The 59,731-nt window shown below is 41.8% G+C and overlaps 1 protein-coding gene and 1 pseudogene across 1 annotated transcript; both read right to left on the reverse strand.

Annotated features, from left to right (window-relative positions):
• Positions 1 to 4,132: 4,132 nt before the first annotated feature.
• On the reverse strand, positions 4,133 to 19,830 carry LOC117518368 (annotated as a pseudogene).
• Positions 19,831 to 26,545: 6,715 nt separating this feature from the next.
• Positions 26,546 to 59,264, reverse strand: ankmy1 (ankyrin repeat and MYND domain containing 1). The gene is made up of 17 exons (XM_034180793.1): positions 59,112 to 59,264; positions 57,678 to 57,824; positions 57,417 to 57,602; positions 51,782 to 52,032; positions 51,449 to 51,665; positions 51,044 to 51,220; positions 37,779 to 37,957; positions 37,334 to 37,505; positions 34,943 to 35,083; positions 34,717 to 34,851; positions 31,733 to 31,840; positions 31,520 to 31,642; positions 31,049 to 31,150; positions 27,890 to 28,016; positions 27,400 to 27,466; positions 27,046 to 27,212; positions 26,546 to 26,839 (listed from the first exon to the last, which is right to left on the reverse strand). The coding sequence occupies exons 1-17, from the start codon at positions 59,262 to 59,264 to the stop codon at positions 26,637 to 26,639; spliced, it is 2,655 nt and encodes an 884-aa protein (XP_034036684.1). The 3' UTR covers positions 26,546 to 26,636.
• Positions 59,265 to 59,731: the final 467 nt, after the last annotated feature.

The raw sequence follows: 59,731 nt of genomic DNA on the forward strand, positions 1-59,731 counted from the left end.
CCATGATGCACTGAGTGTTTCTTTCTCTTTTTGCTCTGTATGCACCACTCTGCATTTAATCATTAGTGACTGATCTCTGCTCCCCTCCACAGAATGTCTTTTTCCTGGTTCTCTCCCTCAGCCCCAACCAGTCCCAGCAGGAGACTGCCCCTCCCTGAGCCTGGTTCTGCTGGAGGTTTCTTCCTGTTAAAAGGGAGTTTTTCCTTCCCACTGTCGCCAAGTGCTTGCTCACAGGGGGTCGTTTTGACCGTTGGGGTTTTTCCGTAATTATTGTATGGCTTTGCCTTACAATATAAAGCGCCTTGGGGCAACTGTTTGTTGTGATTTGGCGCTATATAAATAAAATTGATTTGATTTGATTTGATAACACAGTAAAACCTAAGAACACTTTGCCGCGGCTGTCACGCACTCATCACGTGAGCTACAAAGTTGTGCACTTGACATATGCAAGAAATGCTAAAGTTAAAAATCCAGAATGTGTCATTTATGAATGTGGAAAAACTAGTATTAGTCACAATATGATTCTAAATCAGTTGGTTGCACTGAAATGGGCCCGACTGCACGAACAGATAGAAACAGTCCGCCTGTAAATGGCCTTGTGGACCAATTTGTTTTCATGTGACTGCATTTCTTTATTGTTTCATCACTGTGAATTATGAGTTGAACTTTGTTGTAAATGACAGAAGTGTTAACGCCGTACTGAACTGTAGCCAATTTATTTTGTGCACGATTAAGTGTAATTAATTCTTATTGAATGTTTCTCGTATTGAGATAATATAATACAGTAAGTATGCTGTTTGAGCGAAACATGGAAATGCCTGTATGCTGAACTGTATCTACTAAAGGGCAAAGGACAGAACCACAATTTTGCATTGAAAATGAGACAATATTTGAAATGAAATCCTCACTACTACTGTCTTTATTTGCCTGTTGGGATTTATTTATTTATTTTTACATAATTACATTTGGATGTATATCTTCTTTGTAATTCTTGCATATTTTCATCCATGTGTTACATAAATAGGCAACAATAAGGTTAAACAAACAAAATTAACATGATCAACGGTTTAAATAACCCCATTCACTATTTCATCAAAATCACAGCAATTAAACTGGGCGTCTGATATAGACACACGATTTAATTTATTTGTAACTGATTTGATGGTTTAAAAATGGGCAGAGCTAATGCTGTGAATTTGTGATGTCATGAAACATAACATCCCAATGAGGTTGTTTGCTGATCATCTCAAATTCAACCAGGTCACCTCAGATGTGGTCTGGGAGCAGGCACTGCTGCCCCGATACTACAGAACCAGCTTGGGTCCTGGATGGCAACCACCCAGACAGACAGTTGGTCCATTACATCTTGCTAATGTAGCCATCTATGCACTGCAACTAGGAGTTGCGTGGGCGTCTCCTTGGCCTTGTGAAGCCACTGAGGTACCTGCCAAGATATAACCAACATATGCATCTCCTAAATGTGTTCCTTGGGGGGGGGGAGCTCTGCATATAAAACACGCGTGTGGCTTCTAACCAGCCCGTTCTCATTGCACACGTGTTTCCTACCAGCACACAACCAACATGAAGCAATTCCAAATGTGTGTTGGACACAGTGACGCTCCCAGATCTGACCGGACCTCCTCCAGCCACAATCAACCTCTGACTGAACAGACGTCTGCGTTTTGTGCTTCCTAATGAATAAACAAGCAAATGACATTACTCAGTATTGGGCTGAGCTGATGGCTATGGTTGTTAACGGTGAATGTCTCATTTGTTCGCAGCACTTCAGGGGGAATAACCACAAAGTTATAACTTATTGGCTCACATGAAGAAGACTCTCTGTTGCTGTGGTTCACTCCGGGTTTACTCTTTACTTCAGTTGTTCAGTCTTCCAGGAAGGCTGTTTGTTTGTTTGCCTGCTGGAGTCTCACTAACGCGCCAACTGATTTCCTAAAATGTGGCAAACTTGCCTCGGGTCTGAGTAAATTATGGTAAACATATAGAAAGGTTTTGATAAATATACATCAGTGGGATGGCACACTTTAATGCACAACACACACACAAATAACGCTGTGTGCATTATACACGTATGACTATGACATCATCACAACACAAGCTGCCATGAAAAGCAGCATAAATCCAAATAGTGCAGCAGATAGGCAAAATAATTGCGCATTTTGTGATAAAAGCATGAAACATGGTATACAGAAAGCCAAAGGTTTTCCAAATAATACTGGATATTAGTCCATCATGAATTTTCAGTATTTCACCCATAGCACCCACTTTTGAAATCTTTATGTTTAGCCAAATAATGCAGCGTAGTTTTCAATATGATTGGAGCATTTTTCAATTTTCATTTTAAAAAATGGACACCATGGCAACCATGATAAAAAAATTCATGATGGCTCAATATCCTTTTTTTTTTTTTTTTTTGGAATATGTTTTGGCTACATCTAATGCCAAAATTGGTGCTTTTATCACAAAATGCTCAATTCTTTATTGAGCATTGGCTAAAATATTGGATAAAAATCACTCGCACCACGGAAAGAACCTTTTGGAGTTGCACTCAAATCTTGTTGTAATGCAAATTACAATGACAATAAAGGCGATTCTGAATTCTTTAGAAAAAGTAGTAGTGCCGCCCCACTACATATCTATCTCTCTCTATATATATTTATATAAAATACATATGTACAAAACATCAAAATAAACAAACAAAAGGAAATCTTCATTCACAACGTCCCACAAAATGGGACGTTCAAGACATTGTTCAGAAGAACAGCATAGTTTGATTAAAAACTTGATTGGAGAGGGGAAAACTTATACACAGGTGCAAAAAATTATAGGCTGTTCATCTACAATGATCTCCAATGCTTTAAAATGGACAAAAAAAAAAAAAAAAAAATAGACGCGTGGAAGAAAACGGAAAACAACCATCAAAATGGGGAGAAGAATAACCAGAATGGCAAAGGCTCACCCATTGATCAGCTCCAGGATGACCAAAGACAGTCTGGAGTTACCTGTAAGTGCTGTGACAGTTAGAAGACGCCTGTGTGAAGTTAATTTATTTGCAAGAATCCCCCGCAAAGTCCCTCTGTTAAATAAAAGACGTGCAGAAGAGGTTACAATTTGCCAAAGAACACATCAACTGGCCTAAAGAGAAATGGAGGAATATTTTGTGGACTGATGAGAGTAAAATTGTTCTTTTTGGGTCGAAGGGCCGCAGACAGTTTGTGGGACGACCCCCAAACTCTGAATTCAAGCCACAGTTCACAGTGAAGACAGTGAAGCATGGTGGTGCAAGCATCATGATATGGGCATGTTTCTCCTACTATGGTGTTGGGCCTATATATTGCATACCAATAATCATGGATCAGTTTGGATATGTCAAAATACTTGAAGAGGTCATGTTGCCTTATGCTGAAGACGACATGCCCTTAAAATGGGTGTTTCAACAAGACAATGACCCCAAGCACACTAGTAAATGAGAAAAATCTTGGTTCCAAACCAACAAAATGAATGCCTCGCAGATGTGAAGAAATCATGAAAAACTGTGGTTATACAACTAAATACTAGTTTAGTGATTCACAGGATTGCTAAAAAAGCAGTTTGAACATAATAGTTTTGAGTTTGTAGCGTCAACAGATGCTACTATTATTGTGAACACCCCCTTTTCTACTTTTTTTTTTTTTTACTAATAGCCTAATTTCATAACCTTAAGAGTGTGCATATCATGAATGCTTGGTCTTGTTGGATTTGTGAGAATCTACTGGTACCTTGTTTCCCATGTAACAATAAGAAATATACTCAAAACCTGGAATAATCTTTTTAGTCACATAGCACTACTATTATTCTGAACACTACTGTATATATATATAAATGTCTGTGCAAAATTTGGTGCTGTAAAATGCACCATTGTTTCACATATGTGCTGCACAACTGTACAGATTACATATTATACTTTTATGAATGATTATTTTAAAAAAGCCTTTTGCAGAGAAAATGTTTTCAAATGTTGCCCGTCAAACTCAAAAGTAAAATATAATTCCTACCATATGCTTTAAATTAAATAAAAATACCAAATAATAGCAGTCCAATACTGCAACACTTTACAGTAAACCAAGAATAAATGTAGTCTGGTGCAGTGTTTTATTTATAAACAAACAAACAATGTAAATATGTTTATAATTTAAATAATATATTTTCTATATGTGTATTTTGGAGGTGATAGTGTTTTTTCCTAATAAAATCTGTGTTTCTATTCTTTGTCATTGTTTTAAAGTGTGTCTAATTGGTTATTTGAGGGTCCACCTGCAAACTGAAGCTTCTCTCAGACACCATGGAAACAGATGCTGTTCAGTCCTCCCATCCGATGCTGAAGGCAAACGGCTGCGTTGTGTTAAAAGCCAGTCGAACGACTACTACCTAAAAGTAAGTGTAGATCGAGCAGGACGTGCCTCTGAAGTGACGGCTCGCCTCTGCTGAGGACAGTCTGGCCAGACAGGCCCAGCAGAACAGCTGTCCACACTGGGAGCAGGACATCATGTTACATCCTCCGTCCTTCTGCAACAACAAAACATCACATATCACGGACTGAGAACCACATGCTCTGATGGATTATTCTTTTTGGTCTGATTTGACAATTGGTACAAAAACAGAAGGACAATCTGGAAAAATATATTACAAATAACACTGCAAAAATTCAAGAATTATTCACTCTTAGTGGACTCCCAAATGCCTCCATCAAACTTTGATTGATTTTTATTTTTTATTTTTTTAGCCGATAGTTGTTGCCTGGAGGCAGCACGGTGGTTTAGTGGTTAGCACTGTTCCCTCACAGCAAGAAGGTCATGTGATCGATTCCCACCTGGGGCCTTTCTGTGTGGAGTTTGCGTGTTCTCCCTGTGTTTGTGTGGGTTCCCTCCGGTTACTCTGGTTTCCTCCCACATCCAAAGACAGGGAGGATGGGTGGACTGGAAACTTTAAATTGTCCATATGTGTGTGAATGGGTTTGTTTGTTTATATGTGACCCTGCGACAGACTGGCGTCCTGTCCAGGGTGAACCCCACCTCACATCCTGTGACTGCTGTAATAGGCTTCAGCCCCCTGTGACCCTTAATTACGTCCGCCAAGGACATAATACAATCACCTGCGTTTATTTGTCTGTCTGTCTTTTAGCAGGATTACATCAAAACTACTGCACGGATTTTGACAAAATTTTCACCACAGATAGATATTTGGCCATGGAAGAACCCATTAAACTTTGGAGTTGATCCGGATCTGGATTCTGGGTCAAGTTTCACTTTAAATAGGCTTTGAAGGATTACGTCAAAATTACTGCACAGATGAAATTTTCAGCACAGAAACGTATTAGGCCATGGAAGACTCCAGTACATTTTGGAGGTGATCTTGATCCGGATCCGGAATCAAGATATCACTTTATATAGGCTTTGAAAGATTACATCAAAACTATTTCATGGATCCTCACTAAATTTGCACCATATACATTAGGCCAAGGAAAACTCCACTAAATTTTGGAGGTGATCCGGATCCAGACGGGCGGATGTCACAAATCAAATCTCTCATTGTTCTTGTTGGAGTAACTAGTTGAAGATGAGTGAGTGAGTTGTAGTCTGCTGTGGTCAAATCAATATTTCACACTCGTCCAGCTGTGTGGCCAAAGACCCCACAAAGAAGAGGAAAAAAATCTTTGCCATTAAACTGAGTTTAGCTCCATCAAAAAGACTGAAGGCACTGCAGTAAATCTGACATTAAAAACCACTCAATCTTTCTTCAATTAGCTGCTTTAAATATTGATAATAATAATAGTAATAATAATAATAATAATGAAGCACTGTCAACCAGGATTTATGGACATTTGACAAATTTGTTTATTTTATTCTATTTATTTTTAAACACAACTCAGGGATGTTAACAGATCGACTTTATGAAAGTCAAACTTGACAGTGATTGCCCAAGAGTGGGCTGCAGCCCCCTGGAGAGTTGTGATGGTACTGCAAAACAAACAAAAATATTTGCTTAAATTACCCCAAAATGTTTTTAATTATTCACAACTGTAAGTTATACTGGGCAGGCACGTGGCTTCGTGGTTAGCACTGTTGCCTCACAACAAGAAGGTCGTGGACTCACTTTCTATCTGATCCTTCCTGTGTGGAGTTTGCATGTTCTCCCGGTGTTTGCGTGGGTTCCCTCCAGGTGCTCCGGCTTCCTCCCACATTCAAAGACATGCAGGTTAGGTGGATTGGAAACTTTAAGTTGTCCGTAGGTGTGTGTGCAGGTGTGAATGCGTTTGTTTGTCAATATGTGGCCCTGCGACAGGCAGCATGGTGTCCTATCCAAGGTGTACCCCGCCTCTCACCCTATGACTGATGGGATAGGCTCCAGCCCCCCCGTGACCCTTAATTGGAGTAAGCAGGTATAGGAAATTGATTATGATTTTCAGCAAACTTTCATATCTTAAAAGTCAAGAATGTTAAAACTCTCAAAATTGACATGTTTATACATTAATACTGGGAGGGCAAAGGTCTGTGGGCCAAAAAAATCATTAATTTCTAACATTTAGCGATACCGATAACCCCCCCCCCCCCTTTTAAACTGAGTTTTGGGTTTCAAATAGGAAAAATATACCAGAATCCCTGTAATGCTCACATCGCCCAGTAGATGGTGACAAACACTTTTGGTGAAAATAAAATTAACTTGCAGTTGTGTCCCTTCCCCTTATGGACAACCTACGTATTTTAAACAGGCAATCAGATATATATTAAAAATATTAGAACACAATTATGGAAGACAGAAAAGAGAAGTTAGCCATTTGAAAACATTTAAAAATTAACAAACACAATAAATACTAAACAGATTGCAGCCTTCGTTGTGTAAAATTGTCAAGAGTGAGATAAAAAAAGAAGCCAAAAAAAAAAAAAAAAAAATCACGCTCAGTCTTAAGTACAAAAGAAAAGGTAATTGTTCGCCAGACTAACCTCAATCTTGCGGTAGCAATGAGGACAGTTTTTGCTGTTGACAGAGATCCAGTTTTCACTCAGACAGTCCTCTATCGTGCATTGAAGCTTGGTGCGGCCATATCGACCCTCCAAGACGCGCCGCCGCTGTTTGCTGCCACTGGCGTAGTCATCCCAAAGAGCGCGCATTCCCTCTGCAGACCCAGACACAGGGCCGTGCACACAAATATTACCCAATGTATCAATTCCATCATTTCTATCACAGTTTGATATAGTGTGTTCGGCCATCTGTTACTGAGCAGTAATGTCATCCAGCTCCGAAATGTAGCATAAAAGTAGAGATTTTTGTGTCGGTTCTATACCGCATCACCTGACTGCATCACCATGGAAACAATTTTAATCACACTTGTGTCATATAGAATACAACACAAAACTTATGTGGCAGAATTAAAAAAAGAAGAAAAAATCTAAACAAACAAACACCTATGTGTAACTTTACGAACCTAGTGACTGAGGAAGGCCTGCGAGGTCTTCCTCTGTATCGTTTTGTTTCTTCAGTTTCTTCTTTGCGTAGCAATCTTCTGTTCCATGGTACGTCTTTTTGCAGGACACACAGAAGGTATAGCCACACACACAGAGCGCCGCCCTGCTGCCTTTCTCCAGAATGACAGCGCTACCACAAGAATGGCGAGGACAGTACACGACATCTGACAAGACGCCAGCAGAAAAAAATTAATTTAACCTTTATTTAACCATTAACCAAAAACACAGTCACCTGCTGGCTGCCACCACTTTTTTTTAAACTTTCTGGTACAAATTAATTTCGCTGTTCCTTCTTCATGAACTGGAGAATACCAAGATTCTGGTGTACGACTGGATGATGGTGGTAATTGTTGGGTATTAGGACATGAGAGACTGATGGCGTTCTCGGTATAAGAGAAACATACCAGCCATGAGGTCCAGAGTGGACTGGAGCAGAAGACGGTCGTAGCGGTTGAAAAGTTCCTCGCTTATCAGCATCTTTACCTACCAAACAGAAACCAAGTGAGAAAAAGACAGCCGTGTATCCCAGAGACATCTGCTATTCTACAGCAGAGGCCAGAACCTTTAGGGGCCGGCAAAGGTGATTTGTTATAGTGCTGGGACTTCATAAAATTCTAAGGTAATTCGGCACAAATACACACCCATCCAAAAACAATAAGCAGGTTTTATATATATATATATATATATATATATATATATATATACACATACATACATATATATATACATATATACATATATATATACATATATACATATATACTACATATATATATATATAATAATATATATATATATATATATTATATATATATACTATACATATACATATATCATATATAATATATACATATACATATTATATATATATATATACATATACATATACATATACATACATATACATATACATATATATATATATATATAGATACATATACATATACATACATATACATATACATATATATATATATATATATACATATACATATACATATATATATATATACATATATATATATATATATATGGCGGTTGACCATCGTCATCGATGATGTCAGTTCTGCTGCTTTCTCTGGTGGGCCCTTGTGTGGCTGTTCAGGGGTTGTAGGGGGGTCGGGTAGGGTGAGTACTCTTCAGTCAGGTCAGCCATGTCCCTAAAGGACAACCCGTCTGCATTGGAGCCCGTCTGACACCCAGCTCTCAGCTGAGGCTCCAAGTAGCTGTAGCATACAACAGCGGCCACACCCCGGTAAACTGCTTGGCTGGCAGGCTAAACCAGGTGAGGGGTAGCCGGCTGGGTTTATTAACCCCTCTGGTGGACATGGGATGCCTACCCAAGTATGTGAAGACTGGAGCTGGCTGACTGTTGCGGACGAGAACATACTGATCCAACGGGACAAGACGGCAGTGACAGAATGTGGTGGGAACGCCACAGGGCACGATCAGGCACAAAAAAGGTCATGGCCATCCACTGCAACCAAGGAAGTCCCCAGTTCTGACGGTCCTCCGTACCACTGGACAATGGCTTCTAAGGTCAAGAGGGTGAGGTTGCTACAGTGCAACAGTTTCCTCACCTTAATCCAAGTAACAGCACAGGTTTGTTCTGCTACTCTCATGTCAAAAGCCCAGCGGCGATGGGGGAGGGACGAAGAGATAGGTAGTGGTTACTACTGGTAGTCGTAGCCCCAATCCTGCACATTGGCGGCCTGGAACTGATGGTCGTTCTTTTGTCCACAGGGCACAGATGAAGTCCGGCAGCATTCCAGGTGTCTGAGCAGCCCTACTCAGGAACGCACTGCTCACCCTCGAAAAAGGGAAGGGACTAGAAAAGGTGTCCTAAACATTGCGTGCCCTACCCCAAACTGGCCAGCTAGCCGTATATATATACACACACACACAGACTGTCCACGATTTCAGTGGAAAAAACTGGATACCTAATCAGGAGCTGAAATCGGGTTCAATCAGTGGTACAAGTGGTGCTGTAGAACACTGTGAGCAACTGGGAATGTTTAGAAAAAAATTGTGACATTGGGTTAAAATGCTGAGCCAAATACTGTAAGTGAATAATCTGATTTAAATGATGCAGATTTGGGGTAATCTTGTGCAAAAGTAGGCGAAACTGGACAATCGAGTGCAATCATGGCAATCTCTCGGTGGCAAGGAAGACAGTCTACGATAGACTGCCAGACGGGGCGTTGGACGAAGTGGAGACAACTGAACAGGCCCAGCCCCGGCACCCACCGCCTCGATCTAGAGACGCCTGTGCATGGATTTGTTTAACATGGAAATGCAGTTGGACACTGACAAACACATGGTCCTTGACAGATCCTTAGCCTGGTCAGATGGATGGGAAATCACAGACGATTGGGATCTGAGGACCTGCTGCAGCCTTCATCCACATTCACAGCCATTGGGTTAGAAGTCATCACCTCCTCCGTCTGATCCTTCTTCTTTCACCAGAGCCCCATTAGCCGTCTCGTGTTCAGGGTTCCTGTTGGGCCTTCATGGTTACCAGAGTGACCATGAGGCACATGAGGTCCCCATCATATTTCACGCCAACAGACAATCCCCTACTTCATCCATTACCCAAGTGTCACAACAGACACAAGGGTTTGGATTTTGACACCCATGCAAATATGTAGCGATCAGAACCAGCAGTTTCCTGAACAGAAGCCTCTTTCTGATTCTAACTGAAATTTTATCTTTTTGAGAAGTGTGGACATAACACAGAAGTAGCACCTTGCACATATGCTGACACATCATACGCAATTGTGTAATGTAATCAGCAACAATCAGTTAAAATTGTATGTAATCACATAATAGCAAGATCCAGATTGTGGATTTGTGGACATTTGAACTTAATATTGAAAAGCCTATTTGGTGTACATTTTGCATTATATCTCAACTAAAAGTGGCTCAATCACGCTCATTTGTGACAATGAGGTGCACAGTGGCACTCTCAATGAATAGACTAAGTTTCCCATACTGCAGATTTAGCAGATATTTGATTTTAACATTGAAAAGCCCTTTTGATCTATATTTTGTATTATATTTTAGCTTATGAAAAGTCACTTCAGGACTCTGACCTTGAAAAAATTTTCCAAGGTAAAAATTTGTGAAATTGGAAACTAGTGTTGGCGGATGTTTGCGCTCTATGAGCACGGTGCTCTAGTTTTTTCCCCCCCTTTCTTTCTTTCTTTCTGAGGTCTTCTTCCTGAAGCAACGTATCTTGGGACAGGATTTATGCCACACCATAACTTTGGGTGAGAAGCGGGGCTAATAAGCTCATGCTGTGGCGGGGTAGCAATAGCCCTGTCACCTTCCCTTCTCCTTCTCCCATGGGCTGAAGGCACAGACCATTGGGCCCAATTCGTAGGTGGCTTCTTCCTCTGTATGGGCTCCTTTCATGGATGCTCTCAGCTACGGACCCGCCAGGATCATGTTTTGTGATCAGACAAGAGATTGTTTTGTTTGAGTCTCTTTTCAGAGCTCAGTCAACTGTTTTGGACTTTTTCTCTTCCTCGTTTAACTGTGGATTATCAAACAGACTTTTTGAGCACAGCGCTGACCTCTTGTGGATTACTTTCTACGTGGAATATTTCCCAAACTGACAGAGCGGTGCAACGCAAACTTATAGTAAATTAAGTTTTAAATCAGCTCACAGCAGCATTTATCTGTTCACATTTCTGTGAACATCCTTTCGTTAGCACCGTAACAACGCACACACACACACAAATGTCTGTTCCTGTGCATTTTTACAGTGCAGTTGTCTCATTAGACATTCTTTGCTATTTTATAAAGACATTTATTCATATATATATATTTACTTGATGTGAGCATGATGCTAATTGTATTTTAACTGGAACCGACGTGAGGGGAAGTTCAAAATAAACGATTGCTCGTTTGACGATTGCTCACTTAAAGAATGCTTTAAGTGTGACCGACTTGGTTTTAAAAGTCGGTGACACTGTAAGCAATCAAGGCCTGGTAGGAAATTTCCACCTCTCATTTTTTAAAACAAAAAGGCAGTTTAATTGTGTGCTTCTCATTTCAAGTGTCAAGAAAATTCATGGCCATAATATTTTTTTTCCATATATAAGTCGCAGGACCTCTCAAACAAGTTAAAAAAAAAAAAAAAAAGATTTATACTCCAGAAAATATGGTAATTGTGTCACGGCATGGTGCTTACCATTAAAACCACACATTCCTCTAGTGGAGGCTCTTGTCAGGTCCCAAAATAGTTCCATCATGTGTTGCATTCAGCAAGGAGCAACACCAGCGCATGCTTACAAAGCTGACATGACCTCAGGTGACCTTAGGTTTCAGGTGAGTTTAAATTTGTTTCTATAAAATATGTATTGCAGAAAAGCCACAATGCCATCTGATTCCAGGACCTGCATGTCAAACATCCATTTAAGCAAGCAAACCACTGCACGCCTTTCCAAGGTTGGATAGGATTACTTTGAAATGTAATCCAAAAGTAATCAGATTACAAGTAATCCAAATGTATGTACATACATACATGTATTCCACATGTATTCTTTCAAAGTAATCCTACCCAACCTTGCGCATTTCACAACTATTTGCTGTTGTGGAATTTTGCAGCTGGATTATAAACCATAAATGGTATACTTTACTTACATCTACTACAACCCCTGGCAAAAATTATGGAATCACCAGCCTCGGAGGATGTTTATTCAGTTGTTTAATTTTGTAGAAAAAAAAGCAGATCACAGACATGACACAAAACTAAAGTCATTTCAAAGGCAACTTTCTGGCTTTAAGAAACACTATAAGAAATCAGGAAAAAAAAATTGTGGCAGTCAGTAACGGTTACTTTTTTAGACCAAGCAGAGGGAAAAAATATGGACTCACTCAATTCTGAGGAAAAAATTATGGAATCATGAAAAACAAAAGAACGCTCCAACACATCACTAGTATTTTGTTGCACCACCTCTGGCTTTTATAACAGCTTGCAGTCTCTGAGGCATGGACTTAATGAGTGACAAACAGTACTCTTCATCAGTCTGGCTCTTACCGAGACATGTCCAGAGTCTGTTCCGATTGAGGGAATCCAGATATAGTTTAAGAGGTTGTGCAATTTTTATGAAACCAGCAGTAAGAACAAATGTAAAGGGTTTTTGTGTGTCTGTGGTTGAGGTGAGGAAATGGAACAAATGTTCAACAGAGGTTAGAATGAGTGGTACCTTGGTAAGATTTAAGAAACTACTCAAAAAGAACATCATGTCTAAGTATCATAAAGAAGCAAATATAATTTGATTTATAGGGAATGTTCCATTTCTAAGTGGATATGTATATGCGTATGTAGATATATAGATATGGGTAGGTGTATATGTATATAAGTGACTGTGTATATGTATGTATATATATGTATATATTTATGTTTGTAAAGTATATACGTATGTATATAGGTATATATGGCACAGCCCAAGCAGAGGGTCACCCCCAAGAGCCTGGTCTGCTTGAGGTTTCTTCCTTATAGGGAGTTTTTCCTCACCACAGTTGCCTAGTGCTTGCTCTGGGGGTTGGTAAGGTTAGTCCCTACTGGCGTAAAGTGCCTTGATTCGACTTTCTTGTGATCTGGTACTATATAAATATAATTATAAGTGAATAGTATATTGATGTGTATGTCTGTGTGTCGACATGTAGTAGTGAATTTGTATTTATGTAAATATGACTGATTAGAATTGTTGGACTTGTACTAGCAGGGGTGGGCGCTAATAAGCTTTGCTTCAGCCCACACCCTTTCGGACTCACTAGTTTTGTCTGTGCTTGTTTGAGGAATTGTTCATTTTTTTCTATTTGAATATTTTGCGTGCCGAATAAAAAACTTTGTCACTTGTCACTTGGCTCCAACTTTCTCTGATTGCTGTTGCCAGATCAGCTTTGCAGGATGGAGCCTTGTCATGGACCATTTTCTTCAACTTCCACCAAAGATTTTCAATTGGATTAAGATCCGGACTATTTGCAGGCCATGACATTGACCCTATGTGTCTTTTTGCAAGGAATGTTTTCACAGTTTTTGCTCTATGGCAAGATGCATTATCATCTTGAATAATGATTTCATCATCCCCAAACATCCTTTCAATTGATGGGATAAGAAAAGTGTCCAAAATATCAACGTAAACTTGTGCATTTATTGATGATGTAATGACAGCCATCTCCCCAGTGCCTTACCTGACATGCAGCCCAAATTTACATGTTCTCTTCAGGCAGTCATCTTTATAAATCTCACTGGAGCGGCACCAAACAAAAGTTCCAGCATCATCACCTTGCCCAATGCAGATTCGAGATTCATCACTGAATATGACTTTCATCCAGTCATCCACAGTCCGCGATTGCTTTTCCTTAGCCCATTGTAACCTTGTTTTTTTCTGTTTAGGTGTTAATGATGGCTTTCGTTTAGCTTTTCTGTATGTAAATCCCATTTCCTTTAGGCGGTTTCTTACAGTTCTGTCACAGACGATTCCAGTTTCCTCCCATTCGTTCCTCATTTGTTTTGTTGTGCATTTTCGATTTTTGAGACATATTGCTTTAACTTTTCTGTCTTGACGCTTTGATGTCTTCCTTGGTCTACCAGTATGTTTGCCGTTAACAACCTTCCCATGTGTTTGGTATTTGGTCCAGAGTTTAGACACAGCTGACTGTGAACAACCAACATCTTTTGCAACATTGCGTGATGATTTACCCTCTTTTAAGAGTTTGATAATCCTCTCCTTTGTTTCAATTGACATCTCTCGTGTTGGAGCCATGATTCATGTCATTCCACTTGGTGCAACAGCTCTCCAAGGTGTGATCACTCCCTTTTAGATGCAGACTAACGAGCAGATCTGATTTGATGCAGGTGTTAGTTTTGGGGATGAAAATGTACAGGGTGATTCCATGATTTATTCCTTAGAATTGAGTGAGTCCATATTTTTTTTCCCTCTGCTTGGTCTAAAAAAGTAACCGTTACTGACTGCCACAATTTTTTTTCTTGATTTTTTATAGTGTTTCTTTAAGCCAGAAAGTTGACATTTGAAATGACTTTAGTTTTGTGTCATGTCTGTGATCTGCTTTTTTCTACAAAATTAAACAACTGAATGAACATCCTCCGAGGCCGGTGATTCCATAATTTTTGCCAGGGGTTGTATACTATATTTTTGTTGTCATTCACATTATAGCACATCATTTCCCAGTTTCCACCCTGTGGTTTGTTGCAGGTTTTCAGGGTACAGGTGGCATTCATCAGATCTAGTCTGCAGTTAATCCCAGTTTGAACTGCTTGTTATCCAGCCCACTGAACTGTACATAAACATTTTCATCTGCAAGAAGCCTCCATGTACATTTTTCCTCTGAGTTCTAATTCGTGCGAAATTTGAGATCTGACAAATATGTTTTATATGGTTACTGTGGTAAAAAGGGAATCCCTTAATCCCAACAGATTAGGACAAATGATGTCTGATTTTAGCATTCGTGAGGAAGCTAATTAAGAGGGAATATTGTTGTATTGGCTTTGTCTTGGTGGCAGATTGAACTACATGATTGCTCAGCACATTTTTGCAAATGATGTCTTAAACTAAAAACAGAACAACAGCTGCTGATCATCAGAGATGTTTTTTTTATTCTCTTCAGAGCCCCTTGGTGTTCTGTCGAGCCCACATGTGAATAGAGAGTTTAGCGTACCTGAGCAGGTGTAGGGGTGACACTGCAGCCCACCTCAGGACAGGCGACACCACGGACATTCCCTTCTGTTATCTGGACAGTACAGAACTGGGCGAGACAGGACTGGCAGTAGATATGGCCACACTCTTGCAGCTGGACACAGTGCGAACCCATCCAGCTCAGGAAGCACACGCCACACTCAACATGGTGGTAGCAAACATTTTCTCCTTCTGGAGTTATTGTAGATCAGCAGCTGGGACATGAGGGCTTGAGCTCGGGTGAGACAGGGACTGGAGTGGTCTGGTCTTTCTTTTGATTGGATTCTTTGGGTGGGCTGGTGGAGAAAGCAGCTGCATCTGAAGCTGCTTCTCCGCTCAGGCCTAATGGACATGATAAACAATCCAAATCTTCCCCATCACTTAGGAAATCTCCCTTGTTATTGTGATCAGAATGGACCAGAGGCGGTTATGTCAGATTTCTCTGAAGAATGGATCAGTTCCATCATCTGTATCGGTACATTTTGCTGAAGACCTTTTGAGGTTTTATGGGCTTTGCTGTCACAGTCTAGATTCTTGAGGTCCAGTCTGTGAAGCAGAACAGAGTTACCGTGCATTTGATCATCACCTGAAATGATACCAGATGGCGAACTCCAGAAGATTCTTTGATACATGGTTCTGGAATGTTACAGGTTTGGTTGGCTGATCCAGATATCAAAGCGTGTTTCCTGTTGACTGGTTCTGACACGGCACCATTTTGTTCATCCTGGCTATATGGTGGACCGCTCTGTTCATCTGATGACAGCTCCAGCTGTGACCGGTATGTCCAGGAATTTGAGAGTTTTCTTCTTTAAGAAACTGCACCCAGGAGAAGAGCACCACAGCACACCCATTGGTCTGGTGGAGATGAATGAGATGCGTGCGCAGAGCACAGAGCTGTGGGAAAAAGCTGGATGCCATCTTTATTTTGCTTCTATAATCAGCTTTGTACAAAAGAAAATTCCTGTTGGAGGGAAAGTAGGTGTATTATTCTCCTGAAATATCACATTGGCCTATATAATAATAATAAAATAATGCAGAATAAACAGTAATAAATGTGAGTCTGAGACAAAATAAACAATAAATATAATATTCTAACTTAGAATATATTACAAGAAAAAAATAGATTTTCAAGAATAAATACCTGTTACAAGATTAAAATCAAATTTGAAAAAACATGATAGGATGATATGATGGTCAATACAGTCAACATAATAATAACAAATTATTATTATTATTTAAAAAAACAAGCTCTGCTGCTGCAGGATTACATTTCTAATTATGAGATGGCAAAGGTTAAAAAAATGAAATAAAAAGAATTATACTTTAAGAGAATACACTTCAATTTTATTTGATAAAAACACACACACACACACACACATATATATATATATATGTGTGTGTGTATAAGGAAACAAAAAAAATTGGCACAAGATATTACGTTGTCATGACAACAAGCACACAAAGCCATACACGGCATTTACATTGTTTTTGGTGGAATAAAACACTAAATAACCAAATTAATTAATTAAAAAGACAGAGTTTGAGTTGGATATCTTTTTTAAGAAATTAAAAAATATAATTTATTTTCAAATTTTAAAAAATTAACCAATAATAAGCTCAGTAATTCTGAAAAAATTGAGACTGTAAAGAAAAAATACAGATTGCTTTTAACCCCTGACCTTTTTTTCAACTGTAAGAATGCGTATTTCTCAGACTATTATTTCTGATCTTAAAATATTTTGACTTCAAGCATTTTCTTAACCAAACTGTCAAGTTGTAATAGTGAAGAATACTGCCAGTCACTTTAATAAAATAAAATAAATAATAATTACCTGTGAGTGTGTCAGCCAGCTGCAGGTTAGAGTGAAAGAGGGAGGAGATGAGGAAGGATAGTCCTCAGGGAGGTCAAAGGTCAAAAGCAGAGGTGGAAGGAAGGTTAACTCGTACTTCCTGAGCTTTTCACCTACATGAAACAACAATAAGGAAACAAACAATAAAATGTGCCAAATTGTTCTGCAAACTGCTGAAAATACATCATGGGGACTCTGTAGTAGATGAAACCAAACTACATTTTTGCAGAACCTGACAACTGCTTACTGCAGTTATTAATGAGCTCTTGCATCCTATAATTACAACATACTGTATATTACTTGTGATATTACGAAACATCGCTGGGAACGATAGTATTCACCTGCAGTATTTACCTGTGGACGTCGGCTGGAAATGTCTTGCTAATTCTTGCGAATTAATTAATTACTGCTAATTCTTCAGTGAAGTCTGGGGTTAAAAAACCTGGTTCAGCCAACAGTAAATAAGTGTTACTTCTGACTTGGCTAGCTTACACCAAAAACAGGGAATTGTACATATGTTAAAAAGTGCTTCAATTGAATCAAATCAAATCAATGTTATTTATATAGCGCCAAATCACAACAAACAGTTGCCCCAAGGTGCCTTATATTGTAAGGCAAGGCCATACAATAATTACGGAAAAACCCCAACGGTCAAAACGACCCCCTGTGAGCAAGCACCTGGCAACAGTGGGAAGGAAAATCTCCCTTTTAACAGGAAGAAACCTCCAGCAGAACCAGGCTCAGGGAGGGGCAGTCTTCTGCTGGGACTGGTTGGGGCTGAGGGAGAGAACCAGGAAAAAGACATGCTGTGGAGGGGAGCAGAGATCAATCACTAATGATTAAATGCAGAGTGGTGCATACAGAGCAAAAAGAGAAAGAAACACTCAGTGCATCATGGGAACCCCCCAGCAGTCTAAGTCTATAGCAGCATAACTAAGGGATGGTTCAGGGTCACCTGATCCAGCCCTAACTATAAGCTTTAGCAAAAAGGAACGTTTTAAGCCTAATCTTAAAAGTAGAGAGGGTGTCTGTCTCCCTGATCTGAATTGGGAGCTGGTTCCACAGGAGAGGAGCCTGAAAGCTGAAGGCTCTGCCTCCTATTCTACTCTTACAAACCCTAGGAACTACAAGTAAGCCTGCAGTCTGAGAGCGAAGCGCTCTATTGGGGTGATATGGTACTATGAGGTCCCTAAGATAAGATGGGACCTGATTATTCAAAACCTTGTAAGTAAGAAGAAGAATTTTAAATTCTATTCTAGAATTAACAGGAAGCCAATGAAGAGAGGCCAATATGGGTGAGATATGCTCTCTCCTTCTAGTCCCTGTTAGCACTCTAGCTGCAGCATTTTGAATTAACTGAAGGCTTTTCAGGGAACTTTTAGGACAACCTGATAATAATGAATTACAATAGTCCAGCCTAGAGGAAATAAATGCATGAATTAGTTTTTCAGCATCACTCTGATACAAGACCTTTCTAATTTTAGAGATATTGCGCAAATGCCAAAAAGCAGTCTTACATATTTGTTTAATATGCGCATTGAATGACATATCCTGATCAAAAATGACTCCAAGATTTCTCACAGTATTACTAGAGGTCAGGGTAATGCCATCCAGAGTAAGGATCTGGTTAGACACCATGTTTCTAAGATTTGTGGGGCCAAGTACAATAACTTCAGTTTTATCTGAGTTGTACGGGTACTTATGTCCTTTGATCATATTGTATGAAAAACTGAAAAAAGGGAAAATTTCACACTTTTATAGTTATCTTTAAAATGAAAGTGTGTTAAGAACTTTGTTCTAGTAGTCAATTAGTGATTAGTAAGATGTCCTAGCTTTACGGAGGGCTTTTTTATAAAGCAACAGACTCTTTTTCCAGGCTAAGTGAAGATCTTCTAAATTAGTGAGACGCCATTTCCTCGCCAACTTACGGGTTATCTGCTTTAAGCTACGAGTTTGTGAGTTATACCACAGAGTCAGGCACCGCTGAAAATGTAAATTGGTTCCACACCTCCAGAGACTGTGGTACCAGTGCTACATTGTAAACAAAGGCTGCAGCCAATCAGAGAGCGGCGTGTCTCAGCCAATCAGCAAAATGTCAGAATCCTGACTAAAAGTCACATGACCAAATAACCCAACCAACTCCTTTGCAAAAGAAACATAAGTGATTAAATTTGTAGCATTTGAGGGTCAAACCGAGTGTTGTAAATGTTGTATATTTTTGGGACACCCTATATATATATATATATATATATATATATATATATATATATATATATATATATATATATAAACATTAAGATTTTAAAATGGGTTGTTTTAAAAATAAAGGTAAACTTGTATCGTTTAAGCACTGTAACAACCAACCCCGCTCTCCCCTATCTTTTACTTTCCAAATGAACAGTGTTCTTAAATCAGTACGAATCCACCACAATAACATTTTATATTTTTACCCTCTTTCAGGGTGACAGTGAAGTTTGCAGGCAGCTCTACGGACACTCGGATTTCTCCGCCAACATTCGACTCATTTTTGACGAACTCGTCCGAATCAAAGATACTCTGAAGAGCGAGCAGTTCGTCTTCCTGCTCCTCCAAATCTGCGCTCATATCTCCGGCTTCCAGCAGAAAAAAAAGCAACTCTCCAAACAACAACAAAAATACCCAACAAGAGCACGTTAAGCTTGTTATTTGTTCTCTGGCTTCACTTCCGGAAGTTTTATTGATTCGTCTGTGATGTAAGTCCGAAAAAACAGCAGCAACCAAGTCAGCTCGGAGTCATGACTCAGCAAACGTAGTGGCTATATGCCCAACCGCTGGCACTCTCACGAGCGCCACTAACTTAGCTTAAGCTAAAAGTGGACGCTTTCGTTTTGGCCGAACAACTTTCTACAGTTTCTTGGGATTTCTGTGTTAGTACGCGCCCGCGGCCGATGTGCTTGATGAATTCCTGCGCAAAAAGTAGTTCCCAGATAATTGTGATATATTCCTGTGAGATAATGAGTATATCTCATCTAAATCAATTCTAAAATTTACCAGTAATAAAATTATAAAGAGAACTGAAGTTTTAACAGTGGCTGTAATAAATATTTAAGAAACTTAAAAGTTTCTGAGCATTGTAAACATTGACACGATGGAGTTTGATGCGAAAGAGTTCAGAAAGATAGGATTGGAATGTTTTGATTACCATTTACAGTTGGCGATGAAAGACTTGGGTGTTAACTTCGTGTTAAAGTCAGAGCAAGAAGCTGCACTGAAAGAGAGCTATGTGGGAAGAGACATTCTAGTGCAGTGGATAAATGAAAAAATGCTTCAAATGGTGATGCAAGCACCAAAATTGGCACAATGCTCCAATCATATTGAAAGGTATTCCATATTATTTGTCTAATCATAAAGATTCCAAAAACGTATAGTTTGGACTATCTGTGAATTAATGTTCTAGAGTTATAGGTTAAAAACAACAATAATTGTTATGTGTCGACGCGGGTTGAGGAGCGGACCTGCGTCTGACAGAACCCAGCGCTAAAAATAACCAGAAAGCGGTTCCAAAACAAAACAATTTATTTTTTACCCTCTTTGGTGCATAACAATGTGTACAAACTAAACAGCGTCTTTCTGGTGGAGTGACTGCTGGCACGCTCTCCAGCGCCCGTAAGGATCAAAGCCCGGCGCTCCTGGACCCACTACCACCGTCAAACACCCCCCAGGTGGACACGACAAACTGACTCTCTGTGAAGCAAAGAAGAGGTGAGGTAAGTCAGCAGTTACAACCAATATCTTTCAAAAGACACACGCTATCAGCAACACATTCAGGTCTATATCTTTTTTTAACTTTATGCAAATGAGCAGCTTCTCACAACAAGTGGAGGATCACTTATCCGCACGCCACAGCAGTGAGAAGCAAACTGCACAATTCTCATCACAATTCAAGTATACTGTGTAACAAAACACCAAGTTACTATCAACAATTAGTCAAACACTTAATCACCTTTGATGTGTGCTGACAGCATGTGTCCTCACCCTTCCTTGCTTCACGGGCTCGATGTGTCAAACCCAGGCGCGGTCCTCAGCGTCTCACAAACGAACATCACAAGGTCGGGTTCCCGGCAGTTCTGCTTGAATCACACATGACTTAAATGCAGAACGCCATCCAATTATCTGCTTCAGCTGCAAGTCTTTAAGGTTGCATGTGAGCACCATTCACAGGTGCTGCACATGATGTTGATGAGGGTGAAGGATTCTTCAGCCAGCACCTTCTCCACAGACAAATCAGCTCTCATGCCACCTGGAGAGCAAAGAAAAGAAAAGAACACCAAAATATCCAGCCACACCCCCCAACACACAACAATAATGGTGACAAAGGTCAATTTCAATTTGTACAGGAGTCAAAAGTTAAAGTTGCTCCAATTTTGGTAAAAAGTGATGCAAATTATTAGTTGAGTGAATATGGTTTTAAAAAGGAATAGTTTGCATCATGTATCATGCTTAGTTATCATGTTACAGGGTAGCATATGTCATGTCATAGAATCCAATGGATGCCGACTGTTTAACCTTTACTTTGCAAACCAAGCACCCAACACAGTCAAAACTATTCCATTTATTAATCCTATTAGCTCAACCAGTAATAAATGTTTATTTATGTCATCATGTGCTGGGGAAACATTTCCACATTATACCTGCTACAGACTTAGGAGGAGTACATGTAATAATACATGCATTACAGCGGTGACATCCCGTTCAGCTGTGCTGCGGCATCGCACTGAGCCTCTGACGCACGCACAGTGCCACATACATGTTATTACATAACAAGATTTCCTTTGACCTCCCTGGCCCCGGTCCAGTGGAGGTGGACAAGCGTGGCACATGTCGGCAGGTTTTGCTGTGACCGATCATTCTCAGAGCTCAGTCAACTGTGATCAGATCATTTCAAATGCTGTTTTGATGCCGTCAGAATATGTAAATTGCTGTCAGATGGTCGTCAGATTACACATGGGCCGCCGTCGGATAGGTGTCCCATCTCAACGGCGCCCGGAGAGTTTTGAACATGTGCATCACACTCGGGGCCGCCAGTGTCCCAACAAGATGTCAGTCCTATCGAGAAGCCAGCCCTCCGTGCAACTGCGCATGCGCAGTTCTCTCCACCCAGACTTTCACACACCCCCCCCCCCCCCCCCCCCCCCCCCCCGTCAGGTTGACGGTGCCTCTCTTTACCACGTCGAACTCCCCGACCATGCGACATGAGCGAATGAAAATACAACAGCAATATGGTTCTTTCAACTTTAAAAAACTTAAAATTTGCATGTGCACGCAGTATTACAGCGCAATAGTTGTCAGGGCGCACAACTCGCCGCTCAACTTGACAGAACAGTCAAACTGAAGGAACACACAATTTTGTCTTACATGAAAATACAACGCAATAAGTGTCTTTTCAATTTGAAAAGTTCAAATTGCATGTGCACACTATTTACAGCACAACATTGTTGGGATGCAGAACTGTCCGAGTTATGCGTCGGGATGCACAATTCAACAAAACCACACATCTCGACAGAACACTGGCCAATTTTGACCGTGTTGACTTCTGCAGGTGGCTGTCAGAGACGTTTGGAACTGAAATCCGACACTTTTCAGATGTGTGCCAATTCACAAATCCGACGCCTCTGCGTAATTCCAGTTATGTGTGACGGTGATATTAGGGATTAGATATATTTTGTAGTAATCACATGGGGACAAGACTATCTTTTGGGAACACCTATAATTATACCTGCACAATATTATGTTTTAGGGATTAGATATATTTAGTAGTTATCACATGGGGACAAGACTATATTTTGGGAACAACTATAATCATGCCTCCACAATATGTTTATAGTTATCAACATGCTGACATGATTCTCTTTGGGAACATGATAATCATGCCCTGCACATTTATTTTTATGGATAATTATGTTTTAGGGATTATATAGATTTACTAGTTATCACATGGGGACAAGAGCATATTTTGATAAAAGCTATAACCATGCCTGTGCAATATAATTATGTTTAGGGACCAGATATGTGAAGAGAATATTAATGTTTAGTAGTTAGGACAGAAGACTTCTTTTGAGAACTATATATTATCTTGTGAATAATTATGATTTTGGGAACAACTTATAATCATGCCTGCACAATATAATTATGTTTACAGAACATATGTGAGAACAACATAATTATTGTTTAGTAGTTATGGTCACACAGCTGTCTTTTGGGAACTGTGTATTATCATGTGAGCACAAAAGTTTTTTGGAACAACTTAGGTTCAGGTTCAGGTGACTTTATTTGTACCCGTAGGTAGATTACGTATAATCATGCCTGCACAATATAATGATGTTTAGGGACCAGATATGTGAAGAGAATATTACTGTTTAGTAGGTAGGACAGAAGACTATCTTTTGGGAACTATACATTGTGAGTACAAGATCATTATATTTTGGGAACAACTTATAATAATGCTGACACAATATAATTATGTTTATGAACCAGATGTGTGAGAACAACATAATTATTGTTTAGTAGTTATCATATGGTCAGACTACTAAATCAAATCATTTTTATTTATATAGCGCCAAATCACAACAAACAGTTGCCCCTGTTGTATGGCTGGGGGGCCTGGCTGCCTTTTTGTTTCTGTCTTTTGTTTTTCCTTCCAGGTGGCTTGCATTTGGGACTGAGTGGCTGTGTAGCTGAGTTTATCAGGACCTCACCCTGATCACCTGCGGCTCGTCAGGACTCACAGCTGTGGTGCATCTACATGGATTGGAACATGGTGGCATTTAAGACTGGAGTAGACAGTGTGTATTTGCCAGAGACTCGACCTTGTGACCAGACGGGTGAGATCGTCGTCTCGGGAGCCATCTCATCATCAGTGGATGCAGAGAACGTCCAGGTTTGATGCATGGTCTGTGAAAGAGGAGGGGGTGAGGTCTCACGCTCGTCAGCACACTTCCTGAGGTACGTTAGATTTTGTGACTAACATTTATACAGTCAGTAAATGTGGTGTCCCTCACACCTTATTATATTGAGCTGTATGTTGGTCGTTTAAATCAGCTTCCACTGCAGTGAGTTTGTGAACTGGATGTTCCATGCCTGCAGGGTGGGAAGCTGATTAGTAATTAAGCCAGGAAGTGTTTGCTGTTTGTGCACCTTTGAGCGTTCTCTCTGTGTGTTGAGTGTGGACTCACATAATGATTCCTTCTTTCACAGACCCGGTTTGTCGCGGCCACCTGGGGGGTGTCGGCGGGGTCCTTGGATCCGAACCAATTCTGGCTCCGGACCGTTAGCGCTGCTGGGAGCGCACCGCAATCCACCACGCCAGACCGCGCACTTTTATATTTTTCACAGCACTGTTATGTTCATTAAACTCTGTTATCCTTTTTACCGTGCTCTGCTTATTTTATACTGGGTCCTTCAAACGCTGGTTGGTTCTCCGGGCTGCGTCCGACACATAACAGCCCCAAGGCGCTTTATATTGTAAGGCAAAAGCCATATAATAATTACAGAAAAACCCCAACGGTCAAAATGACCCCCTGTGAGCAAGCACTTGGCGACAGTGGGGAGGAACTATCTTTTGGTAACTGTGGATTATCTTGTGAGCACAAAATTTTATTTTGGATACAGCTTATAATCATGCACAATCTAATTATCTTTTCAAAGCTAGACAGCGTTGTGTGTGCGCATAGCATTACTCTGGAAATTGCATCATGTACTAAACAAGATCATTTTGGGAACCACGTACACTCATCCATTGAGTTTGCACATTTTGCCAGTGACAATAGATCATTTTATTTTGTAAAGTTGGGATGCACAGTAACTTGTGAGAACATTTTATCATGTGCACACATTATAATTATGCTTTGGGAACAAGTCACCATCATGCAAACATGGTCATTATCTTTCAGGAACAAAACAGTCTGCATAAACGTATCATCTTCTCCCGTTCCCAAAACAAATAAATTATATTTATTTATCTTCAAGGAGCGTCCAGCCCCTCTCCAGGAGTTCTGGGAGTATGGGTTGCGGGGTCCTTTGCTAAGGGCTATCCGGTCCCTGTACGACCGCAGCAGGAGCTTGGTTCGCATTGCCGGTAGTAAGTCAAACCTGTTTCCAGTGCACGTTAGCCTCCGCCAGGGCTGCCCTTTGTCACCGGTTCTGTTCATTATTTTTATGGACAGAATTTCTAGGCGCAGCCAGGGTGTAGAGGGGGTCTGGTTTGGGAACCACAGAATCTCGTCTCTGCTGTTTGCGGACGATGTGGTTCTGTTGGTTTCGTCAAATCAGGACCTTCAGCGTGCACTGGGGCGGTTTGCAGCCCAGTGTGAAGCGTCTGGGATGAAAATCAGCACCTCCAAATCCGAGGCCATGGTTCTCGACCGGAAAAAGGTGCTTTGCCCTCTTCAGGTCGGTGGAGTGTCCTTGCCTCAAGTGGAGGAGTTTAAGTATCTCGGGGTCTTGTTCAAGAGTGAGGGACGGATGGAGCGTGAGATCGATAGACAGATCGGTGCAGCATCTGCAGTGATGCGGTCGCTGTATCGGACCGTCGTGGTGAAGAGAGAGTTGAGTAGGGGGGCAAAGCTCTCGATTTACCGATCGATCTACGTTCAGATCCTCACCTATGGTCATGAGATTTGGCTCATGACCGAAAGAACGAGATCGCGAGTACAAGCGGCCGAGATGTTTCCTCCGCAGGGTGGCTGGGCGCTCCCTTAGAGATAGGGTGAGGAGCTCGGTCACTCTGAAGGAGCTCGGAGTCGAGCCGCTGCTCCTCCACGTCGAAAGGAGTCAGTTGAGGTGGCTCGGGCATCTTTTCCGGATGCCCCCTGGACGCCTCGCTGGAGAGGTGTTCCGGGCACGTCCCATTGGGAGGAGGCCCCGGGGAAGACCCAGGACACGCTAGAGGGACTGTATCTCTCTGCTGGCTTGGGAACGCCTTGGGGTTCCTCCGGAGGAGCTGGGGGAGGTGTGTGTGTGTGGATCGAGAGGTCTGGGAGGCTTTGCTTGAGCTGCTGCCCCCACGACCTGACCCCGGATAAAGCAGAAGAAAATGGATGGATGGATATCTTCAAGGAACAAGTTTTTCTTCTGCACTGAAGATTATTTTTTGGGGGAAATAACATATGCATGCATATTTAGTGACTTGTGGGAACAAACTATTATGCACAAAACATAATGTGCTTATCTTATTCTGAAAACACAGATATTGTGGGCACACGATGACTTTCTTGTTGTGGGGACATTATTATTCTGTATACAAATCATTACATGTTGGAAGTGGGATATTATCAAGTCAGCACAACATAAGTTTGGTACAAGATATACGAGTAATCATAATCATAATCATAATCACTCAAGGAAACTGTCCTGTGTGAACAGGTGAGTTTTATCAATGAATTATAGATACAGTGTGTATTTCTAAGAATAAAAACATTTTATTTTATTCTTAATGATCAACAGAATGTGATTTCCATCACTGTACTAAGCAGCTACAGATATACTTCAACTGTCATCAAACATCTGAAACATGAGTACAATCAGTTACAGCTGTAGTTTTCCTTCAGGTTGAGTTGGTTCACCGGGAACTTCTCCTCAGAGAACAAGAACTTCAGAACACTTGGAGATTTTAGCGTGGCACTCAAAGGTGTGCAGAGTTCTGCAGATTTCGGGGTGCTGCACACAGGCATGGGTTCTTTTTGGGATCCAATCACAGCTTTCTTCTGGCTGCTTCCTGCAAATGCTGTATTGAGAGAGAAAAGCAGAGTACTGAAAATCAATTTTTTTTTTTTTTTTTTTATTCTTTATAGGCAGATTCATGCATTCTGTTCACAGAAACCAAAACATAAAAATTCAGTTATTACTGCTGTAATGTGTATTTTATAGATCCTGAACATCAGCAGGTTTGGTGCTATGTTGAGGGTTTGCTGGGGAGATTGTGTTTCCCACCTGACATCCGGACACACTCGTTCTTATGTCTTTCGTCCCAAGCTTTCAGTTTACACCTCCTGGAGCAGTATGAGACTTTGTGGCAGCGGGTGCAACCAGTCAGCTTCACAAACACGGAGCGGCCGCATTCATAACAAAAATTATTAAGCGATGACTTCCTAGGAAAATATCACAGCTTAAAATACACACAGTTGGAAAAATATATGAGCTTTCATTTGTGTGTTGTGTCTGTGTGTGTGTGTGTGTGGTGTGTGTGTTGGTGTGTGTGTGTGTGTGAGGTCCAATCATAAGAATAAATGTCATTTGAGCATGAAGGACAGTTGTTCACATATGGTATAGGTGTAAAGTGCGTACCTCTGTTCCTCTATAATGGGTGGCAAAACTTTTTCTTCCGACATTAAATCCTTTGGAGAAATGGCATCTGCCCATGTGCACACAAAAACAATAAAAACATTTAGTGTAAACAATCACTAACAGTCATATGGAGAATCTAACTGCAGATATGTGATAAACTCAACTCAGACCACCAAAATGTTTAAACCAGATGTCTCCAGCTACTTTTTGACAAGTCAAAATTCCAGCACTGTGTCATGACTGCATTTCTTGTTGATTTCAGATTCTGCTATTTTTTTTTTTTTTTTTTAATTCTGAATGGTTTTAAATCAAAAAACATTCATTCATGCTCAGAGCACTTCAAGTATTTCCCAAACTAAAACAGAACCTGTGTTGGTTAAAAAAAAAAACCCTCTTCTGAATAAGATGATCATGTGCCCACAACAGCACAGGTAAACACAACCCCCCACCCACACACACAAAATACTATTAAACTCGGAGTGCTACTCACTCTCCTGCTGGACAGCAGCTTGTCTTAGCAGACTTCCCATCATGCTCAGCAGCTGGTGCCGTGCGTTGAACGTTTCTCTCTCGTGCATGTTCAGAGCATGGTAGGGAGTGTTGGCAGTGTACACGTCCTAGTAACATATACACATGATTATTGGATAGAGAGGAAACAGTGTTAAATAAGAAGTAAGACACTGAATAATACAGCAGAAGGAAAATCTGATTCAACATTTTAAGCCAACAGTCTCTGCACAGGTAAGTACTCAATCAGCATAAACAGGACATGGTGGGAAACCAGGAGAGGAGTTGAATAAAACCGGACACTACATTATAACATATTTGTGGACAACTACAGTAGCGCTCACACAGAAGGTACAGTTTATACATGGACTGCATTTATATAGCACTTTTCCATCTGCATCAGATGCTAAGAAATCACATGTACATAAGTATTCACACCCTATGCGCAATACCTTATTGATGCACCTTTGGCAGTAATTACAGCCTCAAGTCTTCTTGAATGTGATGCTGACTCATCATACCTGTCTGCAATCACCTACACCTGTATTTAAACCCCGGTCTTTCCACTCCATAGCTGCCAGACACTCAGCTCAACTTAGTGGAACCTGGACTCCATAGATCCTTTTTGGATTTTGAACTTCTGCATTTTTATGACTCCACATTTTCCTGATTCTGACATTTCTCTTGTGCTCATTGCTTTCAGCGTTCCTGCTTCCTGTCAGCTCTGTCGTGGCTGCCTGGTCCTACTTTATGATCCACAACGCATTTTGGTCAAGCCTGTGTCTCCCTGCTCTGGTACCTCCTCCACCTCTGATTGCAATATTCTGTCATTCTGTTACTCCAAGGGTTCTCAAAGTATGGGAGAGTGAGCGCCCCTCAGAGAACAAATTAATACCCCACCCCCGGCATAACTAACACATTTTAACATAAATAATATTAATTAGACTTTTATACATATTTATGGATGGGTATTGATAAGATTTTATCAATATCGATTCCGCGTATCGCTTAACTTATTGCAGAAGCGGTTGATTACAGACCCGCTGCAGGATCTGCAATCAATGTAAAGAAATGATCATTTTCCCAATAAAACACCTTCAAAAACAGCGGCTGCTCTGAAGGACCGATAAGGGAATCGTTAAGCAAAAAGGTTATTGATGACAGTGGATCGAAACATTTCTTAACGATTCTCGAAAAGAACCGGTTCTCGATACCCATCCCTTGCGCTCCCCCTGAAGTACTCTATCGCCCCCACCTCCCCGCCACCCACTGTGTAACTCCAATAAATTGTTACTTTGTTTCAACTCAGCTCTGTGAATTTTGGTCCTAAATCATTCACTGGGTTCAGCTGTAACAGGTTGGATGGGGAGCGTCGGTGCACAGCCATTTTCAGATCTCTCCAGAGATGTTCAATCGGATTCAGGTCTGGGCTCTGGCTGGGCCACTCAAGGACATTCACAGAGTTGTCCTGAAGACACATCTTTGATATCTTGGCTGTGTGTTTAGGGTCATCGTCCTGCTGAAAGATGAACCATCACCCCAGTCTGAGGTCAAGAGCGCTCTGGAGCAGGTTTTCATCCAGGATGACTCTACATTGCTGCATTCAACTTTCCCTCAATCCTGACTAGTCCCTCAATTCCTGCTGCTGAAAACATCCCCACAGCATGATCAAATCAATCAAATCAATTTATTTATATAGCGCCAAATCACAATAAACAGTTGCCCCAAGGCGCCTTATATTGTAAGGCAAGGCCATACAATAATTACGGAAAAACCCCAACGGTCAAAACGACCCCCTGTGAGCAAGCACTTGGTAACAGTGGGAAGGAAAAACTCCCTTTTAACAGGAAGAAACCTCCAGCAGAACCAGGCTCAGGGAGGGGCAGTCTTCTGCTGGGACTGGTTGGGGCTGAGGGAGAGAACCAGGAAAAAGACATGCTGTGGAGGGGAGCAGAGATCAATCACTAATGATTAAATGCAGAGTGGTGCATACAGAGCAAAAAGAGAAAGAAACACTCAGTGCATCATGGGAACCCCCCAGCAGTCTAAGTCTATAGCAGCATAACTAAGGGATGGCTCAGGGTCACCTGTTCCAGCCCTAACTATAAGCTTTAGCAAAAAGGAAAGTTTTAAGCCTAATCTTAAAAGTAGAGAGGGTGTCTGTCTCCCTGATCTGAATTGGGAGCTGGTTCCACAGGAGAGGAGCCTGAAAGCTGAAGGCTCTGCCTCCCATTCTACTCTTACAAACCCTAGGAACTACAAGTAAGCCTGCAGTCTGAGAGCGAAGCGCTCTATTGGGGTGATATGGTACTATGAGGTCCCTAAGATAAGATGGGACCTGATTATTCAAAACCTTATAAGTAAGAAGAAGAATTTTAAATTCTATTCTAGAATTAACAGGAAGCCAATGAAGAGAGGCTGAGAGCCAATGATGCTGCCACCACCATGCTTCACTGTAGGGATGGTGCCTGGTTTCCTCCAAACATGACACCTGGCATTCACGCCAAAGAATTTAATCTTTGTCTCATAAGACCAGAGAATTTTGGGATTATTAACCATAAGATGACAAGGTAAAACCCCTTAAATCATTCTAAAGTCAGTTTTAAGTAGAAACAAGGCCATTTTAAGCAGAAACTAGGCGAAAATCCATGACGCTTTGAAATGACTGAGGTGCCGTGAACACATCTAGCAGCTCGTGTTGCTAACTACACTTTGATCATTTCCTTCATCTTTTATGATGAAATAATGCTGAATTTTTGTGGAAATGATTGTTGTACAAAAGCGTCAGTTATCTGTTGCTGAGGGAGATGACTGGAGTGCAGTTTTAAGCAGAAACGAGATGATAATCAGTGATGACGCATGTGCAGTGAAGGCAGGGCAGACCGATTTTTAGGGGAGACCATTCGGTCTGTGACACTGGTACTTAGCATCTTGTTAAACTTTTGTCACCTGTGTATACAAACAGGAGAACAAATAATGGAAATTGGTTTCATACTCTAAAGTCTGGTACAACCCTGCCAGAAAATTAGGCTTTAAACTGGGACTGAAAACTGGGGGATGTCCTGTTTTTAAGAACTATAAATGAACTGAACTGTTGCAGTGTGTACAGTATGTGTGGGCACAGTCATACTGTGTGTGTTACCTGGTTGAAGGAATAGTGTGCATAGTCGACTGCAGTTCCTATGACATTGCCCACTTTAACTGGCATCAGAATGTCAGCACCACCTTTAACCAATATATCCAGCTGTACCAGGAGCAAAAGGCACAGACGGTACAAGCATCGGTCAGACGTGAACATTTAACACTTTTATCGTTTTAACTTAAACACTTTTGGTAGCTTCAAATGTACATAAGGATGGAGTTTGGAGGGGGAGTCATGTTGGCTTAATTTTCTTCCCCGACTGGCAGGAGTGTTGTGGTTCTAGAACTCAATGATACTTTGTAGAATGTTTTAAAAAAATTACATCCTGAAACCTTTGGCGCTTCATGTTTTACATTCAACAGTGGAGATACTTTAACTTTAGACTCATTTTTACAGAAAACATGTGGGCTCTTTAGCTTCCTTTTAACACATATTTGCGTTATACAGTGTGTGTCTGTGTTTGAGAGGCACCATGTTGGCTCGGTCTCCAACATAGCGGTAGTTGACATTGGCGAGGGCACAGAGGGCGCTGCCCACCCCAGGGCCCAGATGCATATTGGGATCTGCACCTCCTTTCAACAACTCATGGACTGCCTGGGAGGAAAATGGGACATATTTGAGACAGGGTGTAGTTTTGTAAAATAGGTCAGTTGGATGTGTGTGTGTGTGTGTGTGTCTTCGTACCAGGTAATTGCCGTTTGCTATGGCTAAGGAAAGAGGTGAGTGTCCACTCCAGAGGAGGTTGGGGTTGGCTCTGTGGGAGAGAAGAAGGGCTACGACCTCAGTGGCGTTCTGTAAAGTCGACACAAACAAACATCACATTGTGCAGAATTGTCATTTTACATTTTGTGTTTTCTTGCACTGAATTAATATTCCTTCAGTTTTTTGTATGTATTTAGAGACCAAAGCTATGCCTGTTTTAATCCCAACTACAGCTAACAACACACATCGCATCCATCATCATCCAGTTTCATCACTTCACCTAGTGCAAAGATCATGAGATGCTCCAGAAGTGCAGGTGGCAAAGCGAGAAAATGTCCCCAAAACAGATGTTATATACTGTACGTATATTTGTAGTGAGAAGAAAAATACACATGAACTCGTATTTTACTATTAGTGGTTCCCAAAGATGTCGGAACCACTGGTGGTCCATTAAGGTATTACAGGTGGGCTATGAGAAGTCATTAAAAATTTGAATTTGAATTTCATTTCATTTATTCATTTTTTCCATGGTAATGAATTTTAAAAAAACACACAAGAAAATCTGCACTTTACAGAGTACAAAATAATAACACATTCCATGTAAAGAAGAACAGGAGTGATTAAGAAAAACATCTTATTATCTCCTACCCCATTCTTGTTTCAACACAAATTTAGATGGCCTCACCTTTGTGTTCCATTATAAGAATACGTACATATCAATGAGCATTTTTTTCCTTTTTGTTTCTTTTTTTTTTTTTAGCTCTATTCATTTGGATTTTCATACAGTTTTAGTATTTTCTGTTTGTATAGACATTTAAACAGAAAGACATTTTAACATTTTAAAGATTTTCCATAGAGTTCCACTATTTCACGCCTGCCACTGAGACACACATTTGCTTCAGGGTAGTTCTAGCAAAAGGGGTTTTAAAATCATATCTTCTTCAGCTTGTCTTACTATTTACAGTGAAAAGTGTTTGCAGACTACTCGGTAACAAAAAAGTGTGGCTTTATGAATAACTAATAATGTTCTTAAAACAACCAAGTCCTTCAGTTTTAATAGTTGTGACCTGAGAAACAGTTCTGTTGTATGTGCTGTCGGAGCAGCTCTATTAATTATCCTTATAGCCCTCTTCTGTAAAATAAATAAAGGCATTAAGTTGGTAACATATATATTGCCCAATACCTCCAAACAATATGTCAAGTATGGTAAAATCAAAGAACAATAAAGGAGTCTCATCGCCTTGTAATTTAACATATACTTAACCTTACTCAAAACAGCAATATTTTTACAAATTTTGTTTTTTACATATGCTATGTGCGACTTCCATTTCAAGTTTTCATCAATGAGTGCTCTGAGAAATTTCAATTCAGACACTCTCTCAATATCATCCATCCATCCATCTATCCATTTTCTTCCGCTTTATCTGGAGTCGGCTTGAAATTATCAGGGCATTTATGATTTGTAAACAACACATATTTTGTCTTACTCAAATTCAATGACAATTTATTTTAATAAACCATTTCTGAAGTAATATCATTAGTGTCATCAGCGAAGAGGAACAAAACGTAATACCCTCACAGAGGTCATTAATATATATATATATATAATATAGATAGTAATATATATATAATATATATATATATATATATATATATATATATAGTTAAAGAGTTTCGCCCCATACCGACCTTGGGGGACCTCACAAAGAAATTGTGTTTAATATAGATCTCTGGCCTGCATATTCTACATATTGTTGTCTATTTTCTAAATAACTAGTAATCCAATTTAATCCAATACCTCTAATTCCATATGACTGTAGTTTAGCTAACAACATTTTGTGATCAAGAGTATCAAAAGCCTTTTTAAGGTCAATGAAAACTCCTACTATATAATTTTTATTCTGAAGTTCAGTAGTAATGTCCTCTGTGATTTTCATTAAAGCCATAGCTGTTGAAAGATTGCTTCTGAAGCCAAACTGATTGTCATGAATTAAGGAATGTTTTTCAATAAAATAATCTATTTTTTTAACAAAAGTTTTTTCCAAAATTGAGAAAGTAAAGATATTGGCCTGTAGTTCGTAAGACTGTGCTTATCACCAGATTTGAAAAGTGGTAAAATCTTAGTCACCTTCATTTTTTCTGGAAATACACCAGTGTTAAAAGACAAATTAAATATAAATTTTAATGGGCTACTAACGCACTGAATTGTGTCTTTGATAATGAAGATATCTAACCCGTCGCTATCACATGAATATTTACTTTTTAATTTAGACACAATGGTAGTAATATCATTCTCACTGATTTTATCAAGATAAAAAGATTGCATGACTTTGCTTTCCCCTTTCCAACTTTCTTTATTTTGCAAAAGAAAGGTTTTGGCTTAATTTGGGCCAACATTAACAAAAAATGAATTAAATTCATCAGCCATTTGTAATGCACTTTTTTCAACATTCTGTTCATTTGTTAAATACAATGGCAAACTAAAGCTCCTTTTAGTTTGCCATTTTAGTTTGCCAAAATAAATAACAAAATTTTCAATTTTGCAACTAGGGGACACAGAGAGTACATGCATTTGCGAAGTCCACATACTGGTTAAAACATCTGGATCCTGGATCCAAAATATGCTCAGGATCAAATTCAAATTATAATCGCTCATTTTCGAGGACACTACCCATCTGCTCACCACATTTCATCACCATACTCTGAAACCTTTTTGAGTTAAATGTGCTGTATGCCAAAATTTCTTCTGAATCTCAGAATATATTCCAGATCACCTGGAAAACAGAGTTACGTCTGTCCCAGAAAGATCCGATCAGATCACCAAATTTCACTGAAATCCATTCATTACTTTTCCAGTTATCTTGCTAAAAGGCAAACAAACAAAAAAAAATGTAGGTGAAAATATTACCTCTTAACGGAAGTCATTCAGAAGCAAGTAAAGTATGTATGTGTGTGTGTGTACTGACGCTGTAGTCGTAGTCTCTCTGGCACGCCACATGAAGGGCCGTTCGGCCCCCTGCTCCAGATGAGTTGCACTCTGTTGCGGTAAGGGTCTGATATGTTGGTGATGTTGTCTCATTGCGGCTCAGTGGACCCTGGATCTTCATGGATGAATTGAGACAAAGTGAGATCTTGTTTCAGTGAGTGCCACGCCAACCATAACAAAGAACAATAATAAAAGAAGACCCACACCTTATCGAGTTCACAGATTTCATCGCTGTCATTTGCCTGAACATCTGGATCAGTGGCGGTGTGCAGAAGCAGCTGAGTGATTCTTGGACCAGGTGGACCGGGCAGTGCTGCTGCCACATGCAGAGGATACAGACCTTTCATCTATAAAATAATGAAAAATCACCAATAAGCTTTGGTCGTCGAACGCTTAGAGGTCAGTGAGACACGAAGAATGGCACCGAGACCAATGAGTCAGGTACAAACACAGCTGGACCACCTTCAGATGGGCCACATTCCAATGCTCACAAGATGCCTACATCACATATGATGCAAAGTTTGCATCTGCCACAGCACAATCCACCTCACAGATGACACATCTCTTATATTGCCTGATCAATATAATGATCAATTAGTGGGAGTGTAGGAGAGGTGGTACAGAAAAGAGTTCCGGTTTGTGGCTGTAGTTTATGTTCATAAAACCACAATATCAGATCAGAATTAAGTACAAACTGCTGAAAAAAACTGAGATCCACTAGGTCCTCATCATCACCTTCTCAACACAGCAGAAGTCATCTTGTGCAAATGTGACCACACACATTTTACATTGTTTTGTAAAGCAGTTAACATGGATGTCATTCAAACAGCCCTAATGTCATTAACTATGGTAAACAAAAAGAAAATATCTGTTCACAGCTGTTAGATATTATTGTATCTGTATCAGTATGAAATCACTAACTAATCACTAACTCCTTCACATAAATCTTCAATCAGTAGTCTATATCCACCTGTAAAAAATGTCACCTCTGTGCTGCTTTTTGAGAGACTGGATCAAAGATGTCTATGGTAGCATTAGCTACAAACCAAGGAAACAAGCAGTTGGAGTTTGTTGCTTGATAGACGATCCCGGGCCGTGACCGTTTTGTACTTGGGGCTAATGTGCACAACGTTATATTATCAAGGACTGGGACACCCAACACTATTACTATGAGTTTTTCCTGAGTTTGTCTGCTTAGGTGAACCAAAGTTCACTTGATTTGTTTCAGTCTAACAACTTTCACAGTGACGTTCCTGTGTCATTAGTTAGCATGCTAACATCTCGATAAGATGTAAATCATTACAGTGGTGTTATCTGGTTACAAAAATGTTTTTAGATTTAGAAGTGTTTATTTTTTGCTAACTTTTACAAAATACATGAGGAAAAATGGCAAACATAAGGTTAGTTTATTCTGTTTGAGTGCGCAACCAGCTCACGTCACGCTGCCGTTTTACTCAGATTGGCAGACACCATGTTGAGCTCAACATTTACGTAAAATAGACTTCTAGTATATTTTGGCCCTGCCTAGCTAGCAGCATAGGAGCTCTTGTTGCAGCAGAACAAGAGTTTGAATTGAATTATAAGGTTGATGAAAAATGTTCTTTAGATTTTATGGCAGTGATACCTTTTAATAATTCCTTATTGAAGAGTAAATGATAGATGTCTTTAGGTCAGGTTTTTTGATTAATGGATTGAGTGGGATGAAACTAAAGGACATAAATTCCGGTTCATTCAAGATGGCAAGCTAACCCAAGGACCTTGTAGAAGAACAAAGGAATGAATACATGCACATCCACACAGCTCTGCATTCTCTGTTGGATGTCTGGTTGTGTTAGAACAGACACCCAACACACTCATATCTTTTCCTGGATGCCCCTTAGCTGTGGTAGGAAACAATCACAAAATTCCCTTTTAATGGACCTTTGAGGTAAAGTGCACTGCAACTTTACAAGGACCCCAATGATTGGTCCACAGGACCAAAGGGACAATTGTATGGTTTTACACAACTGTTCTCACTATTTATTATTTTGTTTTAATTATTATTGTTATTTTTTTTACAGAATGTTCATATTGTTCACCTCGTGTCAATACGAATGTTGTCATGTAACTGTTGAAGCTGTGCCTGAGTCATTACAGGTGCTCAAATCTTTGGCTCTTAAAAATGCGGTCTCTTCTGATACTAGCCCAAGTTATCATTAGTCTTTTACATTGGTTTCACCAATGCTGGATACGACATGCAAGGAGGTGTTTCCCCAAGTGCGCTGTAGGAGATAATACACAGTGTGATGGCATACATGGGAGTGGCCTTCTCATCGCAATTGGATGGACTGAATATTCATGTTGTACCTATGGGACTTGGTGTGCAAACATCCACAAATTTTGGAGTTACTATGTGCAAAGACAAGAAAAAAACAACTAAATATGGAACAGACATAACTGTCCACAACTGAAAACTGTGCAAAACTCAGTTTGATGCTCCAAAAAACAAATTATCACTTGGAAATACATCACACACCTGATGTAAAGTCACTCTAACTCCTGTTTTCCTGCCTTTAAATAATCCCACATCACTCTGTCCTCATTTAGATATTTCTTACCTCAGGTGTTAGTTTGATGTCAGTGCGAGCTCTGTGCAGCAGAAGCATCCTGACCACCTCAGTGTCTGCAGCCATGATGGCCAAGAAGAGAGCAGGCGTGGGGACGCTGGATACGTTCGGGTCGGCTCCACGCTCCAATAAAAGCTTCAGGGTGCTGAAGCGAACGCGGCGCCTGATGGAAGAAGCAGAGACAAATTCAATTAATGACAGCATGTGTGATGTCACAGCAAAACTAAAAAGATACACAAGAGAGCAGCACTAAATAGAGCAAAAACTACTGCAAAGTGCCAAAATGACCCTGCTGAAAACAAAACTGCTGTACAAAAAAAGATCAATGAAAAGGAAATTTAAAGAATAAGACTGAAAAAAAATACAAAATGTAATAAACAGATAAAACCACAACGGCCATTAAAATGAAAATTGCACAAACACAGAAATGACTCACTCGGTTTTCATGCCCTTTATATTTTGGATAGTTTCCTGTGTGTTGGCGTTCGGAACCATGCCTGAGACACTTTGTGCTTCTGCCAGGCTCTCTGTCTGGTCCTCTGTCACCGCAATAGGGACTCTGTCAACAAAGTGAGCGGAGTCAAAGGTATAGGTCCATTTGTTGATATCAGCCTTCTGCAGACATAAAGCTCAGCATTGTGGCACCAAATCATTTCTGAAATGTCACAGCAGTAATGTGGATGAAGTCTCCACACTCAGGACCCGAAGTCTCCTCACTTAGGACCTGACATCTCCTCACTCAGGACATGACGTCTCCTCACTCAGGACATGACGTCTCCTCACTCAGGACCTGAAGTCTACGCACTCGGGACCTGAAGGCTCTGCACTCAGGACCTGAAGGCTCCACACTCAGGACCTGAAGGCTCCTCACTCGGGACCCAAAGTCTCCTCACTCAGGACCCCAAGTCTCCTCACTCAGGACCCCAAGTCTCCTCACTCAGGACCTGAAGGCTCCTCAATCGGGACGTGAAGTCTCCTCAATCGGGACCTGAAGTCTCCTCACTCAGGACCCCAAGTCTCCTCACTCAGGACCTGACATCTCCTTACTCAGGACCTGACGTCTCCTCACTCAGGACCCAAAGTCTCCTCACTCAGGACCCAAAGTCTCCTCACTCAGGATCTGAAGGCTACACCTTCCTTCTCCTGCACGTCGACCATAAATCACATGAATGGAGTGCCCAACATCATAATCCTCCTGGACTCCTATCTTGTCTTTCTCCTGCCACTTAACATCGCTCTCTTGGATTTCCCTCCTTCAAGTCACTTCATGCAGCTCTTCATCTTTTCTCAACTCATTGCTCCCCTCATGATGCTCAGCGTCCTCTCTCTGAAATTTTTTTTCTTTCCACAACTGGCTCACTTTCTTCATTCCTTCCTACCTCACTTCTGCTGTCTTCTTCTGTCGCTTTTCCATCGTTTTCAATCATGTCGCTCTCCTCTTCACTCCCTCCTTCTGCTACATCCTGTCAATGTTCACTATCTGTATTCTTGTATAAACAGCAATGATTCTTCTGTCACTGTCAGTGGACGTTCTACTGCATTATTTAATGCTTCGATCTTAAATATGATCAATCTATCTTTGTTAGTTGGCTATGTACCACAGGCTTTTAAGGTGGCAGTAATTAAACCATTACTTAAAAAGCCATCACTTGACCCAGCTATCTTAGCTAATTATAGGCCAATCTCCAACCTTCCTTTTCTCTCAAAAATTCTTGAAAGGGTAGTTGTAAAACAGCTAACTGATCATCTGCAGAGGAATGGTCTATTTGAAGAGTTTCAGTCAGGTTTTAGAATTCATCATAGTACAGAAACAGCATTAGTGAAGGTTACAAATGATCTTCTTATGGCCTCGGACAGTGGACTCATCTCTGTGCTTGTTCTGTTAGACCTCAGTGCTGCTTTTGATACTGTTGACCATAAAATTTTATTACAGAGATTAGAGCATGCCATAGGTATTAAAGGCACTGCGCTGCGGTGGTTTGAATCATATTTGTCTAATAGATTACAATTTGTTCATGTAAATGGGGAATCTTCTTCACAGACTAAAGTTAATTATGGAGTTCCACAAGGTTCTGTGCTAGGACCAATTTTATTCACTTTATATATGCTTCCCTTAGGCAGTATTATTAGACGGTATTGCTTAAATTTTCATTGTTACGCAGATGATACCCAGCTTTATCTATCCATGAAGCCAGAGGACACACACCAATTAGCTAAACTGCAGGATTGTCTTACAGACATAAAGACATGGATGACCTCTAATTTCCTGCTTTTAAACTCAGATAAAACTGAAGTTATTGTACTTGGCCCCACAAATCTTAGAAACATGGTGTCTAACCAGATCCTTACTCTGGATGGCATTACCCTGACCTCTAGTAATACTGTGAGAAATCTTGGAGTCATTTTTGATCAGGATATGTCATTCAAAGCGCATATTAAACAAATATGTAGGACTGCTTTTTTGCATTTACGCAATATCTCTAAAATCAGAAAGGTCTTGTCTCAGAGTGATGCTGAAAAACTAATTCATGCATTGATTTCCTCTAGGCTGGACTATTGTAATTCATTATTATCAGGTTGTCCTAAAAGTTCCCTAAAAAGCCTTCAGTTAATTCAAAATGCTGCAGCTAGAGTACTGACGGGGACTAGAAGGAGAGAGCATATCTCACCCATATTGGCCTCTCTTCATTGGCTTCCTGTTAATTCTAGAATAGAATTTAAAATTCTTCTTCTTACTTATAAGGTTTTGAATAATCAGGTCCCATCTTATCTTAGGGACCTCGTAGTACCATATCACCCCAATAGAGCGCTTTGCTCTCAGACTGCAGGCTTACTTGTAGTTCCTAGGGTTTGTAAGAGTAGAATGGGAGGCAGAGCCTTCAGCTTTCAGGCTCCTCTCCTGTGGAACCAGCTCCCAATTCAGATCAGGGAGACAGACACCCTCTCTACTTTTAAGATTAGGCTTAAAACTTTCCTTTTTGCTAAAGCTTATAGTTAGGGCTGGATCAGGTGACCCTGAACCATCCCTTAGTTATGCTGCTATAGACGTAGACTGCTGGGGGGTTCCCATGATGCACTTTCTTTCTCTTTTTGCTCTGTATGCACCACTCTGCATTTAATCATTAGTGATCGATCTCTGCTCCCCTCCACAGCATGTCTTTTTCCTGGTTCTCTCCCTCAGCCCCAACCAGTCCCAGCAGAAGACTGCCCCTCCCTGAGCCTGGTTCTGCTGGAGGTTTCTTCCTGTTAAAAGGGAGTTTTTCCTTCCCACTGTAGCCAAGTGCTTGCTCACAGGGGGTCGTTTTGACCGTTGGGGTTTTACATAATTATTGTATGGCCTTGCCTTACAATATAAAGCGACTTGGGGCAACTGTTTGTTGTGATTTGGCGCTATATAAAAAAAAATTGATTGATTGATTGATTGATTGTTATAATGAGAGACAGATACACAACTTCCAAATTCAAAATCACTTTCTTCTGACTTAATCTGCAGTTCATTTATTTTTTTTACAGGATCATCAATTACCAAGAGCTACAACAGGTTGCAGACTGTCAACCTAACTGCCAACTTTATTGTGTTTTGAATTTGCATTTTGATTTTGTGCAAAACTATTTGCTATCACATTCACCCACACAGTGACGTCACGACTTTACTTTTAAGGTGCTGATCTGCAGTGAGAGCAATTTCAGGATTCCATTTTAGTCCACTAAAAAGTTACTAAAACAAATCGATAATGAAATTATGACTAAAACTAAATTCAATTTTAGTCAAGTCTATGACTAAAACTAAACCAAAAAGGTCACAACATGAATACAAATGTGACAACATGAATGTAAATTAAACCAATCCAAATTAATCTGTCACGTATGAATCATGGTTTAAAGGTCATGATTCACATTGCTGTTAGTTTCCTTGGATCAAAGCAGCACAAAAGACTTGCACAAAATTAAAAGGCTAGACTACCCCTTGTTTAAGAATCTACATTTTCCACATCCTGAACATAAGGTTTGAAGTTTTTACACTGCATTGTGCCTAATCACCTCTCGTTATTAACAGTACACAGTCTGTGGTTCAGTAGGGGAAGCTGGGGTACCGTGGATCAGAAATGTTGTTTTATGGCAGCATAAACACATTATGCATAGGTTTAGGTCATTCTATTGCAAGTTATTGTTTATAAGGCTGTTATTTATTTCTCCCCAAGTGTAATTTACAGGTGTTTAAAATCGATTTTAAAATGTTTGATTCACTGTGCCCCAGAATGAATGAATCAACTTAGAATATAATGAAAAAAACACATGATTATATTCAAAATTATTAAATATATGCTGATGCATATACAAACTATATTCTAGCAAACTAACTATGTAATGTGTGAGTGTCTTATATAGTGATATAAGTCCTTTAGAAACTATTACAAATACAACTGTCATAATTTCTGTTCAAACGTGAAAACAGTTGTATACACACATTATCAATCAATCAATCAATTTTTTTATATAGCGCCAAATCACAACAAACAGTTGCCCCAAGGCGCTTTTTATTGTACGGCAAGGCCATACAATAATTATGTAAAACCCCAACGATCAAAACGACCCCCTGTTAGCAAGCACTTGGCTACAATGGGAAGGAAAAACTCCCTTTTAACAGGAAGAAACCTCCAGCAGAACCAGGCTCAGGGAGGGGCAGTCTTCTGCTGGGACTGGTTGGGGCTGAGGGAGAGAACCAGGAAAAAGACATGCTGTGGAGGGGAGCAGAGATCGATCACTAATGATTAAATGCAGAGTGGTGCATACAGAGCAAAAAGAGAAAGAAAGTGCATCATGGGAACCCCCCAGCAGTCTACGTCTATAGCAGCATAACTAAGGGATGGTTCAGGGTCACCTGATCCAGCCCTAACTATAAGCTTTAGCAAAAAGGAAAGTTTTAAGCCTAATCTTAAAAGTAGAGAGGGTGTCTGTCTCCCTGATCTGAATTGGGAGCTGGTTCCACAGGAGAGGAGCCTGAAAGCTGAAGGCTCTGCCTCCCATTCTACTCTTACAAACCCTAGGAACTACAAGTAAGCCTGCAGTCTGAGAGCAAAGCGCTCTATTGGGGTGATATGGTACTACGAGGTCCCTAAGATAAGATGGGACCTGATTATTCAAAACCTTATAAGTAAGAAGAAGAATTTTAAATTCTATTCTAGAATTAACAGGAAGCCAATGAAGAGAGGCCAATATGGGTGAGATATGCTCTCTCCTTCTAGTCCCCGTCAGTACTCTAGCTGCAGCATTTTGAATTAACTGAAGGCTTTTTAGGGAACTTTTAGGACAACCTGATAATAATGAATTACAATAGTCCAGCCTAGAGGAAATCAATGCATGAATTAGTTTTTCAGCATCACTCTGAGACAAGACCTTTCTGATTTTAGAGATATTGCGTAAATGCAAAAAAGCAGTCCTACATATTTGTTTAATATGCGCTTTGAATGATATATCCTGATCAAAAATGACTCCAAGATTTCTCACAGCATTACTAGCGGTCAGGGTAATGCCATCCAGAGTAAGGATCTGGTTAGACACCATGTTTCTAAGATTTGTGGGGCCAAGTACAATAACTTCAGTTTTATCTGAGTTTAAAAGCAGGAAATTAGAGGTCATCCATGTCTTTATGTCTGTAAGACAATCTTGCAGTTTAGCTAATTGGTGTGTGTCCTCTGGCTTCATGGATAGATAAAGCTGGGTATCATCTGCGTAACAATGAAAATTTAAGCAATACCATCTAATAATACTGCCTAAGGGAAGCATGTATAAAGTGAATAAAATTGGTCCTAGCACAGAACCTTGTGGAACTCCATAATTAACTTTAGTCTGTGAAGAATATTCCCCATTTACATGAAGAAATTGTAATCTATTAGACAAATATGATTCAAACCACCGCAGCGCAGTGCCTTTAATACCTATGGCATGCTCTAATCTCTGTAATAAAATTTTATGGTCAACAGTATCAAAAGCAGCACTGAGGTCTAACAGAACAAGCACAGAGATGAGTCCACTGTCCGAGGCCATAAGAAGATCATTTGTAACCTTCACTAATGCTGTTTCTGTACTATGATGAATTCTAAAACCTGACTGAAACTCTTCAAATAGACCATTCCTCTGCAGATGATCAGTTAGCTGTTTTACAACTACCCTTTCAAGAATTTTTGAGAGAAAAGGAAGGTTGGAGATTGGCCTATAATTAGCTAAGATAGCTGGGTCAAGTGATGGCTTTTTAAGTAATGGTTTAATTACTGCCACCTTAAAAGCCTGTGGTACATAACCAACTAACAAAGATAGATTGATCATATTAAGATCGAAGCATTAAATAATGGTAGGGCTTCCTTGAGCAGCCTGGTAGGAATGGGGTCTAATAAACATGTTGATGGTTTGGATGAAGTAACTAATGAAAATAACTCAGACAGAACAATCGGAGAGAAAGAGTCTAACCAAATACCGGCATCACTGAAAGCAGCCAAAGATAACGATACATCTTTGGGATGGTTATGAGTAATTTTTTCTCTAATAGTTAAAATTTTGTTAGCAAAGAAAGTCATGAAGTCATTACTAGTTAAAGTTAATGGAATACTCAGCTCAATAGAGCTCTGACTCTTTGTCAGCCTGGCTACAGTGCTGAAAAGAAACCTGGGGTTGTTCTTATTTTCTTCAATTAGTGATGAGTAGAAAGATGTCCTAGCTTTACGGAGGGCTTTTTTATAGAGCAACAGACTCTTTTTCCAGGCTAAGTGAAGATCTTCTAAATTAGTGAGACGCCATTTCCTCTCCAACTTACGGGTTATCTGCTTTAAGCTACAAGTTTGTGAGTTATACCACGGAGTCAGGCACTTCTGATTTAAAGCTCTCTTTTTTAGAGGAGCTACAGCATCCAAAGTTGTCTTCAATGAGGATGTAAAACTATTGACGAGATACTCTATCTCCCTTACAGAGTTTAGGTAGCTACTCTGCACTGTGTTGGTATATGGCATTAGAGAACATAAAGAAGGAATCAAATCCTTAAACCTAGTTACAGCGCTTTCTGAAAGACTTCTAGTGTAATGAAACTTATTCCCCACTGCTGGGTAGTCCATCAGAGTAAATGTAAATGTTATTAAGAAATGATCAGACAGAAGGGAGTTTTCAGGGAATACTGTTAAGTCTTCTATTTCCATACCATAAGTCAGAACAAGATCTAAGATATGATTAAAGTGGTGGGTGGACTCATTTACTTTTTGAGCAAAGCCAATAGAGTCTAATAATAGATTAAATGCAGTGTTGAGGCTGTCATTCTCAGCATCTGTGTGGATGTTAAAATCGCCCACTATAATTATCTTATCTGAGCTAAGCACTAAGTCAGACAAAAGGTCTGAAAATTCACAGAGAAACTCACAGTAACGACCAGGTGGACGATAGATAATAACAAATAAAACTGGTTTTTGGGACTTCCAATTTGGATGGACAAGACTAAGAGTCAAGCTTTCAAATGAATTAAAGCTCTGTCTGGGTTTTTGATTAATTAATAAGCTGGAATGGAAGATTGCTGCTAATCCTCCGCCCCGGCCCGTGCTACGAGCATTCTGACAGTTAGTGTGACTCGGAGGTGTTGACTCATTTAAACTAACATATTCATCCTGCTGTAACCAGGTTTCTGTAAGGCAGAATAAATCAATATGTTGATCAATTATTATATCATTTACCAACAGGGACTTAGAAGAGAGAGACCTAATGTTTAATAGACCACATTTAACTGTTTTAGTCTGTGGTGCAGTTGAAGGTGCTATATTATTTTTTCTTTTTGAATTTTTATGCTTAAATAGATTTTTGCTGGTTATTGGTAGTCTGGGAGCAGGCACCGTCTCTACGGGGATGGGGTAATGAGGGGATGGCAGGGGGAGAGAAGCTGCAGAGAGGTGTGTAAGACTACAACTCTGCTTCCTGGTCCCAACCCTGGATAGTCACGGTTTGGAGGATTTAAGAAAATTGGCCAGATTTCTAGAAATGAGAGCTGCTCCATCCAAAGTGGGATGGATGCCGTCTCTCCTAACAAGACCATTTCTATATCATTATAGAAATAATTCATGGAAAAATAAATGTATAAGCTTCAACAAGTAATATTTGTCATCCACTTGATACTGGGGCTCAGTAAATCACTTTCTAGACTGATTCACTGTGCCCCGGGTGCATGTGACACACAAGTAATGTTATCAAATAGCTGACAGTCTGGAGAAGACATAACACATACTCATCAGTTGGACGTGGTAGTCTTCTAACAACAATTTTTGGGCCACCTTTGTGAGAAATAAATACAAAGACACTGACATCCACAAAATTTACTTTTGATAGGAAAAAACTGACTTCACTTGCCACTTAGTTTTAGCCTTAATGTATCCAAAAATTAATTCAAATTATAAATTAAAAACTAATTTATAATTGGGATGTCTGTATGCATACAAATATGGCATAACTGCTGCAAATATAGATGTAGTTCTGCAGATATAGCTACTGATTCACCGTGTCCTGGTTTCCCCTACATGTAACATGTGGCAGTTTTTTTTTTTGCACCCTTACTAGACACGTAAATACCAAAAATTCTGACTGAATAATTCACCAAATGTTTAGACATTAATACAGATCTGTCTGTTGTGTGGGACGCTGAAGAGGAGGTACTGCTGGCCCACCACCACCAGATGGCGCCCTGCTTGGAGTGCGGGCTTCAAGCACGAGAGGGCGTCGGAACAACTGGAGTGACAGCTGTCACACATCATCAACACCAGCTGTCACTCATCAACTTCATCCTCCATAAAAGCCGGGCTGCAACTCCACCTCCCCGCCGAGAAATCAGCTACCATTCAGGTAATTTTCTCTGCTGTGATTATTCATTGTGGTAAACAGCGGTCTGTGTGCAGCCGTGTTCCTGCGGGGTCTATTGAAGGCTGGACTGGCGGACAGTGAGAGGACGACGGTCTTCGTCTCTCACTCCATCCAGGAAGGAGACCTACAGGAGCTGCACGGGTGATTCTGTATCTGGAGGTGGAGGTTTCCCTCCTGGAGGACTAAGCACTGTAAGATTGCTGGGTGTGTATTCACACACCCACCACTAACTGTTTCTGTTTCTGCCAGCAGTACCGGGTCTGACTGCTGAGGACAGTGGCCACCTGGGGCGCAGGGCTTGGCGGCTCCGGTGTTCTTCAGATCCGTTGGTGGTGGAAGCTGTGTGGGATCCGGCTCTTCTCTCGCCAGACGTCTTCTATCTTCGAGCCTGCCCACACGTCACCTTGTGTATAACTGACAATCCACAGTATTGTTATTGTCTGAATTTCGTTGTGCGATTCACAACATTAAATTGTTACTTTTGGCTTATCCATTGTCCGTTCATTAACGCCCCCTGTTGTGGGTCCGTGTCACGACACCTTCCCAACAGGATTTCTCGGCCAGCGTCATGGATCCCGAGGGGCGTCAACCATCGCTTGAACAGCCGTGACATTGGTTGTGTCTGGGAATCACAGGGAAGAGATCGTGTTTTATGTAACACCTTCTACCTCCCGTGTGATTTTGGGTTATCCTTGGATGGCGAAGCACAATCCCCGGATTGATTGGCCGTCTGGGGATGTGACGCAGTGGAGCGAAACCTGCCACCGGGAATGTTTAGGATCCTCGGTTCCACCCGGTGTGACAGCTAATGAGGAGCTCAAAGTCCCCCCCAATCTGACGGCGGTGCCGGAGGAGTACCATGATCTTGCTGACGTCTTCAGCAAAGATCTGGCTCTTACTCTTCCCCCGCACCGACCGTACGATTGCGCCATCGATTTGATCCCGGGCGCTGAGTACCCGTCCAGCAGGCTGTACAACCTCTCACGTCCGGAACGAGAATCAGTGGAGACCTACATCCGGGACTCCTTAGCTGCCGGGTTGATCCAGAACTCCACCTCCCGGATGGGTGCAGGTTTCTTTTTTGTGGGTAAGAAGGACGGCGGACTCCGTCCATGCATCGATTACAGAGGGCTGAACGAGATTACGGTTCATAATCGATACCCATTACCTCTGTTGGATTCGGTGTTCACGCCCCTGCATGGAGCCCAAGTATTCACCAAACTCGATCTTAGGAATGCGTACCACCTGGTTCGGATCCGGAAGGGAGACGAAGGGAAGACGGCATTTAACACCCCCTTAGGTCACTTTGAGTACCTCATCATGCCGTTTGGCCTCACTAACGTCCCCGCGACATTCCAAGCATTGGTTAATGACGTCTTGCGGGACTTCCTGCACCGGTTTGTCTTCGTATATCTAGACGATATACTCATCTTTTCTCCGGACCCTGAGACTCATGTCCAGCATGTACGTCAGGTCCTGCAGCGGTTATTGGAGAACCGGCTGTTTGTGAAGGGAGAGAAGTGCGAGTTCCACCGTACTTCTTTGTCCTTCCTGGGGTTCATCATCTCCTCCAACTCAATCGCCCCTGATCCGGCCAAGGTTGCGGCGGTGAGAGATTGGCCCCAACCAACAAGCCGTAGGAAGCTGCAACAGTTCCTCGGTTTTGCAAATTTCTACAGGAGGTTCATTAAGGGTTACAGTCAGGTAGCGAGCCCCCTGACTGCCCTGACCTCCACTAAAGTCACCTTCACCTGGTCGGATCGGTGCGAGGCCGCGTTTAGGGAGTTGAAACGCCGGTTCTCGTCTGCACCAGTTCTGGTGCAGCCTGATCCTAATCGCCAGTTCATAGTTGAAGTGGATGCCTCTGACTCAGGGATAGGAGCCGTGCTGTCCCAGAGCAGGGAGTCCGATAAGGTTCTCCACCCTTGTGCCTATTTTCCCCGCAGGTTGACCCCGGCTGAGAGGGATTATGACGTCAGCAATCGGGAACTCCTGGCGGTGAAGGAGGCTCTTGAAGAGTGGAGACACCTGTTGGAGGGAGGGACGGTGCCCTTCACGGTTTTCACGGACCATCGGAACCTGGAGTACATCCGGACCGCCAAGCGGCTGAACCCCAAGCAAGCCCGCTGGTCACTGTTCTTCGGGCGCTTTGACTTCCAGATTACATACCTTCCCGGGACCAAGAACCAACGATCGGATGCCCTGTCCCGGGTGCACGAAGAGGAAGCCAAGGCCGAGTTGTCGGACCCAACAGAGACCATCATCCCCGAGTCCAGTGTCGTGGCCACCCTCACCTGGGACGTGGAGAAGACCGTCCGGGAGGCCCTGACACGGAACCCGGACCCGGGGACCGGCCCGAGGAACAAATTATACGTCCCACCAGAGGCCAGAGCTGCGGTTTTGGACTTCTGTCATGGTTCCAAGCTCTCCTGTTATCCTGGGGTGCGCAGAACCATGGCAGTGGTCCAGCAGCGCTTCTGGTGGGCATCTATGGAGGCTGACGTCCGGGATTACGTCCAGGCCTGTACCACCTGTGCCAGGGGCAAGGCCGACCACAAGAGGACTTCGGGACTCTTCCAGCCCCTACCGGTGCCTCACCGCCCCTGGTCCCACATCGGACTGGACTTTATCATGGGCCTCCCGCCGTCCCAGGGCAACACCACCATCCTCACAATAGTGGACCGGTTCTCCAAGACGGCCCACTTCGTGGCCCTCCCGAAGCTCCCGACGGCCCAGGAGACGGCAGACCTCCTGGTCCACCACGTCGTGCGTCTGCATGGGATACCAGCGGACATCGTCTCGGATTGTGGTCCTCAGTTCTCCTCCCAGGTTTGGAGGAGCTTCTGCAGGGAACTGGGGGCCACCGTGAGTCTCTCGTCCGGGTATCACCCTCAGACAAATGGACAGGCAGAGTGGGCTAACCAGGAGCTGGAGCAGGCCCTCCGCTGCGTGACCTCCGCGCACCCGACGGCCTGGAGCGCCCATCTGGCCTGGATCGAGTACGCCCACAACAGCCAAGTGTCGTCTGCCACCGGCCTCTCCCCGTTTGAGGTGTGTCTGGGGTACCAGCCCCCATTGTTCCCGCTTGTGGAGGGAGAGGTCGGTGTGCCCTCAGTCCAGGCCCACCTCAGGAGGTGCCGCCGGGTGTGGCAGACCACCCGTTCTGCCCTGTTGAAAGCCTGGACGAGGGCCAAGGCCCATGCAGACCGCCGGCGTTCCCCGGCCCCTACATACCAGCCCAGGCAGGAGGTGTGGTTATCGACCAAGGACATCCCGCTGCAAGTGGAGTCACAAAAACTCAAGGACCGGTTCATCGGACCATTTCCCATCCTCAAGGTCCTCAGTCCGGCCGCAGTGAAGCTAAAGCTGCCAGCTTCACTGTGGATCCACCCGGTTTTCCACGTGTCACGTCTCAAACCCCATCACACCTCCCCACTCTGCACCCCTGGGCCTGCACCGCCTCCTGCCTGGATCATCGACGGGCAGCCGGCATGGACCGTGCGTCGGCTCCTGGACTTCCGTCGTGAGGGTCGGGGGTTCCAGTATCTGGTGGACTGGGAGGGGTATGGACCCGAAGAACGCTCCTGGGTGAAGAGGAGCTTCATCCTGGACCCGGCCCTCCTGGCCAATTTCTACAACCGTCACCCGAACAAGCCAGGTCAGGCGCCAGGAGGCGCCCGTTGAGGGGGGGGTCCTGTTGTGTGGGCCGCTGAAGAGGAGGTACTGCTGGCCCACCACCACCAGATGGCGCCCTGCTTGGAGTGCGGGCTTCAAGCATGAGAGGGCGTCGGAACAACTGGAGTGACAGCTGTCACACATCATCAACACCAGCTGTCACTCATCAACTTCATCCTCCATAAAAGCCGGGCTGCAACTCCACCTCCCCGCCGAGAAATCAGCTACCATTCAGGTAATTTTCTCTGCTGTGATTATTCATTGTTGTAAACAGCAGCCTGTGTGCAGCCGTGTTCCTGCGGGGTCTATTGAAGGCTGGATTGGCGGACAGTGAGAGGACGACGGTCTTCGTCTCTCACTCCATCCAGGAAGGAGACCTACAGGTGCTGCACGGGTGATTCTGTATCTGGAGGTGGAGGTTTTCCCTCCTGGAGGACTAAGCACTGTAAGATTGCTGGGTGTGTATTCACACACCCACCACTAACTGTTTCTGTTTCTGCCAGCAGTACCGGGTCTGACTGCTGAGGACAGTGGCCACCTGGGGCGCAGGGCTTGGCAGCTCCGGTGTTCTTCAGATCCGTTGGTGGTGGAAGCTGTGTGGGATCCGGCTCTTCTCTCGCCAGACGTCTTCTATCTTCGAGCCTGCCCACACGTCGCCTTGTGTATAATTGACAATCCACAGTATTGTTATTGTCTGAATTTCGTTGTGCGATTCACAACATTAAATTGTTACTTTTGGCTTATCCATTGTCCGTTCATTAACGCCCCCTGTTGTGGGTCCGTGTCACGACACCTTCCCAACACTGTCCATTGTGTTATCCTGCCCAAACAGATGAACTGAGGTGATCACATGTACCCTATACTCAAGGGGCCAAAGGTCAAAAACATGACGTTACTGCTGCTGAATCCTTACGCTTCAGAGGGCTGAGTCTCGGTTGTATTACATCCCATGACTGTATGACTGGAATGAGGTCTGTGGTTTGTATCAGGTGGGTCCTGGTTGATCCTGGGACTGCTGCCACATTTTGGCTGTGAATGAACCTGATGACACATACATGCAGATAAGTGTGGATTCATATCGTGCTTGTTTAAAAAAAAATACAACAGAAAAAAGGAACAGTGCATGAAGAAGAATTTTACCTCTGTTTTGATTGGACAGTCACCGGGTACTTGCCCTGTGATGGTGACGTGCAGAGATGAAGCGGGATAGTAGAGGACAATGCACACAGCCAGGGCAGACAAACCTTCACAGTTCAACTTGTCAATATCAGCACCCATATTTAACAAAATATCAATCACATCATTATGGCAGCTAACCTGAGGACAGATGAAAAAAAAGAAAAACAAACACTTGAAACCAGCAGCAGAGCTGGAGACAAATTTCTGAGAAAAGCAGACAGAAAGCTGTAAAGACTAGTCCCAGCATGCATCCAAGAGTAGCGATTACAAGGTGTGCGCGTGTGTGTGTGACATCATCTGACTTTATCATTCATGATGGGATTATTTTGTGGGTGGAGTCTTGTATTGTCAGTGTTGTTAATTTACGGTGGCAGCGATCAATGCAGTGTGTCCCAGTGAATCTGATACATCAGGATGGACCATGTTGGTCTGAAGGATCTGTGAGACGTCCTGCTGTTCCCCTCGAGAGGCCTGCTGGATCAGCAGCTCTGAGCTGACTTCCAACGGCCCCTTACAGACAAAACTGCTTCTGTTCAGAGCCAGAACCGATGTCACGTCCCAGCCCACAGTCGCTGCCTGTAGTCTGAGAGACACATTAACAATTTTCTCTTCAGTCACATCCATTTACTGTATATTGCATTACCTGAAAGTCAGTGACAAAGAACCAGTACCAGTAGTTGTTGTTCATCTGTGTCAGACCTGTGTGTGTGTATGTGGGCCTCCATGCGGGTTTGTAACGGCAGACTGCATAGCGGGTCTCGCTCATAGCCTCGATACAACTGAGCGTCCGGTTCCCACAGCTCATCATGAAAGTGTTCATCCAACAATCGTCTCCGTCCAGGCGGCAGCGGCAAATGGTCGCCGTCTGTTGAATAACTCTCAATGTCAGGTGGAAGGATAACGTCATCGTCAAACTGCAGATCTGTACAGAGACTCAGCTGGAGGTCCACCTGAGGGAAACAGGGTCTAGTGTCAATAGTACACTGAATAAATGAAACATAAATTTTCAGACTGAAGCACAACATCAGTAATTGACTTTGCAGTGAACTCATTGACAAAAATGAAACTATTTGTTCATATGAGCTGAATATAAAAAAATGTATATTGTTTTCACTGGGAGAAATGAGAAGCACTATAAGCAACCTTTAATGAGTCAATTACAACTTTTTACCTAAGTGCAAGAAGGTTAAAAAGCAAATGCACGAGTAGTCCGTTGGGTACAGTACTGGAATCAATTAATTAAATGGTGGCAGAATCGACACTTATAGTACATTCTGTTGCCCCTTATTATATGTTTTACTAGTTCTCACTTGTGTCTGTTTGTTTGGATGTCACCAAAATCTGTGGACAAATTTTCATTAATTATCACAAAGCGGTGGGTCATAGGCCAAAAACACATCCAATTTTGCTGTGAATCCAGATCCAGAGGCAGAACCAAGTCATGTTTTTCCCCCTTTCATCCATATTACAAGATAGAAGAATTCAATCTTTTATAGGACCCGAGGACTATTTGGTCCAGTGCTTATCCCAAAATTCCATAGCATTAAGCAGATGAGAGTCCAGGATTCCCCTGGATTAGATACTAGTCTGTTGTAGGCCACTTCATCAACCAAGACCTGAAGCTGGGTGGACTGAAGAGCCATGTCCGAGAGCAGGTCATGTGACCTGCTCTGAATTATGATATATGGCATTTTGAATATAAATTTCCCTTTGTAGTATAATTTGCTACCTTTCATTTAAATCAAGTAGTACTTTGATTTATATATGTTGTGTTTTTTTAACCAAACTCAGCCACATGAGGTGTGCAGCCAGTACATTCTGAGTGCCAGTCCCAAGCCCGGATGAATGAGGAGGGTTGCGTCAGGAAGGGCATCCGGCGTAAAACAAGCCAACCGAACTATGCAGACTCAGAATCGAATTCCCATACCGGATCAGTCCCGGCCCGGATTAACAACGTCCGCCACCGGTGCTAGTGCCCAACAGGGTGCAGGTGGAAATTGGGCTACTGCTGGGCGAAGATGACGAAGAAGAGGAGGAAAACGTTGCCACGAACAGCGGGAGAAGAAGAAAACTAGAATGGTGGAAATGAGAGTGGGGACTTTGAATGTTGGTAGTATGACTGGTAAAGGGAGACAGCTGGCTGATATGATGGAGAGGAGAAAGGTAGACATATTGTGTGTGCAAGAGACCAAGTGGAAGGGAAGTAAGAGCAGGAGCATCGGCGGTGGGTACAAGTTGTTGTACCATGGTGAGGACAGGAAGAGAAATGGCGTTGGGGTCATTTTAAAGGAAGAGTATGGTAAAAGTGTGTTGGAGGTTAAGCGAGTGTCTGACAGGATGATGAGTGTGAAGTTGGAAATTGAAGGGGTGATGATGAATATCATCAGTGCATATTGCCCACAGGTTGGCTGTGAGATGAAGGAGAAAGATTTCTGGAGTGTGTTAGATGAGGTGGTGGAGAGTGGTGATAGGAGCAGACTTCAATGGGCATGTTGGTGAAGGGAACAGAGGTGATGAGGAAGTAATGGGTAGATATGGTATCAAGGATAGGAATGGGGAAGGACAGATGGTAGTTGATTTTGCAAAAAGGATGGAAATGGCTGTGGTGAATACCTACTTTAAGAAAAGGGAAGAGCACAGGGTAACATATAAGAGTGGAGGAAGGTGCACACAGGTGGACTACATTCTTTATAGGAGATGCAAGCTAAAAGAAATCACAGACTGTAAGGTGGTAGCACGAGAGACTGTCACTAGACAGCACAGGATGGTTGTTTGTAGGATGACTTTAGAGGTAAAGAAGAAGAAGAGAGTGAGAGCTCAACAAAGGATCAGATGGTGGAAGCTGAAGGAGGAAGACTGTTGTGTGAAATTTAGCAAGCAGGTGAGAGAAGCACTGGTTGGAGGGGAAGCAATTTTGGACAACTGGAAAAGTACTGCAGATGTGGTGAGGGAGACAGCTAGGACAGTACTGGGTATGACATCTGGACAGTGGAAGGAAGACAAGGAGACTTGGTGGTGGAATGAAGAGGTCCAGGAAAGCATAAGGAGAAAGAGGTTGGTGAAAAAGTTTTGGGATAGTCGGAGAGATGAAGAAAGTAGACAGGAGTACAAGGAGATGCGGCGTAAGGCGAAAAGAGAAGTGGCAAAAGCAAAGGAAAAGGCATATTGCGAGCTGTACAAGAAGTTGAATAGTAAGGAAGGAGAAAAGGACTTGTACCAATTGGCCAGACAAAGGGACAGAGCTGGAAAGGATGTGCAGCAGGTTAGGGTGGTAAAAGATGCACATGGTAATGTGCTGACAAGTGAGGAGTGTTTGCTGAGAAGGTGGCGGGAATATTTTGCAGAGTTGATTAATAAAGAAAATGAGCGAGAGAAAAGGCTGGATGATGTGGTGAGAGTAAATCAGGAAGAACAAGAGATTAGCAAGGAAGCTCTGAGTCCTTTCTTGTTTGCAGTGGTGATGGACAGGTTGACGGATGAGATCAGACAGGAGTCCCCATGGACTATGATGTTTGCAGATCACATTGTGATCTGTAGTGAGAGTAGAGAGCAAGTTGAGTCTAGTCTGGAGAAGTGGAGATATGCTTTGGAGAGAAGGGGAATGAAAGTCAGTAGAAGCAAGACTGAGTACATGTGTGTGAATGAGAGGGAGCCCAGTGGAATAGTGCAGTTACAAGGAGTAGAAGTGGTGAAAGTAGATGAGTTTAAATATTTGGGGTCAACTGTTCAAAGTAATGGAGAGTGTGGTAGAGAGGTGAAGAAGAGAGTGCAGGCAGGGTGGAGTGGGTGGAGAAAGGTAGCAGGAGTGATTTGTGACCGAAGAATATCAGCAAGGGTGAAGGGGAAAGTTTACAAAACAGTAGTGAGACCAGCTATGTTGTATGGTTTAGAGACAGTGGCACTAACAAAAAGACAGGAGGCAGAGTTGGAGGTGGCAGAGCTGAAGATGTTGAGATTCTCTTTGGGAGTGACAAGAATGGACAAGTTTAGGAATGAACATATCAGAGGGACAGCTCAAATGGGACGGTTTGGAGACAAAGTCAGAGAGGCGAGATTGAGATGGTTTGGACATGTGCAGAGGAGGGACCCAGTGTATATAGGGAGAAGGATGCTGAGGATGGAGCCACGAGGCAGGAGGAGAAGAGGGAGACCAAAGAGGAGGTTCATGGATGTGCTGAGAGAGGACATGCAGGTGGTTGATGTGACAGAGGAAGATACAGAGGACAGGGTGAGATGGAAACGATTGATCTGCTGTGGCGACCCCTAACGGGAACAGCCGAAAGACAAAGAAGAAGAAGTGTTTTTTTAACCAATTTTTTTTGGTTCACTAGATTGTTACGTACAGATTAATTAAATTTATCTGTGCCAAATCACAACATCAGTTGCCCCAAGGCACTTCAGAAGGGTAAAGTCTAATCTTACCAAGCCCCCTGAGCAAGCATGTAGGCAGCAGTGGTAAGGAAAAACTCCCTCAGGTGTTTTTGAGAAAGAAACCTCAAGCAGACCAGACTTAGAGGGCTGGCCAACTGCTTCGACCATTCTAACAGTAACAAGAATCAAGTGAATAAAAGACTTGCCAAGAACAAAAAATGTCCACATAGAAAGTCCCTGAGAGAGAATCTAGTTGGCAGCGTGACCCACAACTCATCACGACTATATAGCACCCAGCAACATCAGTCTAGAGACACAACGTGGTCAGACAGGGGACTGCCAGCTACAACCCCTGGCAAAAATTATGGAATCACCCCCATACCAAAACTAACACCTGCATCAAATCAGATCTGCTCGTTAGTCTGCATCTAAAAAGGAGTGATCACACCTTGGAGAGCTGTTGCACCAAGTGGACTGACATGAATCATGGCTCCAACACGAGAGATGTCAATTGAAACAAAGGAGAGAATTATCAAACTCTTCAAAGAGGGTAAATCATCACGCAATGTTGCAAAAGATGTTGGTTGTTCACAGTCAGCTGTGTCTAAACTCTGGACCAAATACAAACAACATGGGAAAGTTGTTAAAGGCAAACATACTGGTAGACCAAGGAAGACATCAAAGCATCAAGAGAGAAAACTTAAAGCAATATGTCTCAAAAATCGAAAATGCACAACAAAACAAATGAGGAACGAATGGGAGGAAACTGGAGTAAACGTCTGTGACCGAACTGTAAGAAACCGCCTAAAGGAAATGGGATTTACATACAGAAAAGCTAAACGAAAGCCATCATTAACACCTAAACAGAAAAAAACAAGGTTACAATGGGCTAAGGAAAAGCAATCGTGGACTGTGGATGACTGGATGAAAGTCATATTCAGTGATGAATCTCGAATCTGCATTGGGCAAGGTGATGATGCTGGAACTTTTGTTTGGTGCCGTTTCAATGACATTTATAAAGATGACTGCCTGAAGAGAACATGTAAATTTCCACAGTCATTGATGATATGGGGCTGCATGTCAGGTAAAGGCACTGGGGAGATGGCTGTCATTACATCATCAATAAATGCACAAGTTTACGTTGATAGTTTGGACACTTTTCTTATCCCATCAACTGAAAGGATGTTTGGGGATGATGAAATCATTTTTCAAGATGATAATACATCTTGACAAAGAGCGAAAACTGTGAAAACATTCCTTGCAAAAAGACACATAGGGTCAATGTTATGGCCTGCAAATAGTCCGGCTCTTAATCCAATTGAAAATCTTTGGTGGAAGTTGAAGAAAATGGTCCATGACAAGGCTCCAACCTGCAAAGCTGATCTGGCAACAGCAATCAGAGAAAGTTGGAGCCAGATTGACGAAGAGTACTGTTTGTCACTCATTAAGTCCATGCCTCAGAGACTGCAAGCTGTTATAAAAGCCAGAGGTGGTGCAACAAAATACTAGTGATGTGTTGGAGCGTTCTTTTGTGTTTCATGATTCCATAGTTTTTTCCTCAGAATTGAGTGATTCCATATTTTTTTTCCCTCTGCTTGGTCTAAAAAAGTAACCGTTACTGATTGCCACAATTTTTTTTCCTGATTTCTTATAGTGTTTCTTAAAGCCAGAAAGTTGCCATTTGAAATGACTTTAGTTTTGTGTCATGTCTGTGATTTGCTTTTTTCTACAAAATTAAACAACTGAATGAACATCCTCCGAGGCCGGTGATTCCATAATTTTTGCCAGGGGTTGTAGATATGACGAGACTGAGAGAAAAAGTCAGATTAGACTATTTTCTTATGAATGAAAAAATATTCCAGTGGAAAAATACATCAAACGGTTATAAAGATAAATCTCTAGATACAGGTGTCAAAATGGTTTGGTTCTGGTGCTTATGGATCATACAGCAGACAGCATGTACCTGAGTCGGGGAGGCAGCAGGGTTCATATATGAAGCGTATCCTGGAATGTTCTTTAGGCTGAAGCCCTCCTTCAGACTGGTGCAGAGCCTTAGCAGGCGCGTGCCATGCCACAGTCCCACGTCCTGACGCCCATCTTTGTAAGTAACCACACCAGGACCAAACCGCTGGTCAAAATGGTACAAACCCTTCAAAGGAAATGAGAGGTTTGCTATAACTTACTGTTGCATACACACTTCCTTCCAGTCTACCTTCCTGTTTACCTCAAACCTAGCTCCATCAGGGAACAGCTGTAGTCCATATCCTTCCTTCCGGTTGAGGTAGTACTTGCCAATAAACTTGTGGCCTGTGGGCCAGCAGTATTCCCCATGACCATGCCTGTAGTCTTTATAGAAAGTGCCCTCGTAGTACTGGAAGGAGCAGAAACATTAAGAGAAGGTGATTTATTCGATCACTGAACTATAAATTTATAAGACACCAAATTGTAAAACACAAAAAAGTCAATTCTATTTATTTATGGGTGATTCTTTAACTACGGGCACTATTGGCCTTGTAAATGTAATTTCCACCGCACCATTGCCTTACAATATAAAGCGCCTTGGGGCAACTGTTTGTTGTGATTTGGCGCTATATACATGTGCTCTGATGTCACTGTTTATCTCCATAGAAACTACCCAAACAATCTTTCATACAAACTGTTTAAAGGGACATTAGTGTTGTGGTGGAAATTACGGCAATAGTGTGGGACAACTACATTTTGTTTAAAAAAAATCACAACAGTTGTATGACATTGAATACCCCAATTATGTTTTGATTATTTTACTGATATTTTATTCAGATATTTTAAAACATTAGAAAAAACGTTTCTTTACCATTCATTTTTATCATTGAAGATCAAAAGTCTGGGTGTGGGACAAGCACAAAACGGCAATATTTGCATATAATGATGCTGAAAAAAGGTGAAAAAGTCATCATAGACTACTAGAACAAATTTCTTAACACACTTTCATTGTAAAGATAACTATAAAAGTGTGAAATTTCCCCTTTTTTCTGTTTTTCATACAATATGATCAAAGGACATAATAAGTGCCCGTAGTCTAAGAATCACCCATAAACAATTGTTTTCACGTTTGAACAGAAATTATGACAGTTGTATTTGTAATAGTTTCTAAAGGACTTATATCACTATATAAGACACTCACACATTACATAGTTAGTTTGCTAGAATATAGTTTGTGAGTGCCCGTAGTCTAAGAATCATCCTTATGCAGCTCCAAATCTCAACAGAAGTCGCCCCAAGCCACTAAATATGAGACGAACAAATGCGCTCGCGTTGTGGATCACATAACTTTCTATTTTACTACAGTGAAAGATTCACTTTGTGGTTATAAATTTAATCCAAAAGGAGCAAAGTTAAAAAAACTAAAAAACAAAAGAGCATCTGACTATCTTGAGAGCTGAGAATCAGCTAATTATTTAAAGCTAACAAATGGAGGAAACAAATGGCGTAACCTTTTGACTTCTGAGGTCAGTTTTATTTAGAATAAATTGCACTTTTTGGACATGAACTCAATTTACAAACACAAACACAAACACACTTAGCAAATCTGCCAACATAATTTTCTGCGCTACATGAGGCTACGCTCAGAAAACGTCATTTTGTACAGACTTTTATCAGAATATCTCTGTTATTTTACCTCTCCGTTGGTCCACGTGTACTTTCCTTTGCCGTGCTTTAATCCATGAACAGATTCTCCCTCGTATGCGGACCCGTCGGTCCACTCTCCAAAACAGACTCCAGCTCTCTCTGTGGCCGGCGGGTCACAGCTTCTGTCGGCGGTCGGCAACATTTTTGCACAACCACCAAACTATTTAACTAATAAAAAAAAACAAAAAAAAAAACAGCTGAAAATAGTCCAGGAAAACCGTACGCTGCACACTGAAATGTCAATTATGGGCCAAGTTTATGCTGCGGCAGTGGTTGCCATGACAACGGAGTGGGTTCGCTCGGCCTGACAGAGGTGCGCATGCGCAGTCTTTACCCGCTACATGCTTTGTATGAAATACCAACAAACTAACATTAAAAATATCAATTCCACTGGATTATCCAAAAGTTAACACGCCATGCAACTTACTAACTTGTTTCACGGCAAAGGCTGTGAATACTTATGTACATTATGTACATGATTTGGCGCTATATAAAAAAAATTGATTGATTGATTGATGTGATTCCTTAGGTTTTGTTATTATTAAATTTGCAAAAATCTAAAAAAAAAAAAAACTTTTTTTCACATTCTCATTATGAGATATCGTTTGT

Source organism: Thalassophryne amazonica, chromosome 10, assembly GCF_902500255.1.
Source record: "Thalassophryne amazonica chromosome 10, fThaAma1.1, whole genome shotgun sequence".
NCBI lineage: Eukaryota > Metazoa > Chordata > Actinopteri > Batrachoidiformes > Batrachoididae > Thalassophryne > Thalassophryne amazonica.

Bases quoted from the DNA above. Each gene is read 5' to 3' on its own strand.
- ankmy1 (XM_034180793.1), bottom strand. From the start codon at position 59,264: ATGTTGCCGACCGCCGACAGAAGCTGTGACCCGCCGGCCACAGAGAGA. The intron at 51,221-51,448 runs GTAAATTAACAA...ATCTGTCCTCAG, and splicing joins CTGCATTGATCGCTGCCACC to GTTAGCTGCCATAATGATGT. The intron at 34,852-34,942 runs GTGTGGGTCTTC...TCATCCATGAAG, and splicing joins AAATCTGTGAACTCGATAAG to ATCCAGGGTCCACTGAGCCG.